The sequence below is a fragment of the Henckelia pumila genome, chromosome 2 (genome assembly GCF_033568475.1).
Source record: "Henckelia pumila isolate YLH828 chromosome 2, ASM3356847v2, whole genome shotgun sequence".
In the NCBI taxonomy this organism is placed as follows: domain Eukaryota; kingdom Viridiplantae; phylum Streptophyta; class Magnoliopsida; order Lamiales; family Gesneriaceae; genus Henckelia; species Henckelia pumila.
In genome coordinates, this window is record NC_133121.1 from 10706557 (window position 1) to 10762878 (window position 56322).

A 56322-nucleotide genomic window follows, 5' to 3' on the forward strand; every position below is an offset into this window, starting at 1 on the left:
ATATTGACTTGGTAAGAAATAACGTCATGGAATTGGGTTTTCTAAGAACTCCATGCTTAAAGTTCTGTCATTTTTATTTTAGCTGAATTGGAAACGTATATCTAACTGAGCTTAGATCTCAATTATGTATGATATACAATCTCGAATTTGATTTTTTAAAAAAATGTTTTAAATGCTTAGATCCGAAACTTGAGAAATCATACACAAAGTTCATTATTATTATTTTTTAGTGGATTTTACATCCGCTATGTTTGATAATAAGATATCCTGAATAGTTATACATATTTGTATTAATCAGTCTCTAATCTTTTAGTTGAGTGCTTGCGTACCAATATAGAAAGAATAGTCTTTTTTCAGCCATCATTTTCAAATACCAAAACATAGAACGCTATGATATAATGTGTTAATTAGGCCGAACGCAAATGTTCATATATCATATAAAAGTTAGGAGCTTCATATATACGACTTCAATATTTGTAGTGTAACAGTGTTACAACGTCAAAGTTGATAGTTTTTGCATCGTATGAGTATCTAGCTAACTAGCTTGGCGGGAGGATAATATTTCAACGACAAAGAGTCAATGCAGAGTCAGAGTTTTTTTTTTAAAATAATTATATATATATATCCATATATAAAGACACCATTTTTCGTTTGTCGAAAGTGTCCTCATGTTATATAAATATTACACTTTTATTTGTTTTTTTAAAAAAATTAAATATTTCAAATTTTTATATTTTTCTCAACTAAAAATTATATATAAGATAAATTAATAAATAAATTTTAAATTTATTTTTATATTATTTTATAAATAAAAATAAATAAATTTAAATATTATCTAAAAATAATATTTATACATAACATACAATATTAAATATATTATATGATTTTATACACACGCAACGCGTGTGTGATTATGCTAGCAGCTAGTATATATGAAAGGCATGTGATGGGTGAATCCAATCAATAACCGTGTGTGCGGCTGCTTAATGATGAATTAAAATTTGAAAAATAAATGCGCAGTGATTGGCTGAAGTTAATATATACTGAGTACACAGGCCAATTATTAGTTTTATGACTCCCATTTATATAATAATAATAATAATAATAATAATAATAATAATAATACTAATAATAATAATAATAATAATAATAATAATAATAATATACTCCCCCATACGTAATTATGGATTTTCTGGTCCAACCAATTACAATTATTTGGGTTGAAAGTTGATTGAAATCAATCAAATTAATCCATTTATAGCTGGGTCAAAATACGCATCACTTAGCGACTTGTTAGTAGCCCGACCCTATATATAATTTTAAGATAGTGTTAACAAAATGTATTTTAAATGTTTCTCGTTTTCTATCTATAATTTTTAAACATTTTATTGCCTAAAAATTTAAAAACACTTAAAATAAACTCTTGCAAATATTTTACTAATTATGAAAAGCAAGGTTCGTTAACTTGATCTATCTAGGTTTTTGGTCGTACCTGTTTGGTGAAACTTTTGCATTTCTAATAATAATTTTTTTTCAAAGTATTGTCGTGACAGTGAATACGTCGATAATATTTCAAGTCATGTCAATAATGATAATCGTCATGTCGGCATTGTCTATGATTTTTTCTAACACTTTGACAAAAGACTATTAGATGTATAACTTAACTTTTACCCTTCATATGTAATCATGCTAGATTCTTATTTTCATCTATTAAAAATATGCTCCATTTTTTTAAACAATGGAAAGTATACATCAATATCGTTTTAAAAAACACAATTGAGTGGATATTTGCAATTAATCCATCGCCGACAATACCCAAAAAAGAAAAACAAAAAAGGGGAAAAAATAGTATACGGAGCTATAATTAATTTGATAATAATACAAATCATAATGTTTAATATTAATGAGACAGAGGGCATTAAATCTATGCTGCCTGCAGCGTATTTTATTTATAAAATCTTTGGCTTATATTTATAGCACACACTGTATTCTCACTGAAGTACTATCCTCATTTCCCTTTCCTCATATCATGTTCCACTCCTCCTCCTCCTAATCTTTACTCAAATGAATCAATAGATAATTTAGCAACATCGATCCAGAAATCATCATATATATATATATCAATTTCCTCGACCATTCGCGAAAATGGGTCGATCCCCATGTTGCGATAAAATCGGATTGAAGAAAGGTCCATGGATACCAGAAGAAGATCAGAAACTTCTGGCTTATATCCAAGAACACGGCCATGGAAGCTGGCGCGCCTTGCCGGCCAAAGCTGGTGATTTAGATAGTGTTTGAGAGAGCTTCTAAGAAGTATTTTTCAGCTTTTCGTTAACAAAATTTCACAAAATTTCAAATTTTTGTTAACGTAAAAGCTGATAAGTGTTTTTAAAAAGCTCTCTCAAATACTGCCTTATTTTCCTCAATTTTTAGTTTTCAATATTGCTACCTAGTGTTACACATAAAGTACTTCTGTTTTTTTTATGACGTGAGAATCCGCATCCGCTATCTTTTGGTGACTTGTGTTTTACTTTTTTTATTTTTATTTTTATTTTGACTTTTCACAATGCTGTGATAACCAATGTGTTAAAACTCGTGGAAATTCCCGCAATATACACGAATGAGTCGCTGATTCGACGTTTTTTATGTACGCGATCCGTTGTTCACAGGGCTGGAGAGATGTGGGAAAAGCTGCAGATTAAGGTGGACTAATTACTTGAGGCCTGATATCAAACGAGGGAAGTTCACTTTACAAGAAGAACAGACCATCATTCAGCTCCATGCTCTCTTGGGGAACAGGTGACCATCAAATTTCTTCAACAACATTGGTTTGATTTGTTTTTTTTTTTTACTGCATTTGGTTAACTAAAACAATTAGGCATTCATGCAAATGTTGTCTGATGGAACAATTTAGTACCCCTTTCGTTGTTTTGACTTCTATTTGTGGATAGGAAAAATGACTAATTAATTATTCTCTAATGTCAGAGTTGTGATGAGTGATGAGTTGTAACATTTACTCTTGTTTCGTTGGATATTGTTGATATGTCCGACTGAAATCGAGAACTTTGATGAAAATTGAAAAAAGATTGACCAAAAAGATTTTTAAAATTTACAATGTTCTCGTATAACTCAGTTCAATGAGGCAAATAAATATAAGTTGTGTGTGTTGTTGGTAGGTGGTCAGCGATTGCCACTCATTTGGCTAAAAGAACAGACAACGAGATAAAGAATTATTGGAACACACATCTTAAGAAGCGTTTGGCCAAAATGGGTATTGACCCGATTACTCACAAGCCAAAGAACGACGCCCTTCTCTCCGGCGACGGGAATTCGAAGAGCTCGGCTAATCTAAGCCATATGGCTCAGTGGGAGAGCGCTCGGCTCGAAGCTGAAGCCCGATTAGCCAGGCAATCCAGGCTTCGTTCGACTCATCCTAATTCATTTCAGGTCCTACTCCTGCTTAATTTTATTAATAGTAATAGGGAAAATTGCATATATCACCATGTGAAATCTCGTGTTTACTGATAACCTTTGTGAAAATTTTTTGAGCATACACCCCTTTCTGGCTAAAAAATGACTAAAATACCCTTAATGTTATAATACAATTTAATATTAAAATATATTTCGTGTATGACAAATATTATGATAAAATAATTATATATAATTTTCATAGTTATTTAAATAAAATTTGATTATTTTTCTCAATTAAATATAAAATTATAAAATAAAATTAATTTAATTATTTATTTAAGTAAAGGTATTTTTGTCAATTTTTAATTGGAAAGGGTGTGTATGCTACAAATTTTGAATCACATGAGGTTATTAGCTTAAAAAAATTTCATAGAAAGTTATTAGCAAACTCGAAATTTCGCAGAGGTGATATATTCAATTTCCCCCTAGTAATATTATTTGCACTTTATTTTTATCTTTGCATACATTTTAGAATAAAAAAATAAAACGCAAACAATCATGATATTTATTAACGTGGCTAAACGTAGGCTTAAATTTCAATATATTAGGTCAATTATATTTTAAATTAACATGGCTCTAAAAATATTTCCAGAACCCGGAATTGGCTCTCAGTTCTAGCCCGCTCAACAATCACGTAGGCCCGGCCCGGTTTCTCGATTTGGCGAAAGCGTCGAACGGCGGCGGTGTTTGGGAGAAAACTAGCGGAGCCAATGCTGGTGGAACAGTTGCTTCAGTAACCGAACTCGGCGGCGATTCGGAATCTCCAACCTCCACACTCCACTCCGGCGCGGGAATTGGAGAGAGCGCCGCCGCTTTAATCGGGAATTCATCCGAATCGTGCGACGGCGGAATCGCGGAAGAGGAAAACGAAGGTGAATGGAAAGGATTCGGGAACTCAATTACGTTCCTGCCGGAGATAAACGGATTTCCTTCTATGGCGGAGAGCGCGTGGGGATCGGAATCTCTGAGCGGGAATTATTCTTCGGAGCATGTTCCTTGTGAGAATTTCGTCGATACGTTTACGGATCTTTTGCTCAGCACTTGTACAGACGGCCGGCAGATTTCCGACGACGGCGGAGAGTCCGGTAGTGGCGGCGCTAAAGGTGGTGATTATTTCGAAGATAATAACAAGAATTATTGGAATAGCATTCTTAATTTAGTGGATTCTTCGTCCAACTCGCCGCTTTAATTCCGAACGATAAATATATATTTTAAATTTTGTAGAAAACTTTAAACTTTACTTTAAGTATATTTTTCTAATTTCCAGTTACTTATAATTATTATAGCAAAAATCAAGTACAAAAACTCATATAATAAGACGCTCTTACAAGTAAATTTTGTAAAATTAATTTTTTACTTGACTCAAACCAATGTAAAAGTATACTAACATAATTGTTTTTCGTTATAAAAATAGGTCGGGACACTTTGTTTAGGAAACTCTGTTTAAAAATATGTGTATTTGTGAGATTGCCTCGTAAGAGACTAACTCAAAATTAAGAGTATCAATTAGACACAGTTTTTCCCGTGACATAAGACAATAAGTTATATATACAATATATGAATAAGAAAATGATCTACAACTTTAAGTTTTTATAGAACTTGAGTTAACTGTTGTAAGAAAATAAAAAATCTCATAAGACAAGATTGATTCATGGATCAATTTTGTGAGATGAATATTTAATTCGTTCAACTCATAAAAATAATATTTTCTATCACATATATGAATCCTCAAATCATTTTGCAACATTTCATATATATATATATATATATATATATATATATATGAAATCGTCTCATTGCATACTTACATTTTCATCAGTTATTGTCCTTAGATGAGAAATGTTTCATGAAGCTAATTATGGAATACATTTAATCGTAATATCTGAAAACTTGATTATACACTGGCCACTGCCCGATAATTGATTGCGAAGCAGTGACGTAATTAATTACGGTAGGCTTTATTGCTTTGAATATATATTATATTTCTTGGAGAATAATGTTGCGAGCAATAAAAGCTTGTCTTTTATGGGAACAGTAAATGCACCGATACATTATGTTTCCCAATTTTGCCGTCAAAATTATTGATCTATACATACAACTATAATACAAGGACCATTTACACGTGGACCCAGATTTTAATTATTTTTTCAATAATAAAAATTTAATATTTTAATTCTATTAATATTTTAGGCTATGGCTATCCAAGGCCTTGGAAGTAGAAGTCGAATAAATGTCCAGAAAAATAATTTTAAGCTTCAAATTCAAGTTTTATGATAAGTATTTTTTACTTCAATTGCATATTGAGTCTGACTTGAAATATTTGAGCGTGTTTTCTAATTATGTATGATTGGAAATATACTTATTTAATATATAATAATAATAACTGTGTTATATTAATGAGTTTGTGAATAACTCGTGAGTCAAATAAAATAATTTGAATTTAACTTGGCTCGTCCAACTCGAATGATTTTGACCACGGATCAAATATTTTTCATGCAGGAACAATTCCTTTTTTTTTTTTATAATTTTTAATTATATTCAAAGTGCATGTTATTTTCAATTCTTTCATTTTTGGCATAATTTATTTTCATGATGGCTTAAAAATCAAGCATATTAACAATGTTGGAAATATACTACTATTTTATATACTATATTGTTTTACTTTCAATTTTTGAAATATTATTCGAACTTTTTATGATGTAACTTAATTAATTTATTATTGAAAACCTTATCCACATCTTGCACGGATCATCTCTTGAATTGTATTGGCATGCTACTTCCCAATTCCACGAGTAAACAAAAAAGAAGCTTGCCCGACAAAATCTGAAAATTACAATTCGGACACCATGAGTTGTCATCATTTGATAGCTCATCGAAGCTCTAGAACTTGATATCATATGTTGAACAATTAATCAAATTAATCTATGTATTGTTGTGATTAGAGGTGTTAAAATAAGCTAGACTTGACAGATTGGCTCATTCCATCGTACAAAATAAGTGGATTGAGTTGATAATTTTTTAACCTGCTTAAAAGGTGACCCCCACCCCACTTAATAGTAGATTGTGCTGGGTTGTGAGTTGACCCGTCAAATTACACGTAGCCAGGTCCACTGAATTCGCTCGTGCCGTCACCTAAAATAGGTGAAATGGGTTGATATTTTTCCAAACCGTCCAATCCTGTCTAATGGTGTGTTGCAACGGGTTGTTGGCCGGTTCGCCTCGCTAACATGTTTTGACACCTTTAGTTGTGATCATCAATATTGAATATTCTTAATTTTTTGTGTCACATAAACGACATTAAATATGAGATACACTTTTATTTTTCTCCCTTTTCCATTAAATTATTGGCAAAGGGTTTGGTGCCGTTTGTGGATGGAAACGAAATCAAATATATTAAATAAAAATAACATTGATATTATGACAGCAGTAATGGAATAATGCTCCACATTGCTGGGAGAGAGTTCCATTCCATATGATCACTCGATGCTTCTCTAATCAAATCAATAAAATATTATTTAAATTTTCTCAACATCACACCGTTGAACCAATTACAATCATTTTATTTAGCATTAAATTGAGCATTTATTAAGACAGACTGTATTGAAAAATTTATAAGATCAGTGAAATTACTTCGACCACATTGTGGTTCTGCTGGGAATTAATTTTTTTTTTAAATAAACATATGACATACTCCTTTGAATTGAACAGTGGGATCTTGTACTTGCGGTTTAATTTAATAGTGGAACGGTTGATTGATATTTAATTGTACAATTAAGATATTTTAGACTGCAAAATAACTTAGGGCATCCCCAAGAGGCGAGTCTTGCCCCTTTCAAGGGGCAAAATTGCTGCACGCGGTTGTTATCTGCGCGGTGAAGTTCATCTATTATTTTTTTTAAAATTTAATTTTTTTAAAAAAAAATTGAAATTGATATATGGCCCCATATTAATCTGGCCTTTTAAATTATTAAAAATAATTTTAAAATTTTAAATTTAAAAAATTAATAATAAAAAATTTATTTTTGTGTATTTATTTTGTTGATGATAATTTGCTTTAATTATTTGTAATTTTTAAAATTTCTTAATTTCGTTTATTTTTTAATTTTCTATAATATTTAAAATTTATTTTATGTGTAATTTTAATTTTTTTAATTGTGCAAATTTATTTTGCGTTTAAATGAAAATATATTTAATTAAATAAAAAATTAATATTTCAACATACTCTCTACAACATCATTTTACTCTCGCAGAACCAAACAATGAATTTATCATCGCTGACATCATCATATAATGAAGTTACCAACTTCATCAAACCAACATCCTCTCATCATTGAACATGCTTCTCATATTTCATGCTTTCCATCGCTCTATTGACAGATATCATTAAAATCTTTTTTTTCAAACTGGATGTGCAAATTGGTTCACGATTTCATAAAAATTCAAACAAAATCAAATCTGTCGGTTTTGCTAAATGACAAATTACCATATCAAATCATAAACATAGGAGTAAATTTCATGTGAGACTATCTCAGTCCTCAGAGACATATATTCGTGAGATGGGTTGATCCGATTTATATTTGCAGTAAAAATTAATATTCTTGACATAACGAGTAATAATTTTCATGAATCTGTGATGGTCGGGGATTTGTCGTATAAAATTGACTTGTCATTTGAGATGAACGAATAGGAATTTTAGCGAAATTTTATACAACACAAAGATTATCTTTTGATTATAAATTAGATGAACAAAAGTTTATACATATCAATGATCATTGTAAGATTTTTAAAATCACAAAAATTAGGGCGGGAAAAATCTCACAAAATCTCGACCTATCCCGAATCTCGTTTCATTCTCGTCTTGTAACAATTTCGATTCGACGTTTTTCTGACCCGAGTTTTTGAGATTTTTCCCATCCGAGTTCATATTCAAAAATATAATTTCCCTTGATGGGATTAACGATCTGACCTGAATTAATATTGTTAATATTTTTTTATTACTAATTGTATTAATAGAACGACTAAAATCTTATTAGGTTGAAGCCCGTACAAAAATTAAAACTTAAAAGTGACTAAAATGTTTTAGAGCCATTGATTATTCGATAGAATAGGTAAACAAAAGTTGTTCACTCTAAAAATGATTATTATTTATTTTTGTTATTTCACCCTTCAAAGTATTTGAGAGTGTAATTATATATTCATGTTATGTATTAATTCAGAATTAATTTGTTGATGTGTTTAAAAGTTAATTATGTGTACTTCAATGTCGGACACAAAAGAAATTTAAAGTGCTTTAAATAGATTATGTAACATAAAATTCGAGTCCGAACTTTTGTTTGGTATAGAAGCGGGAGAGAATGGGCTCTTAATTCTTATTGGGATGGAGATTTGTTAGTAGGATTATGAGACAGTCTCTATCCGATTCCGCCTGAATAAAAAGTTTTATGAGACGATCACGCATGTTAATTTTGTGAAAAGTCACAACTTCTCCAACACTTACTTCCATGGACCGATTCTATCCCTAATCAAAATGACACCCTAAGCTTAGTCCTTGGTTTATGAGTCTTCATTTGGCTCAAACATGTGAAAAGTTCATTTATTGAGTATTAATATCATAAGTTGCTAGCTCAAACTGTGTTTAACCGACATATTATATTATAATGTTAAAATGTCAAAATTTTTGCGCCATACCACATATATATTTTATTACATACGCGACAGACTATTTTAACAGGAATCAATAAAATTATGTGATGGTAAATTTTACGAATGTACATGAGCGCATTTAATTACTTTGACGTATAATTGGATCACATGGCTGTCAATTCTTCACAAGTGGCCTTTGCCCATATGTGTTGCTTATTAGGAGGGCAATGTTTTTATTTTCTCACGTGGCCTTCAATTCACTTTTTTATTTTCATTTTAAAATTAGTTTTTAATTTTTTTGACTTTTCTATTTAATCGCAATTAGGTCAACAATGTGCCCATGTCCCCTAACTCTTATTCAATTTTTATTTATTCTATTAAAGGGATGCCGGGACCCTAACTTGTATTCAATTTTTATACCTCACTATATATAAAATTAATATAGTATATTGATTAATAAGCTCGAGAAAACTTAAAGTCGAGTGCATGAAAAATTTTGAACTTAAAACTCGTAGCTTCAACTCGAGATAGTTCGGCAGGCTTGTGAGCCAGTTTTACTCATCGAACCCCCTCATGTATTTTCTGAGAATCTACAGTTTAGTTTATTTCGAAAATTGTATATCATATCGAAAATTATGATATAAAAAAACATATCGATATCGTACTGAAATTTTTGATACGTAAAACTAGTATGTCGATTATAGTGAAAGTTTGTGACATACAAAGATTTCGATACCTCATACCGTATCGATATATATTGTTTTATACGGAAAAAATATTAATTTTTTTTAATTTTTAAATTTATTAAAATATTATATATTTTTAAATTTATATATGCTGTTTTGGTAGAAATTTTCAAGTTTCATATCACTGTCATATCGAAAAGTTCGATATTATAATATTATTATTACCACATCGTACCATACCAATTTTGATATTTTCGATACGATAATCTCGATATACAAAAAAAAGTTGATATTTTTTCTCACCCCGAAATAATATCATAACAATGAAAATTAATAAAGAAAAACTATCTAAAATTTCAGAAAAAAAGTATATACTGTGGGGTTCCAAATACTTAGATGCTTTATTTTTACGGGTAAATAAATAGAATTATGGATTAAAAAAACTTTTGCTAAATAAATTTAAACACTATATTTTAGTGAATTAATTTGGTGAAATTTTATTTAAAATTACAATTATACAATCATTATATAACTTTATCGATAGATATTATTTTTTATTTTCTAAAACTGGATTTATTTTTAAAATCTTAACAAAATTTATCATGTTTGAATAAATATTTCAATTATGTAAACATATAATACATGTTAAAAAAAACACCAGTAGGAAAAAAAGGGAATCAATTCCTATCTTACAATAAAACTCTAAACAATTTTTTTAATTACAAAAAAAGGAAAGGAATCCGCCTATTGACGGACACATGATCTAGAAGTATGGTCTCAAAATTCTAAAAAATTGGAAAGAGATAAAAGGAGGCCATTTGCCCTATGGAAATTGGACGCCACTACATGAAACTTAAACGGGTGGGATTTATGATATATAGGAGTTAGGACAAAGCCCATCATCCCATTATGCTACAAGCTATATATACAAGTGCATTCCCTTATAAGTTATAACCTTAGAAATCGAATGCCTAAATAGTTAAATAGTTGTTATAATTAGACCACATATCAAATTTGAAATCTTGAACTATAAATTATCGAGCAATACATATGTGTATATATATTTTGAATACACTACAAAGCATATATTTCATATGAGCTTTTAGAGGATATGAAATTGAAAATTGATCTCTAGGTTCAACATTATTATTATTATTATTATATTTTTTTTTTTCCTAAAAATTCCATCAGCTTACCAGAGAACATTGTTTATTTTGTCCCAAACCAAGCATCTGAAATTCTGAATCAGTGAACAAATCTCACACTTGGTGAATGAATATCGTGGGATTCATCATGGGACATATTAAAGCTAAAGAAAATACATCACAAACATATTTTGACAATTTTAAAATATTTGACAACATAAAACCAAACCACATGTTACCTTCGAATGAGAGAAAAACATCCAAGTAAAGATGGGTTTTTTTTTTCTTTTTTTTGTTTTTTGTTTATTTTTGCTTCTAAATTAACACTTGCACTCCATACACGCGAAATATGAATTCTTACATTGGTTTTGTGTCTTGAACAATAATGTTTTACACAAATGTAATATTTATGGGATCTGAAGGGAGCATATAGCTCGATAGCATTTCAGATCAAGCATAGTCGAGCCACGAAACACCAAAATCGGACTCGTATTTCTTCATAACCGATCAGTCGGTTGGAGAGAACTCTAAACATTCCAGCAGATTCTGACGTGCTAAGCTGAAAATACAGGCAAATACAGCGTAGGCGTTTGCCTGGAAAGCCAGCCAGATTCCAATGTGAATGAACATTTTTCTTTATTTTTCCTCCTTTGTGTTGTTTTTCTTTCTCATTTCTTGAATGTTAAGTGCCCTGAATGAGGAAGGTAGATGATTCGTTTTTCAATTGCCATCATGTGAAAGTTCTTGACAATCTATAACTGATTCAACCAATCAAACACACTGTCTTGAGAGGCAAACTGTAAATCCTGCAGCATGGCAGAGTATATCAAATCCAAAATTCTAAAATTTATGTAAACAAACTAAAGAGATGGTGTAAAGAGCATTAGAAGGATACCGAAAGATTGAAATCTGGGGGAGTATCGAGTTCAATGTTGTCCAGATCAGATATTCCACCAGAAGCAGTGACATCTCTTACATTGCCACCCTCTTGAGTTAAAGAGGAGTTATGCGGCCTTGGATTACCAAACATCGTGGTAGAATCAATTATTTCATTGCAAATTAGTGAGTCTGCATCCACAAAGTCCGCGGCTTGCGATTCTCCAGCCAGGCAAGTGGGATATTCCACTTCATCCTCAAGCCAAAAACCAGACGGAGGATCTGATGTCTCTTTGAGATTCTTTGTGTTCTACACCAGAATACAACAGGTTACTACTCTGTTGAAATTCCAATGTGTTATGCCTGATACCCAATTTAGTTGTTTCAAAACATAATAATCGCATTACTTCACGGGGTGAAAGTTTCACCAACCTGAACAAATGACTTTATCAAATAATCATCTGAGTCACCGTTGTAAGAGGGAGTATTCTGTGGCCGGGGAGGATCAGGAGTAGACATCTTGGGAGTTTTCGGAATAGCCTGAGCCATCCCCAAGTCAGATTCTTCTTTCACAATGGGAGTTTCATTATACTCAGTCTTCTTCTGTGGCTGATAGAAAATTTTGGAAACCACGAATTCTCCTTCTTGTTCATCTTCATCAGCACCAAGATGGTACTGGTGCATGACCCAGTTGCATTTATCAGGTTTGGACCCCTTTTTTGAGGGTGCATAGAGTACCATAATTTTCTTAAAACCTTTCAGCACTACATTTTCCATCACGGGTTTGGTCTTCCCAGTTTTATGCCAGCGAACATGTGCCTTTATCGTGCTTTCTTGACCATTGATTCTCCTGCGCTTCCGGTGACCACTAGCATATGCATTAATAATTCTGTAAAAGAAATGAACACTACTTCCATCTTTCTTAGCACCTGAAACAATTGTACTTGATGAGTTACTAACAGAAGAAACAATATAACTCACTTATCCACAAGCTGGGAGCAAACTCACCAGGAAGATTTTCGGGGTGGGTGTAACATATGCCCTCGTCACCTTCTAGAGTTGGGATAAATTCATCAATGAACAAGTGAGGTTCTGAATCCCCCACCCCACATTTTGCAGCCAAATGTTCCAACAGCTCAACATCAGATGGATCAAACTTCACACCAACAGGGAGGCCAGGCCATTCATGAGAAACCTGAATAGGGGGAGGGTGTGCATGTTAATTTCACAACAATAACCAATTTTAGCCACAAAGGAGCCAGCTCCAAGGAATTCTCCAACAGTCATGCCACAAGAAAATTTCAGTTGGTAAATATGGAATAAGATATTTGTCTTCTAGCTTTCCGTATTACAAACTCTATGTTAAACAGGATGAAAAATTGGGAGCCATGGATAAAAACTGATACATAATTTTACGCTTAATAATTGAAAAATTACTCGGATTGTTAAAGATATTGGAGCTCACATCAGTATTGTCTATGTGATGATGACAATTTGGGCATTCCTTATTTGCTCCATAATCTTTGATTTGGTATGCAGCTGGAAGACCAGCATTTCTCACTTTCTTAGCAATTCCTCTGCTATCAATAAGCCATGTCCTGCATCATTTATACATTAGGCCAAGCTAAACAAAAGAAACACATTTGGGCCAAAAAGATAAATGCATTATCAAGAAACAGCTGCGGAACTTCAACTTAGAAGTTAAAGTTGTGCATGATACCACACCAGCAGACGTGAACGAAAAAAGACAGCTAAACTTTATGCTAAAGCCTGAAAGGGCGTATGCAGCATCAAGAAGAGCACACTTTTAAGACTCTACCAACTGTTAAAGAAATGAATTCAGGATGCATCCTCCAAATTTATAGTGGTCCCTCAATTTTGAAGTAAAAAGTAGTAAACTTTAACTCGGGAAGATGTCAAATATCGCTCTCAGATTGCCAAGATTCAACCAGAAACTACATTTCAAAGAGCTACACAACATACATTCATTTAAAACAAAAACCCTTTTGCGCTTATTTCGATGATACCTAACATTCCCAGCTATTGTGATGATATTGCTCTCCACTTCTTTATTTGCAATATAGAACACCCACTTCAACACCCCCAAGCCCCTCCCGATACTCCTTCGCAAAGAGTAAAGAAGACTAAAAGTTTCAGCAAAAACCATAAACACAACAAACAGAAGCCATATTCAATAAAAATATGATCTTTTGATTGAGCTCATCAGTCCAGCTCCCAACACTTTCTTAGGTAGTATCATTGCCAATAATCGAAACCCAGAAATCCTAAATCAAGAACGGAAAAATGTGTACCCGATACATTCACTACCCATTAAAATCACTTTGAATCATATCCAGGAAAAGAAGAAAGAGGAACCATTCACATTCAAAATCGATTGGTCTTCCAAGATTAGATTATCCCTTTCCATTCCAATAATTTTAAGGGTAAACTACGAATTCACATGGAAATCCATGTCTCAATTTACCTAGCCATGATTTAGGATAAAAGATGCACGACGGTGATCAGAATGCATTCGAAGCTGCGAAGAGAGTGCCAGTGAGCATCCCTCTTCTCTCTACTTAGCTTTGTGAGTCATCGGTAAATGAGCGGGAAACTCCCGCTTTGGTTTGGAGCGAGGCTCGTCATATTTGAACCTCAGGCATGTGTGAATATGAGATCGACATATATGATATAACACGCAGAACCGCGGCCCCACGCTTTACCGAAGCTAACACCGAGCCTCTGCCCAGTGGAGCAGGAAATTGTCTCTGGTTACGTAAGACTTGCCCTCCAAGCTATTAATAGAATGTTGGAGACACCATTTTTAAAAGTTTTTTTAGGATAACCAATTAGCTTTTTTCCTTAAAACAAGGTTGTAAGATTTTTTTTTTCTTTAGTAGTTCTATTTGTTGGGATCTAAGAGATGGGTCGACTCAAATTATATATAATAAATGTAATATATTTTTTCATGAATCAAATATAATATTTCTCTCACAATCCCTCATATGAGAGTTTTTATTTTTTTTTCTTCTTATTATAACGGAAATATTATAAATAGTTATGTAGATAGGGGAAGATATTACACAATAAATTCTTTTATAAAAAAAAAAATGTACTATTTCTATTTGAAATAATAATAATAATAATAATAATAATAATAAAAACCCAGTAATTTACATAGGATTCCAAACAACTTGAAGAACATGATATAATATATTTGATTTTTTTAAAATATTATATATGAAGTATTAAAATCTAGTGTCTTGGATTCCCTTTACAATATATAGACAGGAGATTTGGTGATGGGATAACTGATATGACTGTAAAATGTGCATTGCATTGTACAATGGCCCTTGGATTAACTTGCATTAATGACGATTACATATGAATTCTTTGATTATAATTGAGAAGAGAAGAAGATTTCATACATTGGATTCAATCTCTCCTTCTCCTTCCCCTTCCCCTCATATATCATCTTATCGCAGATGTACGCCATCGTTGTACGCGTCACTTTCTGCAGATGATCCGACTTCATTCGCGAAAATTGACCGTGTTTGGCGAAGATCAGCAGCACATGCTAAAACAGAAGAACCCTCTTGGCTTGTTTTCCATCGGTGTCTTGGGTGTGTCGCTCGTGTCATCACGTTTAGCCATCAACGAGCTTGTGCCTGGAGACTCTGGAGGGAAGGTGATGTTCTGAGAAGAGAAAATCCTGTGTGGTAAAACGGGTTCCGGAGGCGATATTGTTGATAGATAATGCAGGAGCATGTGTATGATCTGAGTGAAGTTGGGACGCGCGTTCGGATCGTCTTTCCAACATGAAGTCACTATTAAAGCTAAATCCTCTGGTAGATCATTTGCACTTGGCCTTACATTCTGACCAGAAAAAGAAAAAGAGAGACAAACAGCAAATTAGGAACATAGTTTGGTTTATTTTAGACTAAGAAAATTCGTACAGAAGGGGATTTTTACCTTAAAAGCCGCGGCATAGGCTGCTTGTAAATTTGACATGCCTTCAAAGGGTAACTTGTTATGTATCAGTTCCCACAGTACAATGGCGAAACTGTAAGCATCCACCTTATGGTTGTAATGCTTCTTTTCTCCGCGTCTCAAGGTGACTGTGCTATAGAGCTGGAACCAATATTTTTGGAAAAGTTGACATCATTTTCAGTGATATCGTTGACCACGAAAATCGGGGGATACAACGGAAAAAGAATTGATGAAGTACCTCTGGAGCCATCCAGCGATAGGTTCCAGTCTCTGCCGTCATCATTTCCGTCAATGTTTCTTCTCTTGCTAAACCGAAATCAGCGAGTTTCACAGTTTTATGATCTGCTGTCAAGAGCAAGTTTTCTGCAGGAAAAAACGAGTGCTTATTACAGATCAATAGACGAGTATAGACTCGACCACCCCCAAGAACCATAAAACCGAAACCGGAACTGTCTCTCAAAAACCAGAATGGTTTCGATTCCAAAATGGACTTGCTAAGAGACGTGAGATGCTCTTCCAGAGCATTTTGCAGGGGGGAAAAACTATAACTTCTCTTCCCAGACTGAATGGAAATCAGGTTGATAATAATATCTAAACATTTCTATTAAAGAAATCTCCCATAAAAGAATAAGCATGTATTCGTTGATCGCCACAAAAGCTAGATGCATGATAAATGTAACACTGTAATACATACAAAGTAGACTAGTTTTCACGCTGATAGATGCAATTAAATATATGCGTCTGACAACCCAAAGAATAGAAAATGAAACATACCAGGTTTCAGGTCACGGTGTATAATTCCATGAGAATGCAAACATTCCATGGCACGAGCTATGTCGAGTGCAAATCCAATGGAAACACGCATGTCCAAACACCTTGGCCTCATATTTATCAAGTACTTCCGCAAAGTCCCACCGAGGAGAAGCTCGGTTACTATTACCATCACAGGTTCCTTGCAAGCTCCGATAAACTGTATCATAACAATATAGTCTCAGACATCGACAATTTTCATGATCACCGCAATGGAAGCAGAGGCAGACCAAAAGGAGGCTGGCAATAACTTCCAACCAAAAACATTCAAGTGCCAATTTTTAGGCTTTTCATGCAAAAGTTTATTCATTTATGCCTCAAAAAGGACACGACATGCAGGATTATAAGTGCAAATAGCAAATGTAAAACACAACCTTGACTAAGTTCTTGTGTTGGACTCGAGACAACATCTCAACTTCTCTTCCAAACCTGGCGTCCCTCTTCGCGATCTCTTCTGGCGTTTCTCCTCTGTGAACAATTTTGATAGCAACATTCTGGTTTTTATATCTGAAAGATTTGTGATTAATAGAAGGCGAGTTAACTTCTAAATGATCAGCCAATATAACAAAATATATGTTTCAGAGCAACAACCTAGTTAACAAATTGAAAGCTTCATCATATAGCATGCCATTTCTAATCATAAATACAATCCCTACGAGTACAGCACGTGGACCCATAAATTCAGTAATGAGCGATTTAGATTCTGAGGAAAAAGATATGCTGGATGCTTAAATCTTGGCAAGCATGAAACGATAAATTTCAACCTCTTGGGAAGTCAGAGTTCAAATTACAAGAAACAGACAAATATTGAAGCAAGGTAACCAATTCCTTGACTAATTTCCTATTCTTCAGCTCTCATTTCTCAGAATTAGAGATCAAGATTCAGACAGAAGATAAGTCAACTTACTTCCCCTCGTACACTTTGGCATGAGCTCCTTCTCCAATCTTTGGCCCAACAAGAAGAAGCTTGGGATCAATCAACCACTTGGAGTCTAAACAAAACTCAGCTCCCGAATAAAACCCATTTCCAGATCCCATTCTTCGCCCCCTTTTCCTCTCAACTTCAATACACGACAAAAGCTACCTTCTTCTACTTTAAAGCATCACCAAGTTGAAAACTTTCACTCTTAGTCCAGCATCCCACGCAAAACCCATATCAGAAACACTCCCACAAGCAATCTTGTCACTTCCCATCACCATTTACCATCTAAAAGGTAAAAAACCCACCCCCCAAATCTGGTACAGAGATCACTGAATCTGAAACACAAGTGTCACAGTCCTTGCAACCAAAGAATGATGCGACCCTGATGATCTCTCACCGATTCACACCCGCCAAAGATCCTTCCTAAACAGATCAATGAATATAGCCAGTAAACAGATGAAAAAGGGGGGCTCCCAAAATCCAAAACCAATCAAGAAAAAGGTAATCTTGGATGGGTATCAATCAAGTACAAAAAGGGAGTATTGTTTTTCTAAATATGCGAGATGAAGTGGGGTTAGTTTGTTTAATTTTACGCCTTTTCTCACCGCGTTGTACTGTTTCCCGTACTCTTTTTGATCTGCGAAGATGGATAAAGCCGCGGAGGAATTGAATTGAGCCCGTGTCAGGATCAGCAAGGGGGTCTGTATTTTGTCTTCTTGAATTACTATTTTAACATATAATATATATACGTGAGGCAGAGTATGGGATTGGGGGGGACAGTGGAAGGGCAAAATGGGGAATCAAGAAGATGCCCATTGGAAAAAGAATAGATATTGTGGGGGACAGGAGGGTAAAACGGGAAATAAACTAGATGCCCATTTGGGATAAAATATGATATTCTAAGATGTAATAATACATTATTTATTTATTTTACTTCTAAGTTAAAGAAAAATAAAAAGGAGAGAAATTATTAAAAAGTGCACATGGAAATTGATGGTTGCATAGGGGACAAGGCAACTCGAGAAATTATGATGATTCCCACCAGTTTCCAATCAGATTCGTGCTTCCTTTTTTATTATTAATCAATGCGATTTTTTGATTAATTTTTGGCATTTTGATCCCATAAAATGTAGTGTTATCCATTGTATCTCGTCGCATTTGTTTCTGTCTTAACATATTGTATGAGAGAAGATTTTACGTTTTATTATTAAATATCTTGATTTTTAAGTAATATATGCTATGATACAAACACATCGGACATATTTGAGCATATCAATATAAACATAGAATAAGTAACCATAAGAAACAATAAAATATCGAGAATACTCGAGTCAATCTAAAACATACCACACATATTAGTTTAAAAAATCTATGAGTGTTATCGAAAAGTGAAGATAAAGACATGTGAGCACAATAATCTTGATATTGTGAAACGAAGTTTCAACATAAAGAATTTAAACAATTTAGATTAAAAATGGGTGAAAGTGGATTTTATGGTGGGTTTGAATCCATTTCTCACCACTTGATGAATTCTATACAAGTAATCCAAATATAACTTTTGTTCATAGCAAGTTAGTCCACAGTGAGATTGTCTTGAAGTAACAGTTTTCCTACCTTTTTGCTAGTGCTTCAGAAATATATTGATAGCTTATGTTTATTGATCCTACATTGTTCATTTTCAATTTAATTTAGCATGCTATAATTTTTTTTTAACACAACACTCATGCATGTAACGTTATACCGTACTTTTGATTTAAAAAAATATTAAAATTGTTAAAAAACTGAAATATAAAAACTAAAACTTAATTTTGAGAATTAAAAAAAAACTAACATTGCGAAAATCGGACGAAAATCACAATTTTATTTCTTTAAAATTTCCTCTTCTTTTATGTTGATATATCCATCCCACCGCGCTTAATTGGTTTAATTTTTTTAATAGGAACGTGAATCATAGCTGAATCAAATGTTTACCTGCTATTAAAAAAATTAATTAGATTAAAATTTCGTTTTTATTTTGAAGAAAATTAAATTTCGTTTTCGTTGGTGTGAAAAGCAGATTAAAAGTTGGAATTGAAATTTTGTACTCCATTGGTTAAAAGCCGAGATAAACGTGTTCCACTATCAATGGTAAAATTTGGGTTGCCTTAGATTCAACGCCTTTTCCATTTTTTTAATGTTCATTTTCATCATGGACCCACAATTTATCCGGCATTTTATTCAAATATCAGATTTATCTTCATTTGATTTAACATTCATTTTTCAATAAAAATTTCGTAAGTTTAACTAGATAATGTTATTATACAAAAACATTTGTCATATAAAAAAATAATCTATATAATTTTTTTTTATTGTAACTAACTTTGAAAGCGTTTACAATTTTTTTTTTATTGCACACATTGTGTTCGTCAAAATAATAGCATATATTATCTCCACACTCGTTCGTTCAATTCAACTACTCACGTAAGTGGATTTTTTTAAAAAAAATCAAATAAATTGAATTATTTTTTTCTCAGCGAACGAAATATACTAATTTTTCATGAAAATGGATAAAGCGAATCAATATTAAAATAAGGTTAATTACGCACACCACCCAAGTGAAATTTCGGATATGTTGAAACTTCGTGACTATTAACACACTGTATTTTAAATTTTGAGTACATATACTGTCGAAAACATTTTAAATATTGAAAATTTTGGCATATAAGCGATTGTTTTTTTTTTATATATATAAAAAAACAGAAAATATCAAACTAGCCGATACTGCATTTTGAAAAGTATATATCAATAGACGATTAATTATCAAATAAAATATAATGGAAAAGTTTTTTTCGCAGCTGTAAGGGATATCATGGTTCATAAAAATAATCAAAATCAGATGTTGTCACTAGGTGTTGACAACATCCTACACAACTTGCAGCAGAAATATAATAGTAACAGCAAACCAACAATAAAAATACTCAAGAGTAAATATGCACAAGTACTAAAATAATAAAAGGTTGTGCATACAAATAGATTCAGATGTTGTCACAAGGTGTTGACAACATCTTCAATAACACCTTGATTAACATGCATCAGAATTTATGAAAGAATGAATAAAATAGATAAGCAACCAAACAAATCAGACTCAAATATTTAAGCAAGAGTATAAAATACTCTTGCAGCGCCTCAGGGCAAAACTTTCACTAGAAAACAAATCAAAGAGTTTTACAAACCCTAAAATTAGTGAATTATTTCAAAAATCAATTTTAAACATGTGAGAAAATAAAGAATAAATAAAAACAACTCCCTTAAAAGTCTACTGAAAGTAGAACAAGAAAACCCAAGATAGGATTTGATCCTTGATGCCAAAATACGAGAGCAACATAGCTTCGATCACCAATCTTCAATGCTCTCAAACCTTTAAGGCATCTACGGAAAACAACGACCAGAGCTACTACGAGTCCTTCAGCTTTTCTATGTTTCTCCAGATCTTCTATGTGTATGCTGAAGTCTCTCACAATGTATGCTCAAAGATCTCTTGGTCGTCTCTCTCTCTTTTATTTTGTACGCTTAAATCTCTCTTTTACGGCTTGAGATCTTTCTTTTCTGCTCTCTCTCGTTTCTCTCGTTTTTCTCCAATAATTAACCCAAACCATAGTTTAAATCTAGGAATATTATATTATCTCAATTCAAATCAAAGTAATTCCTAGTCTAAAATATATCAAAAATATAGATATGAAACAAAATATTAACTATCAATTCTAGAAAGACAAAACACAATATTATAATCTTTCAAAACATGGAAATATATCAAGGAACAATTATCCTTTCAGCAGCCATCTTGCCTCACTTCAAAATTAATCAAGCGTTTACCTTTATTATTCGTTTTTTTTTTCAAGAACAGAAAACAGATATATTAAATTTGTAAAAAGATAAAAATCTGATTTTCGAATTGAATTAAACGAATTTCATAATTAATCAATTCGATCAAAATTTTAAGCAAGACTGTCAAAAAAAAAAAAAAAAATCATGTCGACATGTTACGGATTTATAGTTGACCTTATACTTCAAAAAAAAAAAATCCTATTTTTGAAATATGACACAAGTTATCAACTAAAATCCTAGTCGGTGTTTTTTCATAATAATTTATTAATATTCCTTTTTCTTTTTTGGGCCATAAAACATAGAGAAAATAAAGAAAAGTGTGTACAATTCGACAGATCTTGAGATGAAAGTGCCGTGTTGACTATGATTAATTAGTCCTCTTATTTAATTACGAAATAGCAATAGTAACGTATTTATTGTTGGAAAATTTGTTATGGACAAATGGATGGTGAATGAGGCTTTATGCTCATTGTCTCATATATTGATAAAATGTGGGAATAAATTGCACTATATAATGTCAAAGTTTAGACAATGGGTTGGGGCCCCAAGGGGTACCCATGTTTGTTAAAGGGAGCGGACCTAGTCTAGGCTAGGTTCGAACCATTAGCCACACGCGCGCGCCGCCGTCCGACCAGCTCGGCTCGGCACGGTCGAGGGCATGGGCTGGGCTGGCTTTGACATAAATATAACTTTTTTGGACAAAAAAAATTGCTTCCAAATCAGTGAAACCATCCAGCTCGAATCAGTGCAACTTTTCGTGTGAACGGGCACGACTTTTGGTCCGAAACAGTGCGTCCTTTCGGCTGAACATGTGCATCTCTTCAGACCGAACCATTGCAACTTTTCGGCCATGCATGCATCGAAGGGGTGCAACCGTCCGAGGCAGCTTTTCAACGTCTATAAATAGATAGCCCCTGCATTCATTCGAACTTACCAATTCACTCATTCTTTCTTCTCTTGTCTTGCATAGAGAGTTCTGATCTCTCTTGTTTCTCTTCATATAAGAGTTTCTTTAAAGCACTTTGTGTTCGAAGTTCTTTGGGTTTGCAGTGCTACTACTCAAAGTTGTAAAGCGTTCTATCTTGGGAGACACTTTGCACAATCCCGTTAGCACCTAGGCGGGGCAAATTTTGTCTTAAAGAAAAAGAGTTAAACTCTTGGCTCGCTGTTTTGATCGTGTGGTTTCAAGTGGTGAAATTTGTTGCTACAAGTTTAAGACAAAATTTTCGTTTCATGGCTACTGATCTATCTGCCAGTATTACGCCCCCACCACCGCCCCCTGTTACGCCACCACCACATGTTACGCCGCCGCCACCTACGGCCCCTGCTTCTACTGCCCATGCCGAGAAACCTGAGAAGTTCTCCGGTACTGACTTCAAAACATGGCAGCAGAAGATGTTGTTTTACCTCACAACACTTCATCTTGCGAGGTTTCTGAAGGAAGTCGTTGCTGTTCCGACACCGGATGCTGACACACAAACAAGGTCTGCTTTCGATGCATGGTGTCACAGCAACTTCTTGTGCCGAAACTACATACTGAATGGGTTGGAAAATACACTGTATAGTGTATATTCTGCAACCAAGACTGCTAAGAAACTATGGGAATCCTTGGAGAAAAAGTATAAGACCGAGGATGCTGGCACAAAGAAATTTGTAGTCGGAAAGTTTCTTGAGTTCAAAATGGTTGATACCAAGACGGTGATTAGCCAAGTGCAAGAGTTCCAAATCATCATCCATGATATAATGGCCGAAGGGATGATGATCAGAGAGTCCTTCCAAGTTGCTGCTATAATCGAGAAGCTTCCTCCTTTATGGAAAGACTTCAAGAATTATTTAAAGCATAAACGCAAGGAAATGGGGCTCGAGGACTTGATAGTAAGGCTGCGAATTGAGGAAGACAATCGCAAGTCGGAGAACAAAGCTGGTAAGATACCGATGGAAGCGAAGGCAAATTTGGTGGAGCCAAACGCTATGAAGAAAAGAAAGCATTTTGGAAAAGATGTGAAGCAAGGGAAGAACAAGAAATGGAAAGGAACATGTTGGAACTGTGGGAAGACGAACCACAAGGCCAAGGATTGTCACTTACCGAAGAAGGACAATCAATACCGGGCAAATATGGTCCAACACAAATCTGTGCCTATTGATTTGTCCGAGATAGATCTGTCAGCAGTGATCTTTGAGGCTAACATGGTTGATCATCCCAAAGAATGGTTTATCGACACTGGAGCTACGCGACATGTCTGTGCTGACAAGGATCTATTCTCGAAGTATACTCCTATAAGTGGACGAGAGCTCTATATGGGTAACAATGCGAATTCTAAGATCGTTGGATTAGGCAAAGTGGTGATCAAGATGACTTCGGGAAAAGAGCTTACTCTCATCGATGTCCTCCATGTTCCGGACATAAGAAAGAATCTTGTTTCAGGGTCTAGACTGGTCAAGGCCGGATTTAGAATAGTGTTTGAAGCCGGCAAAGTTGTAATCATGAAAAATGGACAGTTCCTAGGAAAAGGATATATAGAAAAGGGACTGTTCAAAATGAATGTAATGACTGTACTTCGTGATCTTGAAAGTAATAAAGTTAATGCTTTGAATTACTTGGTTGAATGTTCTAATTTATGGCATACTAGATTAGGACATGTTAACTTCAACACTTTGAGAAAACTTGGGAAATTAAATCTTATTCCAAGAACTAAGATTGATTCAAACTACAAATGTGAAATATGTGTTGAAGCTAAATTAACTAAAATACCTTTTCACACAGTGAAAAGAAGTGCAATACCTCTAGAACTAGTTCACACCGATGTTTGTGATTTAAAGTTTGTTCAAACTAGAGGTGGGAAAAAGTACTTTATTACATTCATAGATGATTGCACAAGATTCTGCTATGTGCTTCTTTTAAGAAGCAAAGATGAAGCTCTTGAAGTATTTAAGACCTATAAGAATGAGGTCGAAAATCAATTAGGCAAAAGAATCAAGAAAATTCGTAGTGATAGAGGAGGTGAATATGTTGCTCCATTTGAAGAATTTTGCAATGAATCTGACATTATTCATCAAACAACTGCTCCTTATTCACCACAATCTAATGGTGTTGCGGAAAGAAAAAACTGTACTCTGAAAGAAATGATGAATGTCATGCTAATAAGTTCTGGACTTCCCCAAAACTTGTGGGGGGAAGCAATACTTTCGGCAAATCATATTCTTAACAAAATTCCACATAAAAAGAAAAATAAAACTCCTTACGAATTGTGGAAAGGACATAAGCCCTCATACAAATACTTGAAAGTGTGGGGGTGTTTGGCGAAAGTAGAAATACCAAAGCCAAAACAAGTGAAGATTGGACCTAAGACTGTAGATTGCATCTTCATTGGATATGCAAACAACAGTAGTGCATATAGATTCCTAGTGCACAAGTCAGTGATTCCTGATATACATGAAAATACCATTATTGAATCAAAGAATGCTGCATTTTTTGAGAACGTCTTTCCTTGTAACGAAGGAAAAGAAAAGAGATCTTCGAAAAGAGTTCATGAATCCAATAATGAGGAAACTCATGAAAACGAAGAACCAAGGCGTAGTAAGAGAGCTAAAATAGCTAAAACTTTTGGTCCTGATTTTCTTAGTTATGCTATAGAAAATGATCCAAGGACCTTAAGCGAAGCGTTATCTAGTCCTGACGCTCCGCTTTGAAAAGAGTCCATAAAAAACGAAATAGATTTCATCATGCAAAATCATACTTGGGAGTTAGTAGATCTCCCACCGGGAAGCAAACCTTTAGGATGCAAATGGATCCTAAAAAGAAAATACAAAGCTGATGGATCTGTTGAAAAATACAAAGCAAGGTTAGTGGCCAAAGGATTTAGACAAAAAGAAGGGTTGGATTTCTTCGACACTTTTTCACCTGTTACAAGAATAACGTCTATTCGAGTACTTATAGCAATTGCTGCTTTAAATAATCTCGAAATTCATCAAATGGATGTTAAAACGGCCTTTTTAAATGGTGAGTTAGAGGAAGAAATATATATGGCACAACCTGAAGGATTCATTGCTCCCGGTCAAGAAAAGAAAGTGTGTCGACTCATTAAATCATTGTATGGGCTCAAACAAGCTCCTAAACAATGGCACGAAAAGTTTGACAAAACAATGATGTCAAATGGATTCAAGATTAATGAGTGTGATAAATGTGTTTATATAAAAGGCACACATGACTCATATGTAATTGTTTGTCTATATGTAGACGACATGCTCATAATGGGTAGTAATCATGATATCATCATGAAAACTAAGAAAATGTTGACAAAACATTTTGATATGAAAGATATGGGAGAAGCTGACGTTATCTTAGGAATTAAGATTGTAAAAGCACCTGAAGGAATTATCCTAACACAATCTCGTTATATTGAGAAAGTACTTAGGAAATTCAACGCATATGACGTCACACCGTTAAAATCACCCGTGGATTTAAGTTTACATTTATCCAAAAATCGAGGTGAACCCGTATCTCAACAGCAATATGCAAGGATAATTGGGAGTCTAATGTATATTACAAATTGTACTCGTCCTGATATTGCATACTCAATAAATAAATTGAGTAGATTACAAGTAATCCTAGTAATGATAATTGAAAGCGTTGGAAAGAGTATTTAAATACTTAAAGTATTCAATGGACTATGGATTACATTATGCAACATATCCTTCCGTACTAGAAGGATACTGTGATGCAAATTGGATATCCGACACAAAAGATTCTAAATCCACAAGTGGATATGTGTTCACCATCGGTGGAGGAGCTGTGTCGTGGAAATCCTCAAAACAAACATGTATAGCTCGTTCCACAATGGAATCGGAATTCATAGCTTTAGACAAAGCGGGAGAAGAAGCGGAATGGCTTCGTAATTTTCTAGAAGATATTCCGTGTTGGACGAAACCAGTGCCAGCAATTATGATATATTGCGATAGTCAGTCGGCTATTGGTAGGGCACAAAGTAGTATGTATAATGGTAAGTCAAGACACATACGTCGAAGACATAATACCATTAGGCAGTTGATCTCAAATGGAGTTATCGCAGTTGATTATGTAAAATCAAAAGATAACTTAGCGGATCCGTTGACAAAAGGTTTAGGGAGAGATCAAGTAAACTGCTTATCAAGAGGAATGAGATTAAAACCTACAAAATTAAAGAATATTCATAGCGGAAACCCAACCTTGTAGATTGGAGATCCCAAGATCTTGGTTCAATGGAAAAATCAAGTTATGAATGTTCGTGTGCACTTAGAACTTCGTTCTCTTCTCATTCCTAGGATAAAAGTGCAACCTGTGCAAGCAGTGAGGTTAAGTTTTAAAACTTTTAATGATTCCTATATTTCTTTAAGAAATAGGGTATGGCAGGATACTCATATAATAGAAGGTCACCTATTTAAGTGTGAAGATGGGCCGCTTCAACGAAACACTTAAGAATCCAAGATTTTGTCCAGGGCCAAAACGGACAAAACCATGAGAACAAATAAAGTGTGAGAAAAATTATTGTGTGAATACTGTTGTCTTGGTTTACATCAACGGCTGAATAGTTCAAGACATCACGTTCACTAGACAGCCTAGTAAATCCGATAGTATTTCACTCATTCTTTCTTCTCTTGTATTGCATAGAGAGTTCTGATCTATCTTGTTTCTCTTCATATAAGAGTTTCTTTAAAGCACTTTGTGTTCGAAGTTCTTTGGGTTTGCAGTGCTACTACTCAAAGTTGTAAAGCGTTCTATCTTGGAAGACACTTTGCACAATCCCGTTAGCACCTAGGCGGGACAAATTTTGTCTTAAAAAAAAAGAGTTAAACTCTTGGCTCGCTGTTTTGATCGTGTGGTTGCAAGTGGTGAAATTTGTTGCTACATTTATTACATGGTGAAATAATAATAGTATAATACGATAATTATAAATAAGTGAACAAAACTTTGCTTATGTTATTTGCCATGATTGATGTATGTTTCTAAGATTTCACTCCAAAGCTCAACTATTATATTAGGAGTTGAATTTGGTGGAAAGATGCTAGGTTAATTAATTTCTGATCATTTATATATTTGCGATATCAATAATATACTACAACACAAAACAAAAAGCACGGCTTGGAGCAAAGAATTTCGTCCCGTTTGTATAGATTTTCCATTTTCATTATATTTTTTTTTTCCAAGAGAAACTTTTAATTGCAAGATGAATGAACGAAACCCAAAATGAACAAGATCTCTATATTACATTAAGAATTAGCTTAACAAAGACAAAAAAGTATGTAAGTTGGTATGACCAAAATAAAAAAAATCGCAGTACGATTTCTCATTATTTTTTTACAATTACGATATCACCCCTATTTTAATATAAATCAAATAATTTTAAAAAAATGTGCAAGCACGGGTACATCGAAATACTAGCATTAGATTAAAAACGACAAGCAATATATGACCACATTTGCCATAAATAGGGGAGTGAGTGAGTGAGGGAGGAAAATTGAATTTAAAGAGGGTTGTTGAACAAAACTAAATATGGGGGGAGGAGTTATTTCAGCATTTGGTTAGTCAAAAAAGGAATGGAGAGAAGAAGCTTCCTCCCAAGAATGTGAATCTTGTGGGATCAGTCGGTGATTTGTTTTGGCTTTGACTTTGTGCAAGAAATTTCCAAGTTCTCAACCAATTTGATGGAATTGATCTTTCATCTTTCTCTTGTTTTCTTTTAAGAATTGAATCGGTCATTGTTTAGAATAGTCTCGTTATTCGATCACATTGCGAATATTTTGTTAATTTATGTAATGTTGTTTTTTTTAAAAATAAATAAATATTTTTTCAGTCTCAAAAGATTCAAGTTTTTGAACACATCTTATCTTATGTCTCCCAACAAATAATGACATATAGCCGAAAGGATTAAAAGGGTAATGTGAATAATTTAAATGTGGAGGTCATGTTGAGCTACAAATGTAGTTTGCAATTGATTTCATGGAGAAATATTTGTCCCACTAAATCCGCCAACCACCTTTTTGTGGATATTTGTGTTAGTCTTTTGATCTATGATTTGATTTTTAATATAATGTCGGCCTATGCTACATTGGTTGGTCAAGGCAAAAAGCTAGCCGTGTTAACATGCAACCAATCTCTATCTTATACTACCTAGTAGTTACGAAACACACGTGTTGCACATATATAATATAATGTTTGAATATAATAATATGATATCTTATATAATCAATTAGTAAAATATGAGATTTATTAGTATACATTTACATAAATTGTAAGCTGAAAAAAGAAAATTGAAAACGTGGAAAAGGATTGAGTACAAGGAATAAAGAAAACGTGGGGATGAAATGGGTAACATGGGAGACTGGGTTTGCTTAATTATTGTTTTGCCCTTTTGATTTTAGATTAAAAAAAAAAAATTAATGACAATTTTGTTCGTTCACATTTTTAACCAAATTTAATTTCTCTAATAGCTTTATGCATTATAATATAACAAAACTGTGTTTACTTAGTGGGATGAGATTATATATGGATAAATCATAACAATACTATTAAAATGACTTTAAAGGACGTGGAATAATAATGGATAAATAGTAACATATTTACTTTGAGTTATTAATTTTGGAATTGAAATAATGATTGAGGGATGAATTATATTTTTACCCCCACCTATGATAAATAATCTTATGTTTACTTTGATATTCATAAAATTTGAATTGGATTATTATTGAATATTTTAAAATATTATTGATTTACATGTGAGACATTTTCAGTTAACAACATTATTGAGTATAAAAATATGTATTTTTCATAGTTACATAAAATTGAATAGGAGAAATTGGAAGAGAAAAAGAAGGAATTGGGGGGAAACGAAAGAAGGATATAAACGAAGAAATCAAGGTAGGGTGGATTAAGTTTTATGTGAATTATTTTTCACAAATATAGATCAGGATATGTTATACTTTGAGAAATGAAGGATGAAATATCACGTGAAATGAGGGTTGAATGACGGGCTTTTAGATTTGTGGAGAATTAACTAAAATTGGATTAATAAACTCATCCTATGTTTATGAAGCCAAGTAAACACAGCCTAAAGATATAATTCTTTTCCCCATTTTTTTTGGCATGCAATTCTTTTCCCCCATTTTGAAAGGATGACGAAGCAAAAACACAAAAGCAAGATTTCACTACTTTAGTTTTTACACAAAAACTACTTTAAGATGGTCGAACTAGTCAATTTTTTAAAATAAATATCTTATTCAACTCGACATAAAAAACTATTATGTTAAAAATATTTCGTTTTATTGTAAATATGAGTCGAATCAATCTGTCTCATAGATATAAATTCGTAAAACAAAACTGACCTCACCTACTTTAGTTTTTAAGTGTTACTGTCGTCGTCGTCCTCATCATCATCATGACGTTTTTAAAAGATATCATCCAAAAATTCGATTTTATGCTATAAAATCGAATTATTAATCATTAGATGAATACTCACTCCATCATGTTATACACACACACAAATAATGAAGTCGTGAAACTACAGCCTTTCTTTTTCGCTTTTGTAATTCAACAATATATGATCATACAATAAAATTGAAGTATAAAATTAAATTTATGGGACGCAAGATATGAGCACAGCTTAAATCATGCTGCATCAGATTCTGAACAAAGACGAATGAAGCATTAGCTCAACGACGTTTGTATAAACAAGGCTTCAATTCAGGCCACTTAATCCGCTGCTCTTTTGGTCCTTGTTTCTCCTACACAACAGGCAAGAATAAAAACAGTTACTGCGAAGAACTCATCCATCGGATTAAAAACTGCGAAAAGCATATTCAAAATACAACAATATATCAGAATAAAACCTTCTTCTGAAAGTAGAAAAGCAAGAACATTTTATTGGAGAAGTCCTGCAAGGAACACAGACATGTTAATAAAGATAATGAAATTCTTCTAGAGTCGGACAGAAAAAGACGTGTTAGTTATTACCTGAGTCACGGACGTGAATCCTAGCTCGCATGTAGATTTTACAAATTCGTTTGGGTCTGCTCCCCCTGTGTTCGGATCAAACCTGCTTTTCACTTCTCCTATTAAAAGCCAGCCCCTGTGAATAAATAGTCAATTAGACTTGACTTGCTTTATGAGCTATAATTGATGTGCTGAAACATATAAAAGGCATACCGATGCTTAAGAACTCTGTTTGCTTCTTGCAGATAATTGGGAAAGTTGGTACCCATGAGTGAGAGACAAAAGACAGCAACATCTACAGAAGAAGTGTCGAGGGGTGTCTGTGTGAACAATTGTGAGCGACTAAGTTCAAGACGAGACGTCCTACTTGCCCAACAAAATAAAGGAAAAAAGAAAATAAAAAAGGAGTAACTCAATTTTCAAGAAATTAGAAAACTTCAAGCACATAAAACTTTCCATCTTTTAGAGAATCATCATGGAAAACTTATCATAAAAATCCAAATTTATCAACCCAAAGAAAAATAGATGAGGAAAAGGATAGGCACCTACATTGGACATATCACATGCAATCACAGCAGGATCATTTGAGACAAGATCAAATGAGAAAACTTTATTCTTCACGCTTCTTGAAAGCCGTGCATCACCTGAAAATTTAGTAAAACTAACTTTTACAAGCAACATGACAAAAACGATATAATTTATCCAGGTTCAGGATTCTTACCACACCCGAAATCTGCCACAACTAAAGAAGGGCTGCGATCATTTATCCATTTTATGATAATATCATTTGGTTGGACAGGCCAATGGGACATTTGCTCTTGGTACCCTGAATGATACTGACAAAGTGGGTGGGAAATTAAGTTGCAGAATTTGAAGTCAAGGAGTAGAGAGTTGTGGATAAATGAAGCAAAAGTTCAGAATATGTTGTGCGTAAAAGTTCAGTAGAAACCAAATAAAATCCCATATGTGAACACCTCAAACAATAGGAAAAAATGGCTCCAAAAAAAAACAATAGAAAAAAAAGGAAAAACACTAAGACACGATAAGAAATGCGGGTAAAAGTATACAGATGCTATAAAAAACAATTGAAATTGGCAGTGTTCGTTGTCATCCAATGTACTAAAAGGGCAGATATAGTGATCAAACATAGAATGCTACACCCTATCATAGGCATAGTTTGAGCACAAAATGAGGCGTTTCATAAGCAACTGGTGGACAGCATACATTGTCTTGGAAAAGGGCATGAAATCAAATCACCACTACCACTGCTATTTTGACATTAATAATTGTTTTAGGGTCTATTCTCGAGGTAGTCTTTTATTCAATCTGAAAATCATGTGGAACGAAAGACATAACTATAAGTAGGCAAAAACATAACAATGTGTATCCTGCTTATTTTAGCAAGCATCTTCCTAATGTGATCCCATTAGAACCAAAATCACTAATTGTTCCCACTCTTTAACTTGGAGAAAGATTCCATAAACGAGCCACAAAATCTGCAAGAGTGTAGATTATTTTGTCGCTTGTATTTCAAATTTTCTCAATATACAATCCACTGAGTACTCAGATCGACATTTAAGCCGTAGCAGCAATGTTATGAATACATAGATTAATAGAAACCACATTCGTTGAATCAAACCGGAACGCTGCAAACAAAATCTCTTACTTGGTTCCATTCCACATGATTCCAGACTGAATAAACACGAGTATTTCAACTCCATTCAATAAAAAATAATAATAATAAAACAAGATTATCCAACTTACCACATTGAACAATGCTGGGTCCTCTTTAAAATAGTTCAGAGCCTCGTCTCCACTAGGAACAAGGGAAAATGCCAAAAAAAAAATGCAAAGAATAATCAAACAATAATATTAATAATTTTTTAAAAAAAGAATCGTTTGTAAGAAGGTAAATTACTTCTATTTTTGTCCAAAACTCACAAGAACTGACACAGTAACTACATTTTCTCACAAATGTGATTCTTATTTGTGATCAATATATGATCAAATTGAAACAAAAAAATTGTAGTGGATATCTATAAGGTAAACAGTCAAAACCTAAACAGAAAAAAGCGGAAAAAGATCCTCCGCTGAGAAACAGCATTGGTGTTGTGCATTGAAAAAGCCTTGATTTGCAATATTCCATGTGTGTAATTAATTAAACATATTATTTTTTAATCCAGATCCGAAAAAAGCATAACTTTTTCATTAAAAAAAAACTTACGAGCAAGTGTACAGCTTCTCATTAATCATGCGAAAATAACCTCCCGATAGTTTTGCCTTCATCTGCAAAAATAAAAAGGGAAAAAAAACTCACAAAAGAGTTAACAAGTAATCTTCTAAATTAACGAAACTCTTCGACCTAGAGTACCTTGTCGAGGAAAGACGACGAGGATTTCGAGCCACTTTTAACGATAGAAGATGCACGAGTTGAAGAAGACACAGACACAGATGGATTATTGGCGGCGGTGCTGCTGCAATCTTCCTTCGTCTTCCGGCGGCTCCGACCTCCTCTCTTCCGCTTCTTGCTCCGCCGCTGCACGTCTGTCATTGTTTTTTAATTCAATAATAATTACCTCAGAATTAATTTTATTTTCATGGTTTGCGATTTGCTCAGGGGAGGGGAAGTGGAGCGCGGAACCTCATATTTTGGGCCGTTGCAAACGAAGTCACTAGGCCCAATAATATATAAGTTGGGCCAACCATATGCAATATAAAGTGGGCTAGAGAGGAATTAGACGTGGACATGTCAAAAGGTCTGAAACGGACTGGTCATTACTTTGGGCTCAAATACGGCCCACGAAACTAAAACGTGGACCATTCCGAGGCCAGAGTTCAGACAGGAAAAAATATCATGATTCCTCTCCCTAGACATTCGGGATCCCGAAAGTATATCGGGTACGGGATCGAGAGAAAAAAAATCTCTTTTCGGGACGGGTTATGGGTAGGAGGGTCATGAGACGGGTTCCGATCCGATCTTATCCCTACCATTATGTGTTGAGTTGTCCATCAGGCCACCCAATAATTTCTTGTAAACTTGACATTTTTTCAGTCCTGCCCGTGAGGTGGTTCGTTAGATTAGTCTTATATGTAGATTGAACTAACTTTTGGGATGAAATTAGACGCAAGTCCATAATCTTGATATTTATCATATGATAAACAAGATGATTGTCCTAAATTTCTAGTAGACATTCGAAAGCAGAACAATGATTTGTGTTTGCGCACGTACTACATTTGACGCAAATGCCTTCATAAACATCAAAGAGTTACAAAATTTGGCTTGTGATCATTGAATGCCGAGAATAGAAATGGAAGTGGCAAAGGGAAGGAACGAAGCCCCGTTAACTAAAAAGATGTGTTGGGCTGGATAGTCTACTTGAAGTGTGGGTTTTAATGCCTCGTATATGGTGACTGGTGGCCCAGATTTGGAAGAGCCCATCCCAATACAACAAAAGGCCCAAACCCAGCTTGCCTTCGACATTTGAGATTTGCTGGTAAATCTAATGTCGTCTCCATTCGCCAAGCCGTGGAGCTTATTTAACACGTGAATTGGCTGTGTATGATTCCATCCGTCAAGATTTTTGGAACATGTAAGAATGTGAAATGCTTAACCCAGTTGCATTCGCTTACCATCAAAACTGGCCTCATCAATGACTGTGTCTTCGGTGGGAAACTGATCGATTTGTATTCGAAACTCACTCCCCTTGAGACAACCCGGAAACTGTTTGATGAAACGCCTCACAGGACTGTGTATGTCTGGAACTGTGTTATTAAATTATGTTTCAGGGAAAAACAGTATAGGGAATTGTTGTTACTCTTTCGCCGTTTGTTTTCATTTGGAAGACCCGATCATCACACTGTATCTGTTTCCCTCAAAGCTTGTGTCAGGCTTAAAGCACTTGATTTTGGTAAAATTATTCATGGGTTTGGGAAGAAGGATAATCAGGTGGATTCAAACTTGTTTGTTGGGTCTGAATTAATCGAACTGTATTCTAAATGTGGGGAAATGAATGATGCATTACGAGTTTTTGAAGAGTATTCTGAGCCGGATGTTGTTTTGTGGACTGCGATGATCACCGGTTATGAGCAGAACGGAGAACCTAAAGAGGCACTTGCCTTTTTTACGAAAATGATAGTCATTGATTGGGTTGTACCTGATTCAATTACACTTGTCAGTGTTGTCTCTGCCAGTGCAAAGTTATTGAACTTAAAGGGGGGAAGAAGTGTTCATGGTTATATGATCAGATGGGGATTTGAGAACATTTTACCCTTATCAAATGCTTTGCTAAATTTGTATGCAAAAACAGGATTTGTGAATGCTGCAGCTCGATTATTTATGATAATGAGGGAAAAAGATGCGATTTCATGGGGTTCTATGATTTCTTGTTACGCTCATAGTGGAAATGCAACACAAGCTCTTGATCTATTTAATGAGATGATAACTTTATCTAGAGAGTGTGATGCTGCAACTCTAATTAGCGCTCTGCAAGCATGCGAAGTAACTTGTGATTTGGAGATGGGAAAAAGAATTCATGAGCTAGCATCACAGAATGGGTTAGAGTTGGATATCTTGGTTTCTACTGCTCTAATTGATATGTACATGAAGTGCGCTTCCCCTGATGAAGCCATTGGAATTTTCAAAAGGTTGCCTAAGAAAGATGGCATGTGTTATTCATCTTTGTTGTGTGGATGCGTTCAAAATGGATTGTTTTACAAGTCGATCCAAGTTTTCTGCGATATGATTGTGATTGGTCTCCGACCTGATGCTGTTTCTGTGGTAAAAATTTTGACAGCTTGTTCAGAATCAGGTGCCCTTCAACAAATTAGCTGCTTCCATGGTCTTGCGATTAAAAATGGCCTGGAGAACAAGCATTGTGTTGGCGCCTCTCTAATAGAATCTTATGCAAAATGTGGTAGCTTGGATGGTTCTATAGAAGTTTTTTATGGAATTGAAGATAGAGATATTGTAATTTGGAGCTCTATGTTTGCAGGATATGCCTTTCATGGTAAAGGGCAGGAAGCAATCGAGTTATTTAACCAGATGATAAACTCTTCATCCAACAAACCAAATCACGTATCATTCCTCTCAATTTTATCAGCATGCAGTCATGCTGGTCTAGTAAAAGAAGGCATCGAGGTGTTCAAAATGATGGTGAATGAGTATTTTCTAACTCCAACCAGAAAACATTATGGAATGATAGTTGACCTGCTTGGCCGGAATGGAGATTTGGAAAATGCCTTGGAATTTATCAAGCGACTTCCAGATCCTGCCGAAGCCAGTACATGGGGAGCCTTGCTTGGTGCATGTAAGATTCATCAGAACATGGTGATTGGAGAAGCTGCGGCAAAGAAACTGGTTCGATTAGATCCGGGTAATGCTGGTTATTACCTAGTGTTGTCGAATATATATGCTGTTGATGCAAGGTGGGAAAGTGCAGCCGAAGTTAGGAAAGTGGTTAAACATAAAGGACTGGATAAAGTGACATCAGGTCGAAGTGTGATCGAGTTGAGGCATGAGTCCTGCAGTTTCATAGCTAATGATAGATCTCACCGAGACTCTGCACAAATTTATGAACTGCTGATCAAATTAGACAGAAGGATGAAAGAGCACAGCAGATTTTCTTGCATGGATTTTCAATTACATGATTTTGAGGAAATTTTATAGTTATGGTGATGGATAAATATATAAGACTAAAACCTCTCTGAAAAATTACGACCGGTTGTAGTGCTGTCACTCAAACCTTTTCAAATCGTAGCCCAAATCGATAAATGAAAGGATACATGGGTGTACAAATAGAGACCCTGAAAACACAAAGAAAAAGGTGAAACACCATGAATGACTTACATTTTTACCATTTGTGTGCCTAGATGTTTATAAACATGGGCATGTCCTTATGTTTATCATAAAATCAATGATAGACACGGGCTTAGTTTTCTCCTTGTGAGACAAATCATAAAAAGTATTAGGACTTTTGTCTTCTCAGATTGATCGGACTTATTGGGATCTAATATTCATATCCTAAGATTTTCGAGCTACACACTCTAGCTCAGAAGATCCTCAGACTCCATACAATCTCCGTACTCACTACTTGGCCAACCCCTCGAGGACTCGTGAACGGGTGGTACGAGCATGCATTTGGGGTCGATCCTCAACGCAGGAGGCGGTTCTAGAAATCACGAGAATTTGAGGTCTCAGGCCTATCTTCTAAGGGTTCGGTCTATGCTGGATCTGCCAGCATCAACGGCCCGGATCAGCCGGGAGATCACATGAGAAGATTGTATCATATCAGGAGATATTTTTGTTGGTGGCAGTGAGTATTCAACGAACTAAATTTGCGGGTTTCACAGTCCAAACAAAATCCGGGAAAAAGACGGAAGCCGGGGAGCAGCTTCCAATGGGAGTTTCTGTAAAGATCATGCGAAGCACTCTTCTCTATAGAAATGGTGGGCCGCCGTATAAATTCAAGAAACAGCTCAACCTCATATTATTGTCACATAACGAGTCTTGTTATTGTATATTATTGTTATTATTATATAATCTCAGCCTGTGTAGTGTATTTCCAATTATACAATTTACGAGGTTACATTTTGGATGACGGGGACAAGCGCCCAACATATAACATGTTCTTCCGGATAAAGCAGCAGAGAGAGAGAGAGTAGTCATGTTGTCATTGTTTGAGTTTCCAACGGATAAGATAATAACAAGAATCTAATTGCTATTTAAGTTTCTCTTATTTAGGATTTGATTGATAGAATGGTTTATTTTTAATAGATATTTTTGATCGAGCAACTTGCATATTCTCTATTTTTAATCTTGTCGTCTGTTAATCTACTGTCACGATTTATTAATTTTTACTTTCTTCGATTTTACTCGTTTTGAGTTTTGACGTGACATTTGAAATTGCTGATGTTTCTTCAATAAAAAAAGAGAGACTAAAATGGGGGGGAAACATGCAAATTAGTAGAGAAAGACCGTGGAACGTGAATTGACCGATAACATAAAGAATAACATATTTTTTTATTGGTGTGTTTCGAAATTATTACCTAAATGATCAAAGTATTGATGGAGGTTTATTTAACTTTGAAGACAAACATTCACTAAATGAGCATGAGTAACTTAGAGAGAAGATGAGGATCTCAGGTCTGATGTTAAAAACAAATATATATAAAAAAAAAAAAAAAAAAAAAAAAAAGGCTGACAGACGGTTTCTTCTATAAATGGAAAGAGAAAGATTCACTCAAGGGTATTTCCTCTTCGGGTAGTTAGCAAAAGCTGAAGGGGGGAATAGTCCGTTGCTTCTAACTCAAACAATACAAAGAAAAAAAGGCCCTTCTCTCATTCATCTAAAAAGTAGAGCTAACCTTGCATCCTATCCAAGCAATCACTCTCTAGTATATACCAATTATATATATATATATTCTTCCATTCTTCTTGTATAACTATACACTTGGAAACAAGGTTAGAGTAAAAGAGGGTAATAGGTACGTAGTTCCATGGAAGCAGCCATGGCAGAAGCCCTCCTATTCGGCGACGCAGAGACTCGGGTTTTGGCTGCCAGAGATATTGGCAAGCTAAACAAGAAGCAAAAGCATATTTTAGCCGAAAAAGGAGTGGTTTCTTCCTTGGTTTTGATGCTTCATGCTACACAAGATTATGAATCCATTCAAGCTGCTCTCTGTGCCCTGCTTAATCTAGCATATGGTAGTGAGAGGTTGGTGTTGAAATGTATGCGTATGATTCTTAAATAAACACACCAGCTTACTTGGATCTATTGGTTGATATTTTGTACTGCACCTTTTCAGGAACAAAGTTCTAATTGCTAAATCTGGTGCTATACCAGCTATTCTGGAAATCATGCAATGGGAGAACGAGTCATTGCTAGAGCTCGCATTGGCAGCCTTGCTGATCCTCTCTTCTTGCTCAGCAAACAAGCCTGAAATCGCATCACCTGGGACGATTCAACTTCTCTTCCAACTCCTAGACTTGCAGTTTCCGAACTGCAATACCATTAGCCATCAGGCCAAGCTCGATATCTTGTCCACGTTGAACAATCTTTCCACGTCCCCGCAGATCATCCCAACTATTGTGCTGTCAGGTGGCCTGATATATTTGCTCCAACTGATTTATGAGTCTGAAAGATCATCAGACTTGGCTGAGAAATCTATTGCATTGGTCGAAGCAATTGTTTCTTCGTCAGATATTGCTCTGAATCAGGTAACAATCACCAATACAACCAAGCATTTTAAAGGGAATCACGTTTTAACTTTTTTGGGTCAGCCACAAGTGTCTTTTTTTTTTACATTTTGCCAGCATTACAAAGTAAAGACATCTAATATTATTATATTTTTGACATCAGGTTTCTGAAACTGGAGGAATGATCCAGGTTTTGGTGGAGGCAGTGGAGGAGGGATCAGCTGCTACCAAGGAACACGCAGTGGCGATTCTAGTGTTGATATGCAAAAGCTGCAAGGAGAGATACAGAGGAATGATTTTGAGAGAAGGTGCAGTACCTGGGCTGCTACAGTTGAGCGTCGATGGTACATGGCTGGCTAAAGAAAAGGCGAAAGCTTTGCTTTTGCTGCTTAGAGATCGCTCCAGTGGAGGTTCTTCCAAGATTCAGCAATCCAAGAATGTGATGTTCGAAGAAGTAATGAAGGAGATTGATAGAAGGGAGAGGGCAGGGACATCAACTCAGTTGGTAGAGGAGATGATTGCCAAACTAAGGACATGATGATTTTAAGCTTTTGTTTATTCACGTTTTCTTTTAGTATTGGCTTTTTGGTTACCGAGGTCCGAGGCGTATGAATCATATTTACTTTCTTGTGTACAGAAGTAATCAGAGGAGATTTTTATGAAATTTGATGCTTGGCTCACAGTTATTACTACCTTAAAATCAGATAACCAAATTCCCATGCAAATGAAATCTTGGTGACGTATCAATGCAGTTTAGTATGAAAGGACATCAATTTAGATCCTGGTTCATATAAGGTAATCAGCGCAAACAATTCAATTCGGTTGTCCATTAGTATGTTTCCACAAAAAAAAAATGCCTGTAAAACTTTTTTATACAAGAATTTTTAACATCCTAATCCTAAACAAAGAGATTAATAAGGTGATTATCATGTCAATTGTCAAGCAATCATTAAAGACTCCATCCATGTATAGATCTTTCCTTGAAAGAAAAGGGTGGTTCAGTAGGTTAATTATTAGCAATTTGACAGTCACTTGCAGTATAAGAAAGGAAATATAATTATTCAACAACAGCAATTTACACTTCTCATAATATCAAATAAGGAACAAAAATTTGAACCTCATTTCAGTGAAAAAAAATAACCCTCTGAATACAATTAGTTAAGAAGATCGAGTTCTCAAAAAATTAAAAAGATATCAAAAGAAATCAATCTCATAGTAATTACCAGAAGGCTTCACATCAACACCTTGCACCTTCGAGGGTGCCGGTGCTGCTGCTGGTGCCCTCCCATCTTGCATCAAGAATGGAGGGGGAATGTCTGGAGGACTGGCACAACGTATAAGAGCCCAATTCACATTCTGAAAAAATGGATGTTGTTTGATTTCGGTTGCACCACGCCTGTATGCAAGCCGGTGCTGAGGCTCTTTCACAAGTAAGCCTCTGATCAAATCTCTGGCAGCAAAGCTAACTGTAGGTGACTCCGGAAACCTCAATGGCTGTCCAACAACATTAAACAATGTGGCCCTGTTCCCTGCCCCCTTAAAAGGTGTTCTTCCAAACAAAAGTTCGTATAGAAAAATCCCAAATGTCCACCAATCCACTGCACTACCATGGCCTTCGCCTTTTATAATTTCAGGTGCAAGGTATTCGTGCGTGCCCACAAATGACATGGATCGAGCACTAGTGGGCTCAGCCATCAGTTCTGGAAGAGCAGAGGCTTGTTTGGATATTTCACTCTTTTGTTTGGTTTTCTTTTCTTTTTTGCTCTTGCTTAAGAAACGTGGTCCAAAACATGAAGGTTGGATACAAGATGGCTGGATGACACATGATGGCTCGATGCAGAATCCAGAGCTCTTCGACTCCAAGTTGATATTTGAGGACTTCACTAGAGTAGGGTTCACAGCACATCGCAAGGAGAGATCAAAATCTGAAAGCATTATGTGTCCATCTTCCCTAACCAAAACATTTTCAGGTTTAAGATCTCTGTAAATGATCCCAAGCATGTGAAGATATTCTAAAGCAAGGAGGACTTCAGCAACATAAAACCTGAAGAGAGGCATGACACAATTTCGTTGTTACATATTGATGATAGACAATTTCATGAAATTTTGTATACCACGTGAAAGTTTGATTAAAAAACCAAGCATGTAAGAAATTTTAACCTCGCAGCATGCTCAGGAAAAAACTTCCCAGGCTGTCTTTGCCGAAGTGCATGCAAATCTCCGCCGGGACAGAACTCCATCACCAAGAATGATAATTTCTCTGTCTCAAAGTGTGCATACAAGGTGGGGAGAAAAGGATGATCCAAAGATTGCAGAATTTCTCTCTCTGTCTGAGCCCTGAGAAGCTTCTTTCGGCTTGACAAAACTTCCTTATCCATCACTTTGATAGCGAAACAGCATCTTGTGCCTATCAATTCCGCCAGATGAACAGTGCCTATATCTCCACCTCCCAATCTCTTGAAAACCCTAAAATTTTTCAACTCTAACACACCGTTGTGAGATCTGACAGCTTGGATAGCCTCCCACATTGTATCATTTGCTTTGTGCGGTTTGTATACTGCACTGTGGAAACTACTAGAGCTGCTCTCATCACTAACATCACTACCAGTGCTGCATCTGATACTAGTCTTCCTACTCTCAACATAATCACAGGAGTTGCTGACTTCCCCACTTTCACCAGACTTCTCCTCACTACTGGCACGTTCACTCACTTCAGTGTTGGTGAAGCTTTGTTTGGCTTCTGTGTACTGTGTGGCCGAGTAAAAACTATTTTGAGGACTCGGACAACTGTCAATTCCGGATTTTGATGGCAAATACGCATTTAAAAGGTCGATATCTCCTATTGCCCGAGACGAAGTAAAATCCACTGATTCCACAAGGCCGTTGGAGGTGTGATTCTTTTCATCGTTCCTTTTTGAAGCCAAAATTAAATCCTGCTTCTGAGTATTATCTTGTCCCGATTCATTATCTACATCAAGAGGGCCATGAATTTTCTCTTTTAGTTTGTTGAATTTACCTTGGTCTTCATTCTGCAGCATACTGCAATGGAGCGATTTATAAGAGTGTTTTGAAGCGATCCCTGGGGTAGTAGGAATACAGGTTCTACCAGTCTCTTGCTCTGTAGTTATCGCAGGAGATCCAGATGATTTCCCTTCGTATCTATACGGTTTTCTAGATGGGGGATGAGGAGGACGACTAGTCCCAGTTACAGAAGAATTATATTCCATGTTACCGATGGAGTTGGAATTCATCTGTAAGGAATTAACGCCCTCAACAAGTGATTCCATAGTGTCATACGGCATGAGTACTGAAACATTCCACCGAAAAGGGAAAAATTTAATCAAACTGAGTCTAGCATGGTTCCAAAGTAGTAGAGATTGTACGAGAAAACAATGGCTACATTTGTGGTCCATTAACTTAATGAATGTGACTATTTATATTTTTATGTGCTAAAAAAAAGTTACAAAACTGATTTGAGAATCTAAGCATCAACAAGCAATCTTTTTTGCAAAATAAAAATTAAAAATCACCGAAGATCCCAAACATTGAAAATCATCAACCTCCCTTAACCAGATCAAGAAAAGAACCCCAAGAACTGCCCAGCCCAGACAAAGGTAAAGTTACTGCTTCATCATAAACTGGATCAATCCACGTCGCAAGAACCAAAATCAAGTAAAAGAACCAAAAAATCTCAGAAAGAATAAACAGTAAAAACTCAAAGAAGATTCTTGATTTACCTCATTAGGCAATGCACATGACCGAACAATCTTCCATTACTCTCGGAAAATACCCATCACAAAATTTCGAAAAAGCAAACGAAATTTGTAGGAAGAAACTGATATTTCACATATCGCGCAACGAATCCTTTCAGATCTGATCGAAACAATAAAGGGATTATAAAAGATGGATTACAGCAACCCCAGATGAAAAGGAAAAGGCACAGCTGTAAATGAAAAATACACCGAGAGATTTCATTTACTTGGCCGAAATTTCTCGTTCACAGGATGAAATTGCATAAATCTTTGCCCAGAAGTAACCGCCGAAATACCATTCAAGAAAACAAAAAAATCAATCGGCGTAAATGGTGAAGAACGCAAAGCTTGAAAAGCCGCCTTTACTCCATTAAAGAGTATGAATTTTCGCTGGATTATTCGGCAAATCTCTTGGTTAAATCTTTTGTCTTCTTGTTCTTTGTAACGTTCTTTCTTATGCACAACATAAATTTAGCGATGTGTAAAAATGTGATAATTACACATCATTATCAGCAAGTCAATAATTTATTGACTCCATTTTGAAAAACCTATAATTTACTTATTTTAATTTTTAATTTTCAAGAAGAAAGAAATATATTTTTAAATTTATTGAAATTATCTTTAATTTACCGATATATTTGTCTATATGTCAAATTTATGTTTAAGGATAACAATATTTTTATATTTGTTTCTAATTTAATGTCATTTATAATAATTTGAACCTTTTCAATTCTTGAAAATGACATATATGAATAAGATACCACTACAATTTCAACATTAATAAAATGTTAATTATTTTCTTCAATTATTTTCTCAGGTTTTTTTTAAAAAAAATTTATTATTGAATAAAGTGAATGAAAATGCATCCGAACTGACAACTGTTCTCAAAAGACGATAAAGTGGGAATAAGGGGCAAAAAAAAACATAAGTATCATGCATTACCATGCGGGGAGCCAAGCTTTATCAGTTTTATTTATAAATAAATAATTAACATAATAATTAAAAATCATGAAAGATAATGTAAGCATCATTAACTGTTTTATAAATGTGTGTAATTTATTATTTTAAAAAATTTCAGTGATATACTTTTGGTTCGGAGGAGGTTTGAAAAATATTAAGAATATGTTAGGATAAGTACTTTAAAAAGATTATTTTAGTATTTTTTAATAAGTTAAAAAATGTGTTTGTATAAAATTTTTGTAAAAATTTTTTGAAAAATATATTAACAATGTGTTCTTCAAGTATAATGTTTACGTAATAATGGGGATGTGTGCTTTTTAAATTTTTTTTATGTTTTTAGAATCTAAAACAATGATATATAAAAAACAAAACATATTATTTTTTAATTGTAAAAATATTTTTATAAAATAGTTATTCAAACATACATTTATTTTAAAACAACATTTAAAATATTTTATAAAAATTTGTATAAACTATGTTTATAAAAACATTTTATAAATAGTTGTTTATACAGAAACTAAAATATGAACTCATTGCATATAAATTTAGGCAAATCGAAATTGTATTACTCGTGTTGAGAGTGCAATACAGTGGTCATACTCATACTCATATTAGTTTATATTACTCATACTTAATAAAATAATAATAATAAAAGATATAATATCTAGTATCTGTTGCTATTATAAATCAAGAACACCATAAAAAACTATTTTTAGTATATCAATGTGATTTTAAAAAATACCCTTCAACTTAATTAAAGAAAAAAATGACATATATTTATTATCAAAATTAATAACTTGAGTTTCGTTTGAACACGTATTTATAAAAATTTTGTATAAAATGTTTAAAAATTATTTTAAGAATAAATATTTGTTTTGATAACTATTCTATAAAAATATTTTTAACATATCGAAAATACTGTTGTTTTAATTTATATCATCGTATTTGCATTCCATTTCAAAAATAACTAAAGAAATCTTTCATTTTTTCTTTAAAAACTATATTTTTAGAACATTTTTAAAAAAAAATTCAAAAGCATTTTACAAAAAAACTTATTCAAATTTCAAACTCATACTTTAAGTTTTTTTCTCCTATAAAATATTAAAACGTTTTTAAAATACATTTCCAAACAAAACCTTCATATTCTTATCATTCTTTTACTCATTTTCTACAAACGATTTTTATTCGTTAATAATTTTATAAATATCACAAACATCATATAATATTTATTTATTGTATTACGAAAACGTCATTTCTTTTTCTCAAATATTTACCAAAAACGTCATTTTTGTATTTTTATTTCACCATTCATAGATTCGGTGCGTTTGAGTCCTGATGGGAGCGTTATCAATATCATTCGAAATCTTCTTTTGGAGGATGTTTTTTTGGGTCTCAAACATTCGCGTAAGGAGGTTAATGTTGCTGCTCATTGTATAGCTTAGTATGATTTATCTTGTTCTCGTCCTTTTACTTGGACGTTTTCTGGTTTTTTCGCGTGGCTTCAGGCCGTTGTACTCGATGACATTTGAATTTTATGCTTTATTTCAAATATATATATGTATAGAGTTTTGTTATGGTACCCACCTTCGATGTCCACCTCCATGCCCACCTATGAGGTGACACTCATCCATTGGATGAATCATTTGTATATGATTCATCTCTTCCAATGGATGAGTGTCACCTTATAGGTGAACATCGGAGATGGACAGCATAGCAAAACTTTATATATATATATATATATATATATATATATATATATATATATATATAAAAGTAATTAATAAAAATACAATAATTGTGAGTTAATAATGACGTGAGATTGTCAATTCAATGGTATAATCGCGAATTATTTACTTGACCACATGCACGCACGTGAACGCGGGCCGTTCCATGTGGACCAGCCGTAAATCTCTCGGCCAATATTAAAATTATTAAATTCTTGCCCGTAATGCTACTTATGAACCCATAATTTATACTCCATATAAAATAAACAAAACCAAGCATCTCGCATTAATAAAATTTATGTTTCGATGAAAATAAAGTTTTCACTTTCCCTAGCTCTCTCACAGTTTAGCATTTGATATTTCGAAACGACTAATGTTATTTGCACTCCAGTTTAGAAAGTCAAGTGCGAGTAAAATTTGATTTTTTTTTAAAAAAAATGGATCATAGGAAATCAAATTTGGGTAAGTCGTGCGTGCAATTCACGTAGCCAACAAGTAAGGGGTTGGATCATCAACTTGAGCAAAGTGTACGATTCAATTCCGCAACGATCATATATTAATGTAGACGACACTGGAACTTAGGGGAGCTTGAACCCGAAACATGGTGCTTTAAAGCCCGAGTTTCAGAAGAAAGTTGTACAACTACGGCGTATACATACATCAACCTCATCAATATTGAACAATAAAAAAGAATGCCAAAACTATCAAGAATTTTCAAACAAGTTGTCCAGATACAGGTTTAGAATGTATCTTCCGGTGGATAACACGTCTAGCCTTTTCTCACTTGGCTCATACTTACCTTTCCGCAGCTGATAACGATGAGTAACGGCTGAAATAGTATAAGCTTGGCCTTCGATTGTCACACTCTCCCCATTCTGCAGGTTCTGCCATTAGAATGATCAGAAGTCACATCAGCACACATAGTTTCCTACCCATAAGACGGTAGCTTCACAAGAGACAATGAAGACGATATGATTTAAAGAGAAGCTCAATGATCGATCAGTTAGTTCGAAGACAGGAGAAGACTTCAAAATCAATGGCAAGGATTTGGCTATACTTAAAAATGGTTGCTTTAATGCATCCTTAAGCAAATTGACCATGGAGGATACAAAGGGATGCCTGTGAATGCTTCCCCTATGGATGGTCCCAGTGGGACTAGGGCCAGCAGGCAGCCCTGCTCAACGAACAAAAAAAACATTTCTTTCCCAACAAGAGGTTTACGTTTTAGCCACCACGAAAAAATATTCTCAACCTCCCCCATGAAGTTTTGACTTTTTCATTAAACGCCAACCCCCTGTGCCTATGAGGGTCTGTTCAGTGCGATTTAGACAAAATAAATTACCACAACACGATGCAGAGAAAGAGAGTGACAACACAGATATGCAAGAGATAATTGTTAGAAAGTGTCACTGCAGAACATGTCCACTACTGCACACAGTAACTCGTCAAGAAATAAACAAACAAGCTTTACATTGCTTCACTAACACAAGCGACACAACTGTTTGAACATATCCACCAAAAAATCGACGGACACAGCAAAAGCGAGCACAATTTTGTAAAATCTAAGTTTCACCAACAATGTGTATATTGGATGATTCTCCATAGTGTTCTTCAATTGTAAAAAAAACATAACTGTCCTTCCACCAATATAACCTCAAAAAATTCATTTTATTCATTTATAATTCCTTTTCATAATTCATTTAAATCAATTCCACTCCCATCTGAATTGAACTTCTGCAAGCACATGAGTCAAGTCATGACCCACGAACCAAATGTATTCATATTTGAACCAGACTTAAACTCATTTGATAGATGTGCATTTGAATTAAACTTTGTCTCATGCATGTATTTTCATAATTGAGAAGTTAAATGAGATTAATTATTACAAGTATTGTGTTATAAACAGGTTATCTAAAACGACACTATTCAGTATCAGTATCAGTGTCAGTGTCAGTATCAGTATACTTTCTTCCCAACAACTTAATTCCAACACAATATTTTACATTAATGAGTCATCAGGAGTTCCAGAATACTGCATATGCCATTTAAAATAGAAAGAAAAAGAACAATAATAAGCAACGCATTTTCATATCGAGAATCGAATTCGAAAAGCAAAATTTGGAGAAACCCATAAAAATTGAAACGCTCACAGAAGGAAGGCAGCGAATGCCCAGATTCTTGGGCGGAGGGCTGATTTCAGTAACTTTGTAAGGATAATCGCTATGCCCTCCTCTCTCCTTCTCCTTCTTCCTACAGAAAACTTGAGGCATCTGCGCATTCTGCGCAATCGTTTGAATCAAACCCAACAATTACAAAAACTTGTTAAAAGAGTAAATAGATCCCCAACATTTATATGGGAAAAAAAAGACATGTAAAATGACAAACGCAGAACAAGGAGCGCACCTTTCGAATGGCTAAAAAGCTTGAAACTGCCGCCATTCTTCTTCGGCTAATTCTCTGTTGCTGATTTTTTTTTTTTAATTTTATTTTCCTACACAAATGGGAAAGAAGAGAGATGCTGATATTTTTCCCACGTTGTGGGGAATCCAAGATAGTGGTTAAAAGACTAGTTCTTGATGAAAACGTGGTAGCGATTTCAACATTGTGGCTGCTATCTTTTCACGTGGCTCCATGCAATTACCTTAAACTAGCAGAAACGCACATGCATTGTGTATGTGATATAATACAAATACAAAAACAGTATATATAATTTATAGAGTATATTTTTTAAATTAATATGATTTGTTTATATGCTATTTTTCGCTCGACGAGAATCGTCTTATTTTGTTGGTCAAAACTCAAAATTGGGTGAACATCACCACCGATCAGATTCTCATTCACCGTAAAATATTCATTTGACACACGTTTTTCATGTCAGAGAATTGGGGAAAATTAGCATTTTGGTCCTGTATGTTGGTTTTTTTTTTGTTTTGGTCCTGTATGTTGGCTTGTTTTGGAAAAAAATCCTGTAACTCGATTTTTTTTTTGGATTTAGTCCTATATGTTGGCTTATTTTGGTTTTGGTCCTGTAAGTTGGTTTGTTTTTTGGTTTTCGTCATGTATGTTATCATGTTTTGGAATTTAGAAGTTGATCTCTAATTATTTTTGTAATAAATATTTTTTATTCTTTCATGTTTTATCTGCTTATTGGTTTGAAATAATTACAACTAACTAATAAAAAAATATTTTTTTACGCTTAAACTTTTTTTAATCTAAATAATTTAATAAAATCTAAAATATATTAATTTAATGTATTAAATGTAACATACTTTTGTTCTTTTAAAAAGTAACAAACAAACATTCATTTATGTCGTTCTCAACTATAACTTCGATTTTTTTATTTATTTGGCACTAAGTGCTCGCCCACTTAGCACCTATTAATGATCATATAAATAAGTTCCAACCTAAATTAACAAAATTAGCTAAAAAACTAAAAATATATTTAAAACATACTTTTGTTTTTTTAAAAAGTAACACTTTAATATATTTTTTTATCGTTCTCAACTATGGTTGACTTTTTTTGTTCCGCTTTTCTCGAAAGCAAAGCTTTTTAGGTATGTTTCACTTTTATCACCCTTAATCGCCGCTTAAGCGTGCTTTTTAGAACACTGCAAATAAGCAAAATTTTGCTGCTCCCTTCAGTTTCGGCGACGGAGGAAATACAAAAAAAAAAACCAAGTTATTGTACCTTTTAGAACATAATTATTATTTTAAAAAATAATTAGAAGGTCAACGTCTAAATTTTAAACCTAATTTATTTAATTATAAAATCATAAAAAAATATTTATTATAAAAGCTTAAGCGGTGAAGTTGGAAAGTCAACTTCTAAATTCTAAATTTAATTTATTATTTTAAAATAAAAAACATAGGCGCTTATTTTAACTTAACCGAGTTTAATTTGGTCAAAACCGTATCTTTTCCATGATCAAAATTAAAAAAAAAAAGTCAACTAATATGACCAAATCCAAATAAAAATCCAAATTTCTGTACTTTTTTTCAAAACATAACTTTGTATAGGACCAAAATCAAAAATTAAGTCAACTTATAGGACCAAAACCAAAACAATCAACATGTAGGACTAAATCCAAAATAAAAACAAAGTTAGAGGATCTTTTCCAAAACAAGCCAATATACAGGACCAAAACCAAAATGAAGCCAACATACAGGACTAAAATGCTAATTTTCCCCAGAGAATTGCATACGACCATTCACCTGCTGTCAAATTTGCTAAGTTGCAATTTTTTATTCTTCATTTTAGGGGTTTTTTTTATATTTAATTAAAAAAAACTTAAATTGCAAAAATAATTTGAAATACTGCAAAACGCTCTTACTAACAGCGGACCCTACAATAATAAATGCAGGGTCCGTTATTGTTTAGAGCGGACGATGCAATTTGCAGCGTCCGCTGCAGCATGTCACATGGGAACTTGCACCCATGTGACACTTTTGTTTTTTTAATTTGTTTTTTAATTAATTAATTATATAATTAATAATGTTTAATAAAATTATATTTAGTAGTATGATCCTTTTTTTTCTAAATTCTAAATTTCGAATTTGATAATCGAACTGAAAAATTATTTAAAAAATATATAAAATTTACGGTTAAAATAATTATATTGATTAAATAAATTTATGATTTAACTTAAATTTTGGTCAATGGAGTTATATATTTATTTTAATCGTTTAGATTTGTGGATATCCCTCGGTTACGTGAATAAATCTAGATTAGTTAATTCAAATCTATTCAAATCGAACTGATGCAAAAATGCTATTACAAAATTTCTCAATCCGAATTCAAGCCGAAACAAAATCATCTCAAAAATTGTGAACTCGAATCGACCGGAATATATCCGAATTAATTCTCTATGTCTATTCATAAGAACTTGCATAGATTCAAACAAATTAAAATAAATCAATAACTCCGCTAACCAATTTTTAATAAAAAAAAATAAAATTTATATTAAAAAATACGATATAAAATAAATTTATCAAAAAAATAAAATTTATATTAAAATAAATTTATCAAAATATGTTGATAACTAATCACAAAAAAATTTATTTAATCAATTGAATTTTTTAACCATAAATTTTAATTTTAATTTTCGAGATGATTTTGTTTCGGCTTGAATTCGGATTGAGAAATTTTGCAATATTTTTGCATCAGTTCGGTTTAAATAGATTTGAATTAACTACTCTAGATTTATCCACGTAAACGAGGGATCTCTACAAATTCAAACGATTAAAATAAATATATAACTCAACTGACCAAAATTTAAGTTAAATCGTAAATTTATTTAATCAATATAATTTTTTTAATTGTAAATTTTATATTTTTTCTTTTAATAATTTTTCAGTCCGATTATCAAATTCAAAATTTAGAATTTTGAAAAAAAAATGATCATACTACTAAATATAATTTTATTAAACATTATTAATTATATAATTAATTAATTAAAAACAAATAATAAAAAAAAACAAAGGTGTCACATGAGGACTTTGCAAGTCCCCATGTGACATGCTGACAGCGTTGTAGCGTCCGCTCATGCTGGCAGCGGACGCTCCATTTTTTATTGCAGGGTCCGCTGTTAGCAAGAGAGTTTTGCAGTACTTCAGCAAAACGCCCTATTTTAAATTATTTTTGTAATTTAAATTTTTTTTTAAAATTAAATCTAAAAAACCCTCATTTTAGATTGTGATGGGTTTGTTTTTTTGATTACATACTCGAAAACGAAGCAAATGAACAAAATTTTGAATTTTCAGATATTATAGATTGTTTTTTTTTATCTAAGGTGTAACACCCGGTATTTTAAATACGTAAATTCGCATGCATAATTAAGATATTTAATTATCAAAATTTTAGATTTATGGGTTAAATAATTATGTGAATTATTTGTGCATGATTTAAATTTATTTTTAAGCATTTAACCCATAATTAGTGATTTTTATGATTTTTAGTATTTTAATTATTTTATCGCGTTGACGGGACCGTGGACGGACGAGATGACAACTTTCCACCCAAATTATTTTATGAGTCTTTTTAGAGCCCTAAAATATTATTTTTAGTTTTATTATCTCAAAATTTTTAGTATTTAATTTTATATATTTTTAGGAGTCCGTTTTTATTCAAAATAAGCCAAAATATTGACTTTTTAGTATTTTTAAAATTCCCTAAATTTATAATTTCGGGATTTTGTTTATGATTAACTTAAATTATCAGATTTTAGTTTTTATTTAGAGTTTTAACATTATAGGTTTTATATTTAAAACTTTTAATTATCCTAAAACCTATTTTAATTAAAAATAAAAAACTTTAACCTAATCTACCCCAAACCCTTAACCGATCCTTCACCCTAGTAGCCGCCTCCCTCCCTTCTCCATCATCTTCTTCATCGAGCAGCCCTAAGGAAGAACACCATAGCCACGTTTTTGAAGGTCCAAAGCAAGTCGTCGTCGTCCCGTCGTCCTGGAATCGTCTCACGCCCGTTTTTCTCTTCATTTTCGGTGAAAGGCATGATTTTCTTCCAATCTTTTTGTACCTATCAGATATTATATTGTGTGGATTGTGTATGCATCAAAACCTTCAATTTTTTTCAGAAAATGGTTCGAGTGTTCGGATTTTTCCAAGGTTACTTGTTTTTCATGGTTCATGTTCAAGTTTTTAGGCCATGGGTGCGTTCTATCTGCTGGCTAGGGTCCCTAGGGTGTTTTAGGTGTGACTGGACTCGAGTGGCTCGAATGGCTCGAGCCAAACGAGCCAGGAAACCATCTAGAGTCGATCGGGTCCCAAGGAGTTGCAGATTAGGGTTTCGGGATTTGGGGCTTCGGGTTCGACGTGCAGGCTGCATGGGGGCTGGGGCTGGGTCAGGTCAGGTCCGCCCAGACGTGGGCTACGTCTGGGCGGCGGCGCTCCGGCCAGGGGCGGCCGGAGCAGGCCGGCAGCAGCCATGTAGTGGCTGCTGCTCACGGCCGCAGCCGAGAAGAGGTAAGGGGGATCGGGTTAGGGTTTTAGGTGTGGTCCGGGTCGGGTCAGTATGGTAGTGGGTCGGGTTAAGTGGGTTTGGGTCCGGGTCCGGGTTTGGTGGGCCGGGCTCGAGTCTTTTTATTTTTAAAATATTTTATGAATTAATGGGTTTTTGGGTCTATTAATTTGAAATAAAATTATTTGGACTCCCAAATAATTTTATTTGGGCTTTTAAAATTTTAATTAAGTTAGTCCATTAATTTTATGGGCTTTTGAGCCCATAAAAGTTATTGGGCTAGTCTTTGGGTTTTTGGGCCCATTGGGCCAGTTTAAGTTGTTATTGGGCCTAGAATGCTTTAATGGCCTTTAATTATTTAATTGGGCTTAGAATAATTTTTATTGGGCTTAAGTATGTTATTGGGCCAGTTTCAGTGTTAATGGGCCAGATTTAAGAAAAAGGGGCTTAAGTGTTAGGGCCAGCAGTCCAGGACCATCCATGAGAAAATTGCATGTGTCCTGATTATATATTTAATTATTTTTATGTATTGAAGTTATTTTAATATTTATATGTTAGTAAGAAATTTAAATTAAATATATATGAAGGACACATATTTTAATTAAGTACATGCATTCATGAAATAATTTTATGCATAATTAAATGTTTAAGGTTGAGCAATAATAAAATATTTTATATTGAAAGTTGAAGTAATGTGACAATTTAAGGGGGATTCGTCCCCATATGTGAACTATTGAAGGGCAGTTTACTGCCAATTTAAGAGGTGATTCGTCACCGCCACGTACGTTGGTTTCCACGCTGATCAGTATTTAATGTATGATTTAAGGTTACACTACGGATACAACCATGCGATGTTAGAAAATAAATTGCTCAACAATGTTTATGTATTATGTTATGTAAGTTATGTTAGGTTATGTTATGAAATTTTCAAGCATGCTCATTCATGTATATGTATGCATTAGTATTTAATTGTTTTAAATTATTTTAAACCCTTGTTATGTTAGCATGTTGGGCCTCTAGGCTCACTACACTGGTATGGTGCAGGTGAGTACGTTGAGGATGAGGTTGTACCCACCGGAGGCGAGGATGTATGAGCGGGCATGCAGTGATCCCGTGACCGTGATAGATGTCTGAGTCACATGCATGTGTTTGATTATGTCAACACGTTACATATTTTATATTATTTTTCAGTGGTTGTGGGTTTTGAATATTTTATTGAATATTGTCAGTGCATGCAAATTTTAATCATTTTATTTATGCAGTATTTTTAATTAAATGTTTGACTCAGATGTTTATTTTATTTTAAAGAATGCATTTTTATTTAAGTATTTAATTGTTTACTTATTTATTTATTTATTTTTAATCTTTTTATTCTGTGCATATATGTATGGGCATATATGTACATATTTTATTTAGTAAGTATATATAAAAAAAAAATTTCCGCATATTTATTTATTAATAATAGAGTTAGGGTCGTTTCAGTTGGTATCAGAGTCAGGTTCCTTGGAGGGGTCATTACTGCTATGCGAGCTCAGAAATCCACGCTACCGGTCTATAAGTTTTAAGTGTTTATAGCATGATTTAATTCTTTGGATTTAAGTTAGTATTACTTTTAAACAAATTAGTTATGCATGGCGATTAACGTAAAGAAATATGTGGTGGTGCAGAATGCCTCCGAGACCAGTTAACAGACGTGGGGGACCTCCACCTCCACCTCCACCTCCGCAGAACCCTATTTCAGCATTGGAGCAGGCCAATGCAAAAATGATGACAGGGATTACTGCTCTGTTAGAGCAGCAGGCTACTCGTCCCAGGTTGTCCCATGAGGAGGACGTTGCTGAGAGGTTCCAGAAGAAGGGACCCAAGGAGTTTGTGGGTACCACCGATCCTTTGGTGGCGGAGGGATGGATTTGCTCTCTGGAGTCCATCTTTGCTTATATGGGGATCACAGACACCGACAGGGTGAACTGTGCGACGTACATGCTGAGGGGTGATGCAGCGCTCTGGTGGGAGGGTGCAGCCAGGGGAGTTCACCTTCCAACACTGACATGGGCAGAGTTTAGGCATATCTTCTACGCCAAGTACTTCACTGAGGATGTGCGCAGTCGCATGATCCGTGAGTTTATGAGTCTCCGTCAGGGGGACAAGACAGTGGTTGAGTATGTGAGACAGTTCGAGAGGGGCTGTCACTTTGTGCCTCTGATTTCAGATAGTCCACCAGAGAAGTTGAGGCAGTTTGTGGAGGGTTTGAAGGCGGATATCAAGCATGATGTTTGCATGGCAGACGTCCTTACTTATGAGTCTGCAGTCAGTAGAGCCTTGCGTTCCGAGGAGGGTCGGAGAGAGATCCAGAGAGAGCAGCAGGGGAAGAGGCAGTTTCAGGCTGGGTATCAGCGACCATCTTCGCAGCCTCCTGCGAAGAAGCAGTATACAGGGCCGGTTAAGGGCCCGAATCCACAGCAGAGGCCACAGCAGCAGAGGCCACAGCAGCAGAGGCCGCAGCAGCAGAGGGGCGGGGCCCCTAATGCCATAGCTTATCCCACTTGCCCGAAGTGCCAGAAAATGCATTCGGGACCTTGTCTATTGGGAGCAGGAGTTTTCTACCACTGTAGGGAGCCAGGGCATCAGATAGCTAACTGCCCGAGGAAGAAGAACATCGCTGGTAGGGTATTTGTGATGCAGGCCGAGGAGGTAGATCCAGACACCTCCTTGATCACTGGTATACCTTATCCCTAGCATTTTAATAATTTTCCTTTGGTTAAAATTTCGTCTTTAATTTGGAAATTTGTTGTTATTTGGGTTATTTAACTGCATGTTAGAATAGGAAGCATGTTTTACTTGTGATTAGAATTAAGAATTTGTAGTGACTCGTTGGAAAAAATTTAGTAGTGGTATGAAACTGTTGGGAATTTTCTGCGTGCAGGGAGAATTCTAGTTGGAGGCAACTCCACGTTTGCGTTGCTAGATTCAGGGGCTACGCATTCGTTTATCTCCCTGGAGTTTATCAGGCGGGTAGGCATCACACCTGAGAGTAGTGACCGTGGGTATGATGTTACTATGCCGTCAGGGCAGATTATTTCTACCTCGAAGGTTATTCGAGGACTGGAGTTGGAGCTGCAGGGACACTCCATTCGAGCAGATGTAGTAGTTTTGCCATTGAGTGGATTCGATTTGATTTTGGGCATGGACTGGTTGACAGTCAATGGAGCTTCGATTGATTTTCGTCGGAGATCAGTGTCAGTGAGACCTACAGTGGGCGACCCGTTCACTTTTCATGCATCTCGGAGCAGTGATATGCCTCAGGTGATATCTCATATTCAGGCGAGGAAGTTGTTGAGACGGGGTTGCCAGGGGTTTCTAGCGAGTATTGTCACGACTTCAGAGCCATCTAGCAGCTCATTATCAGAGATAGAGGTAGTTCGTGACTTTCCGGATGTCTTTCCGGAGGATGTTGCCGGAATTCCACCAGTGAGAGAGGTGGAGTTCAGCATCGACTTAGTGCCAGACACCGTGCCTATTTCTAAGGCACCGTACAGACTTGCTCCTACCGAGATGAAAGATTTGAAGGAGCAGATTCAGGAGTTGTTAGAGAAAGGCTTTGTTCGTCCTAGCTTTTCTCCGTGGGGGGCTCCGGTGCTATTTGTGAAGAAGAAGGATGGCAGTATGAGACTGTGCATCGATTACCGAGAGCTCAACAGGGTCACAGTGAAGAACAAGTATCCATTGCCGAGGATAGAGGATTTATTTGACCAGTTGCAGGGAGCTTCAGTGTTTTCCAAGATCGATCTGCGATCTGGTTATCATCAGTTGCGTGTTAGAGATGCAGATGTGTCCAAGACCGCTTTCAGGACACGATATGGGCATTACGAGTTCTTAGTGATGCCATTTGGGATGACCAATGCTCCAGCGGTTTTCATGGATCTCATGAACCGAGTCTTGCAGCCGTATCTAGATCAGTTCATCATAGTCTTTATTGATGATATTTTGATCTATTCTAGGAGCATCGAGGAGCATAGACAGCATCTTCAGACAGCCTTGCAGACTTTGAGGGAGCATCGGTTGTATGCCAAGTTTAGCAAGTGCGAGTTTTGGCTTGAGCAGGTGGCATTTCTTGGCCATATTATTTCGAGAGATGGGATTGCAGTTGATCAGTCTAAGGTTGAGGCAGTGCAGAATTGGGGTATTCCGAAGAATGCTTCAGAGATTCGCAGTTTCTTGGGTTTGGCAGGATATTATAGGAAGTTCATCAAGGGTTTTTCCTCTATTGCAGTACCCTTGACTTCCTTGACCAAGAAAAATGCGAAGTTTATCTGGAGTTCAGACTGTCAGAGGAGCTTCGATCA

The 56322-nt window shown here is 34.7% G+C and overlaps 8 protein-coding genes across 14 annotated transcripts; 3 read left to right on the forward strand and 5 right to left on the reverse strand.

The window, feature by feature from the left end:
* The first annotated feature begins 2008 nt into the window (after positions 1-2008).
* Positions 2009-4753, forward strand: LOC140880041 (transcription factor MYB16-like). The gene is made up of 4 exons (XM_073284095.1): positions 2009-2278; positions 2670-2799; positions 3177-3447; positions 4064-4753. Exons 1-4 carry the CDS (start codon positions 2146-2148, stop codon positions 4658-4660), a joined length of 1131 nt encoding a protein of 376 aa, XP_073140196.1. The 5' UTR covers positions 2009-2145; the 3' UTR covers positions 4661-4753.
* A 6531-nt stretch (positions 4754-11284) lies between these two features.
* LOC140884525 (SUPPRESSOR OF GAMMA RESPONSE 1-like) lies at positions 11285-14443 on the reverse strand. 3 transcript variants are annotated; one of them, XM_073291302.1, is made up of 6 exons: positions 14307-14443; positions 13287-13419; positions 12830-13016; positions 12254-12750; positions 11841-12131; positions 11285-11751 (listed from the first exon to the last, which is right to left on the reverse strand). In XM_073291302.1, the coding sequence occupies exons 1-6, from the start codon at positions 14312-14314 to the stop codon at positions 11698-11700; spliced, it is 1170 nt and encodes a 389-aa protein (XP_073147403.1). In that variant the 5' UTR covers positions 14315-14443; the 3' UTR covers positions 11285-11697. The 3 variants fall into 3 exon arrangements, with proteins under 3 accessions (XP_073147403.1, XP_073147402.1, XP_073147401.1); XM_073291301.1 differs by lacking the exon at positions 14307-14443 and adding an exon at positions 14134-14247; XM_073291300.1 differs by lacking the exon at positions 14307-14443 and adding an exon at positions 13849-14053.
* A 512-nt stretch (positions 14444-14955) lies between these two features.
* Positions 14956-18243, reverse strand: LOC140880446 (serine/threonine-protein kinase STY13). The gene is made up of 6 exons (XM_073284886.1): positions 17529-18243; positions 16996-17128; positions 16586-16781; positions 16050-16174; positions 15794-15952; positions 14956-15697 (listed from the first exon to the last, which is right to left on the reverse strand). Exons 1-6 carry the CDS (start codon positions 17657-17659, stop codon positions 15386-15388), a joined length of 1056 nt encoding a protein of 351 aa, XP_073140987.1. The 5' UTR covers positions 17660-18243; the 3' UTR covers positions 14956-15385.
* Positions 18244-29928: 11685 nt separating this feature from the next.
* LOC140883331 (ribosomal RNA-processing protein 8) lies at positions 29929-32970 on the reverse strand. The gene is made up of 9 exons (XM_073289759.1): positions 32744-32970; positions 32597-32658; positions 32137-32188; positions 31094-31208; positions 30922-31016; positions 30586-30692; positions 30394-30508; positions 30270-30314; positions 29929-30164 (listed from the first exon to the last, which is right to left on the reverse strand). Exons 1-9 carry the CDS (start codon positions 32921-32923, stop codon positions 30093-30095), a joined length of 843 nt encoding a protein of 280 aa, XP_073145860.1. The 5' UTR covers positions 32924-32970; the 3' UTR covers positions 29929-30092.
* Positions 32971-33908: 938 nt separating this feature from the next.
* Positions 33909-37061, forward strand: LOC140883257 (putative pentatricopeptide repeat-containing protein At3g01580). Of its 2 annotated transcripts, XM_073289651.1 has the most exons (2): positions 33909-35285; positions 35364-37061. In XM_073289651.1, the coding sequence occupies exons 1-2, from the start codon at positions 33932-33934 to the stop codon at positions 36035-36037; spliced, it is 2028 nt and encodes a 675-aa protein (XP_073145752.1). In that variant the 5' UTR covers positions 33909-33931; the 3' UTR covers positions 36038-37061. The 2 variants fall into 2 exon arrangements, with proteins under 2 accessions (XP_073145752.1, XP_073145751.1); XM_073289650.1 differs by having other exon boundaries at positions 33909-37061.
* A 585-nt stretch (positions 37062-37646) lies between these two features.
* Positions 37647-39230, forward strand: LOC140884982 (U-box domain-containing protein 45). Its single transcript, XM_073291891.1, has 3 exons — positions 37647-38084; positions 38176-38587; positions 38730-39230. Exons 1-3 carry the CDS (start codon positions 37867-37869, stop codon positions 39102-39104), a joined length of 1005 nt encoding a protein of 334 aa, XP_073147992.1. The 5' UTR covers positions 37647-37866; the 3' UTR covers positions 39105-39230.
* Positions 39231-39598: 368 nt separating this feature from the next.
* On the reverse strand, positions 39599-42765 carry LOC140877243 (serine/threonine-protein kinase D6PKL1-like). 3 transcript variants are annotated; one of them, XM_073280774.1, is made up of 4 exons: positions 42546-42765; positions 42304-42439; positions 40727-41873; positions 39599-40610 (listed from the first exon to the last, which is right to left on the reverse strand). In XM_073280774.1, exons 3-4 carry the CDS (start codon positions 41866-41868, stop codon positions 39761-39763), a joined length of 1992 nt encoding a protein of 663 aa, XP_073136875.1. In that variant the 5' UTR covers positions 41869-41873; positions 42304-42439; positions 42546-42765; the 3' UTR covers positions 39599-39760. The 3 variants fall into 3 exon arrangements, with proteins under 3 accessions (XP_073136875.1, XP_073136876.1, XP_073136874.1); XM_073280775.1 differs by having other exon boundaries at positions 40727-41817; positions 42304-42765; XM_073280773.1 differs by having other exon boundaries at positions 42304-42765.
* A 2786-nt stretch (positions 42766-45551) lies between these two features.
* LOC140877245 (uncharacterized) lies at positions 45552-47524 on the reverse strand. 2 transcript variants are annotated; one of them, XM_073280776.1, is made up of 3 exons: positions 47406-47524; positions 47153-47281; positions 45552-45886 (listed from the first exon to the last, which is right to left on the reverse strand). In XM_073280776.1, exons 1-3 carry the CDS (start codon positions 47439-47441, stop codon positions 45707-45709), a joined length of 345 nt encoding a protein of 114 aa, XP_073136877.1. In that variant the 5' UTR covers positions 47442-47524; the 3' UTR covers positions 45552-45706. The 2 variants fall into 2 exon arrangements, with proteins under 2 accessions (XP_073136877.1, XP_073136878.1); XM_073280777.1 differs by having other exon boundaries at positions 47153-47272; positions 47406-47469.
* Positions 47525-56322: the final 8798 nt, after the last annotated feature.

What these genes read in the sequence shown, in the direction of transcription:
- LOC140880041 (XM_073284095.1), top strand. Translation starts at nt 2,146, where the DNA reads ATGGGTCGATCCCCATGTTGCGATAAAATCGGATTGAAGAAAGGTCCA. An exon ending in CATGCTCTCTTGGGGAACAG is followed by an intron (nt 2,800 to 3,176) that starts GTGACCATCAAA and finishes TGTTGTTGGTAG; the next exon opens with GTGGTCAGCGATTGCCACTC. An exon ending in CTCATCCTAATTCATTTCAG is followed by an intron (nt 3,448 to 4,063) that starts GTCCTACTCCTG and finishes AAATATTTCCAG; the next exon opens with AACCCGGAATTGGCTCTCAG.
- LOC140884525 (XM_073291300.1), bottom strand. Translation starts at nt 13,988, where the DNA reads ATGGTTTTTGCTGAAACTTTTAGTCTTCTTTACTCTTTGCGAAGGAGT. An exon ending in ATCACATAGACAATACTGAT is followed by an intron (nt 13,017 to 13,286) that starts GTGAGCTCCAAT and finishes CCCCCTATTCAG; the next exon opens with GTTTCTCATGAATGGCCTGG. An exon ending in CCACCCCGAAAATCTTCCTG is followed by an intron (nt 12,751 to 12,829) that starts GTGAGTTTGCTC and finishes CAATTGTTTCAG; the next exon opens with GTGCTAAGAAAGATGGAAGT.
- LOC140880446 (XM_073284886.1), bottom strand. Translation starts at nt 17,659, where the DNA reads ATGGGATCTGGAAATGGGTTTTATTCGGGAGCTGAGTTTTGTTTAGAC. An exon ending in ACACCGTGACCTGAAACCTG is followed by an intron (nt 16,175 to 16,585) that starts GTATGTTTCATT and finishes TTTTTCCTGCAG; the next exon opens with AAAACTTGCTCTTGACAGCA. An exon ending in ATCGCTGGATGGCTCCAGAG is followed by an intron (nt 15,953 to 16,049) that starts GTACTTCATCAA and finishes TATTGGTTCCAG; the next exon opens with CTCTATAGCACAGTCACCTT.
- LOC140883331 (XM_073289759.1), bottom strand. Translation starts at nt 32,923, where the DNA reads ATGACAGACGTGCAGCGGCGGAGCAAGAAGCGGAAGAGAGGAGGTCGG. An exon ending in AACAGAGTTCTTAAGCATCG is followed by an intron (nt 30,509 to 30,585) that starts GTATGCCTTTTA and finishes ATTTATTCACAG; the next exon opens with GGGCTGGCTTTTAATAGGAG. An exon ending in TTTTCTACTTTCAGAAGAAG is followed by an intron (nt 30,165 to 30,269) that starts GTTTTATTCTGA and finishes CCTGTTGTGTAG; the next exon opens with GAGAAACAAGGACCAAAAGA.
- LOC140883257 (XM_073289650.1), top strand. Translation starts at nt 33,932, where the DNA reads ATGATTCCATCCGTCAAGATTTTTGGAACATGTAAGAATGTGAAATGC.
- LOC140884982 (XM_073291891.1), top strand. Translation starts at nt 37,867, where the DNA reads ATGGAAGCAGCCATGGCAGAAGCCCTCCTATTCGGCGACGCAGAGACT. An exon ending in CTAGCATATGGTAGTGAGAG is followed by an intron (nt 38,085 to 38,175) that starts GTTGGTGTTGAA and finishes GCACCTTTTCAG; the next exon opens with GAACAAAGTTCTAATTGCTA. An exon ending in CAGATATTGCTCTGAATCAG is followed by an intron (nt 38,588 to 38,729) that starts GTAACAATCACC and finishes TTTTGACATCAG; the next exon opens with GTTTCTGAAACTGGAGGAAT.
- LOC140877243 (XM_073280774.1), bottom strand. Translation starts at nt 41,868, where the DNA reads ATGCCGTATGACACTATGGAATCACTTGTTGAGGGCGTTAATTCCTTA. An exon ending in TTTCCTGAGCATGCTGCGAG is followed by an intron (nt 40,611 to 40,726) that starts GTTAAAATTTCT and finishes GCCTCTCTTCAG; the next exon opens with GTTTTATGTTGCTGAAGTCC.
- LOC140877245 (XM_073280776.1), bottom strand. Translation starts at nt 47,441, where the DNA reads ATGGCGGCAGTTTCAAGCTTTTTAGCCATTCGAAAG. An exon ending in GCTTTTTAGCCATTCGAAAG is followed by an intron (nt 47,282 to 47,405) that starts GTGCGCTCCTTG and finishes ACGATTGCGCAG; the next exon opens with AATGCGCAGATGCCTCAAGT. An exon ending in GCATTCGCTGCCTTCCTTCT is followed by an intron (nt 45,887 to 47,152) that starts GTGAGCGTTTCA and finishes TTCTAATGGCAG; the next exon opens with AACCTGCAGAATGGGGAGAG.